Genomic DNA, 72,089 nt, shown 5'->3' on the forward strand with positions numbered 1-72,089 from the left:
CGTTGCGGAGCACAGGCTCCGGACGCGCAGGCTCAGTGGCCGTGGCTCACGGGCCCAGCCGCTCCGCGGCATGTGGGATCCTCCCGGACTGGGGCACGAACCCGTGTCCCCTGCATCAGCAGGCGGACTCTCAACCACTGTGCCACTAGGGAAGCCCTGAAACACTTCTTGAATCTGACTGTACTGCCCATCATTACTACCACTGTTGTAGCTCAGACCTACTGCCACTTGCTGTGGTTTATCTCTTGCTTGGGCATCTGCACCATTTCGATGGCTTTTCTTCCACCAGGCTTGTCACCATCAAATCCATCTTACATACAACCCAAAGTCAACCTGCCACTTGCAAGCTTAAAACCCTCTTGTGTTTTCCTGCCCTGCTGGATAAAGCCCAAAATAGTCCCATCTTAAATTCTACCCCTGAATATGCTACTTCCTGCCTCTCTCTAGTCTTATCTCTAACAATTTCCTGTTTTAAACTTTGCTCTCCAGCAGCACACAATAGCTGGGAATTCTAGGTATAAGCCATATCATCGCTTTGCTTTTACAGACTCCTTGGCCTCTAAGTCACTTTTCTCTCCTCTTCCTTGGCCCACTCCAAATCTTTCTTCAGTCAACACAAGTGTGTCACCTCCTCCAAGAATCCTTTATATGTCTTGTCACCCTCCATCCCAGTTATTCTTATCAGTACCCTGTGCATATGCCAGTCATTGAATTCACTGTCATTTTCTAATTGTATTTCTGTGAGCTGCATAGTCCACCAATAGCTGTTAACAACTTGTTAGCTACTTATTTCCTTCAGCTAAATTCAGACGTCTTTGGATAAGAATTTGGTACATAAACAGTTGGTTCCACTGCTGACAACTGAGTCAGGAAGCTGATCATATATATATATATATATATACATATATATATTTATATATTTATATACATTGTGTCTTTAATTTAATTTTACCTTTCCTTCTGAACAGTAACTGAGTCACAAATATACAAGTATATATATATATATTTTTTTGCGGTATGCGGGCCTCTGCCGTTGCGGAGCACAGGCTTCGGACGCGCAGGCCCAGCCGCATGGCTCATGGGCCCAGCCGCTCCGCGGCATGCGGGATCCTCCCGGACCGGGGCACGAACCCGTGTCCCCTGCATCGGCAGGCAGACTCCCAACCACTGCGCCACCAGGGAAGCCCTATACAAGTATCTTTAACCTCTCTCCCAACATCCGTAGTTTACCTATATTTTACTCCCCCAAAAAGCTTCAGTCCAAAAAGGACTAAGTTATTGACTTGCACAGAACACCACAATTCATTTAGAAGTGTCACAAGAGTCTATTTTCTCAATTTCCAGATCAGTCCTCTTACTTTTATGACATTGCTTCTCTGTGATCTTTTTCAACATTTAAAGGTATATTTTATGTGACCTTTATTCAGTCACATGCCTAAAACATGGATTTTCCAGGGTGGTCAGTTACCATGTTGGAGAAAAGATTTTAAAGCTTTATTTGTGCACATTTCAGACATATTATTTTTCGTACCAAGAAGTATCACACTGAGCTTTGCTGTCCCCCAAAATATGACAAATGCTATTTTCTCAGGCAGAAGAGTGAAGTTTATTTTTTGCTAATGAAATGCCAGACAAGCCCAGCCAACTTGCCGGGCATAATTAAATTGGAGCATCTTTGGCAGTTAGCTACGTAGCTCCATCCATGCAAAGTTTTGCAAAAATTTATCTTAAGCAATTTTTTTTTGCCAGTTTCTTTTCAGGATAAAGCTGGGCCATTCAGGAATTGGGGCAGTTCTCACAACATTATAAACATTTCTAAGGACTGGTTAAATAAACGCCATTATTGTCCTAATTATTCAACTCCAGCCTTTCTTCTTAGCCCCACCACAGGCACCAGAACTTCAGCACTTGACCCATTTGGGTGTGAATGAAGTGGCAAAGTTGTGATTTAAAAGCATTGCTTGTAAAGTCCCTTCATTTCTAATTTATGTTCCCCCTACTTACGTCTTACAATACTACTTATCCACCATCTTTTTTTGGCTCTTCCTAGTATCAGAGAGGGAACAAACACACATTCCTTAAGAAGTCACTCTTAGAATATCCTGCAGAAATAGATTCCAAAAAGAACACACCAAAGTGGAAAAGAGACAAATAGGTACCTTCCATTTTTTAAGCACACCATCCAATTTTAATTAACATATTTTCTGTTGTATCTATTCACCTCTTCTGTTGTAGCTCGAAAGCAGCCATAGGTAATATATAAACAGATGAGCATGAGTGTGGTCCAGTGAAACTTTATTTACACAAACAGGGGGCAGGCTGGATTTGGCCCACTGGTCATAGTTTACCAACTCGCCATTTAACTCACTACCTCTGTTAGTTAACTCTTTTATTTTAATTTCTAAAGCTGTGGACATAGATATTAATGCTCACTTCTATAATGAATAAAATTTTAGGTTATATCAAAAACAAACACATGAATTCTTCAAAGGTGAGAAAAGATTAATTTTTAAGATCTTTTCTATATTTGAAGTTATTGCTTGTACAATTGTAAGTTGCTTGAGGAGAGTGAATAGATGATAATCATCTTATGCTGTCACCTTGACCAAAGTGCCTGGGTCATGGTACAGGCATATTTTTTGAACAAATAATGATTAGGGCCAATTCATAAGTCAGGTTGGTCATATTGTAGACAAAACATCAGACCGAGTTTTTAAGGCTCTCAATTCTTTGTGCTCCGTTATTTCAAAGGATCCCAGCTTAACTGCACTGATAATGGGATAAAGAATGGTGCCCTTGGCAGTGGGGAAGCAGTGTGTGCTTCCACCTGAGCCCATGTTCTGAAGCTTGTGGGGATTTTCTATGGTAAGTAGGTATGGATAGGTTTGTAGTAAGTAAGGTACGACTTTTTCTCTAGTGCTTTAAATCTGCCCCATTACAAACAAGAAGGAAAACGCTTTTAGCTGTGAATGTGGGCTGACAAGCATGATGGATTTACTAGTTTTTTTGTGTGTGTGTGGTACACGGGCTTCTCACTGTTGTGGCCTCTCCCGTTGAGGAGCACAGGCTCCGGACGCGCAGGCTCAGCGGCCATGGCTCACGGGCCCAGCCGCTCCACGGCATGTGGGATCTTCCCAGACCGGGACACGAACCCGGGTCCCCTGCGTCGGCAGGTGGACTCTCAACCACTGCGCCACCAGGGAAGCCCGATTTAGTAGTATTTTTGACTCCTTAGATTTGAGGTTGTCATGGGCATAGTGTCCTGGGAGAAGCTTTGGAAGTACTTGTGACGGGTAAATGGCCATATGCTGGAGAAGGTGCTACTTGTATCAATTAAAAATATCTCTTCTACAGAACTCGGTGACCACTATGGAGTAGTAGGCTCAATTACAAAAAACCTGTAATATGTATATTAATCATTCCATGCTAGCTGATGTAAATCTCCTTCATTCTGTTTATGAAAGTACTGCCCATTATAAAACCACTGTATACTTTCTCCCCTCCCCATGTAAGCACTGTGCTGTGCTTACAGCAGTATTCAAAGGTGCTTGTGTTAATTAATTAAAGAGATGAAAACAGTCCTTTCCGTGGTGGGGAAATGAGTATCTACTTTTATTCATCTAGTTTTACTTTTAATTGGCTTATGGATGATCGTTGATAGTTGTGTGCCAAACGTGCCCTTGGTTCTCACTGTGGCATATTTTTGTGTAACTGTGTGTTTATAATTATACAATTATAAGGGCCCGTGCCTGCAAACACACACACGTGCACATAATGCAGATTTATTCACTTCAAGGAGACAATTCAGATGGCCAGGCTCAGAGTAGAGATCATTATGACATCTATCTGCCTTTTGTGACAATGGCATCCTAACAGACACAGTGTGCAGACATTGAGCCTCAGAATATTCTACCATCCTATAATAATTGCTACATGCTTTTAGCCATATTAAAAAAGAGCATCTTTAACCTTCCATAGAAGAAACCTTTATACCTTACTATTCACAGGCAGCTATTTTTAAAATTTCCAAATTCACTTGCAGCTCTATTCTCTGCAAGATCTTCCCATCTATTCCGACTGTGTCAAACTATACCAAAAACAGAAGGAAACAAGAAGAGACTATATGTGTCACTCATGTTGGCTGAGAGATAAGCTGAGAAAAAGAATTGGATGATGGAGGAATAAACGTACCATCATTTGAAACAGAACTCTTCTCTTTCAAGCTATATATAACTTATCCATTGTAAACTGAGTGAGACTATTAATAGTAATGATTGTAATAATAATTTACCTTACATTTGTCTACTCCAGTAACTTACAAAGTCTTCTTCAAACTTGAATTCATTTCATCTTTTTGACAGTCCCATCAATTAGTCAGGACAGAGCTTATTATTTCCTCCCTGTTTCCCACCTCTGTGATTACTTCTGCTGCTCTTTCCAAGCCTGACGCACCACATTCAGAGAAGTAGAGCTCCCGCCTTAAACACCACCTAGAAGTCATTATGTTTGGGCAACGTGCTTGTTGACATGTTAGAATGTGGAAATTTCTGCTGTGGTTAGCATCCCCTTAGAGAGAACACAAATCACTAAAAAGCTCAGGTCAGATAACTTAGAATTACTGAGGTGATGCTACTTTTTTGAAATAGAGACATATGACAATATTAAAAATGGATAGCATGACTTAATTTCTAAAATTTATTCTTAGTTATATCATAGAGTCATTTCAATTCCCTCCATTTCTCCAGTGATTTGGCCACTGATAATCATAATTATGACCCTTAGGTGTGCTAAGAAAATGAAATGCCTCCCGAATTATTAAAAAGTGTTCATTTATGTCTACTCTGTATGTCGTTTAGAGTATTTTACTGCATTATCAGTTTTTGAAAATTGGTCACCTGTATATATGATATACACATAAGGTTAAATTTTAGAAATGGTAATATTTTTTAGAAGAAAACCCTATTCCTAGTGTTGAATAAACATGATTATATTTTATGTGACTTTCCCCCCTAGATTTCTGTTTGGTGTCCATGATTTATTTGCTCATAGGCCTAGGTTGGTATTTGAGAAAAAATAATCCTGAGCGTTTGTATGTTGCTTTATTAGGAACCAGTGTTTTCATTGTCATATACTCTGTCCAATTTATTGTATAAGCTTCAAGAAGTATTATTACCAGCGTTTTATAAAGTAAGCCTCACAGAGTATAAGCGGTTTGCTCAAAGCCACGTGGCTAGTAAGTGGTAGAGAAGAAACCCAATTCCATCTGTCCAAGTCAAGAATTTTTCCCATCAAACCACAGCCATCTCAGAAACTCATCTCCCAGAACTGTGTCAGGAGGTTTCAGCTAGAATGGGCCTCTCTCCTTGTAAACCCATCTGGCAGAGTTTTTTTCTTAGAGCTCGTCAGAGGTACTAATATCAACCAACAAATCTGAGATTCAGAAAATTTGGTTTAATTATCAGTGAAAAGGGATAACGTCCCCAATATTAGATTGCATTCCATCCACCTAGAGAGGTGCATAGAATGCATCATTTTGCTGAGAGATGACTTTATTTATCCAACAATACAACCAAGACCATGATAAAGTGGGACCCTTTGTAATAGCTTTTTACCATATATGAGAATAGTAAGCTTTGAAAGGAACTATAGATGTGGGCATTCTCCATTTACCTTGGATACAAAACAGATTTTCTGCCTTTGATGAAAAGAACAGGCGGTGCCCATTCTAAGGAGAGAGTGTGAAATAAGAGAGAGCTCTGAGCGCAAGGTTTTATCATCACCTCCTGGTTTCATTTTTTCCATTCTAATCAGAAACCTGCTTTGAAACAAGCTGCCCTGATATTAAAAAGTGACATAGAAAAGTCACTGCCTTGAACTTGCTCGTATAAAAAGTGGCCCGAGAAAGCGAGGGACACCTCAGAGGAAGAAGTACCTTCACCATTAATAATTATCTCTAAGGAACAAACAGTGCCTGGGAGGTAGGGCTGGATTCGGAGAAATAGAAATCTGAAACATTAGGGCCTCTGCTTTTTCATAAGATAATGGCTGATGCTGAATGCAAATTTCCAACTAAAATAAAGCTGCTAACAAAGCTTTCCTATATTCATTCATCCTGGAAGAGTAAAGAGAAATGTCTCCTGTATTCATTAAGCTACTTCTAATGATTCCTGATGTGTCAACTATACTGGGATAGAGAGAAGAGAAGAAGATTGGGGGGGGGGGATCTTTTTTAATATGTCAGTCTTCAAAGAATTGAACGAGTAGCCCCAGAAATGATTATTTCTGTAAGTCTGACACTGCCACTTCATAAACCAACAGAGAAGATATTGAAAGGAATTCTGTCAGCATTCTGGGACTAGTGTAATTTTGAACAATCAGGCATAATGGCAAGATCAAGCTTGATGTCGTGCTGTACAACTTGTAATTCTGCGAAATTATAAAACTTGTGAATGAAAGGGAGGGAGAAATACGTAACCATGGAATGGAGGTAAGGATGCAGGAAGCCTGAGATTCCACTTCTGTCGCATCCAGCCTTCCTGATATGCAGATTGTTCCACTGAGACAAAATAGCAGAGGTGAAACAGTCAAGGTTTCCGAAGAAAAGAATTTCCAGTTTCACCACAGAAAAAGATAAGTTTTGCATTTGGAACATCTGAGAAGTGTTGTCTCATGAAAATTTATGATCAGAATTAATTCACATTCATTCTGCTAAGAACCAAATCACCTGGGTTGAATCTGTGTGGGGAATCATAAAAAAGGATAATGAGAAATGACAGCAGGTCCACAGAGTGGTCAGTGAGGACCACTCGGCAGATCTGATTTTTCTCTTTTCCTTTTCTTTTAACTTCCCATTTGGTGTTTGGAGATTATCTGGTGTTGGAAAATCAATGTCATTTGTTGACATTTGTATATGATATGAAATAAGTAGCATCCTTTTTAAAATCACTCAAGTTAAAGGATTTAAATGGCCTTAAATGAGACCCTTATATGTGGCAATAAGAAAAAAATTACACTGCTCCATGCAAATGAGAATTTTATTTGTTAAGGAGAGTTTCGTGCCTGGCACAGTGCTCCGTGGACTGAATGATGCTCGCAGATAGAAAGCCTGAGTGTAGGATAACTTTCCCATAGAATTGCTGAGACGGTCCATTTCCTTTGCTCCGGATGGCTCAGCATCTCAAGTAAGAAGCCAGATTCTGCTCTTTGACTCCTCATTGCCCCTGTTCCCCACATCCTGTTGGTCGCAGAATGCCGAGTACAGCATCTCGTCTTCACGCCTCTGTCATTCGTGTAGATAATTCCCAGCTGAGGCTGCTGACCTCTCTTGCCAGTAGAAGACGTTTGTTTCCCGGCCTTTCCATTTTCTTTGGAATAACAATTGCTATCAGGAAATTTACTTCTCTGATACTTCAGCCACCTTCTTCTATCTCCATGAGTTCTAATCCTAGCATTGCCCCTCACTCAATGATCCTTTAGGCTGGTGACTTTCTGGGACACACCATCCTTATCTGGAGAACTGGAACCTGATTATTGCTAAAATCTCATTTCGGAATGTCTGCTCGTCTGTGTGTTGATAAGTCTGAGCCTTCTGAAGATTGACGGTGGTGAGCTTTCACAGGTGCAGATGTAGGATTAAAATGAACACCTTCTGTGTTTGTCTCACCATTCCTTTTTCTGTCTACTCTCTTTGTATCAGATGAGGCTACACACTGACCCCTTTATTCAAAATTTCAATTCTTGACTAGGGTACTACTTTATACATCAATATTTTCTTCCCCTCAGGACTGTCAAAGAGTACCCACGTCTGACGGACTGGGAAATGAGGGAAATGTTCCCCTGCTCGCTGCTAGCCCCTTGGGGACCAGCAAGTGGTACCCAAGTTCCATGGCACCTAGACCACAAAAATGCAATTCAGCATCTTGAGAACATCCAGGCAAAAGTGTGAGCTTTACCTAGAATAGCTTCTCCGTAGTTCTCTTTTAGGGGCCTCCAGGCTTCTTGCTTTCTCTCTCTGGTGACTGCGTCCGTTTTAGAACTGAAAGGAAAAAAGGTTTCAATCTGTTCCTTTTTCTCTGTATAACATTTACCGAAGAGCTCAATGCTAGTGGGCATTCAGCGAGTCATCTTCTTCTAGTACTTATATTACTCTCTCTTCGATGGAAATTTCTATTTCAGGTTCCTAAGGAGCCATTTCTAAGTCTCCCTTGTGGCCTCAAAGAGTTGGGACTTAAGCATAAGCCTAAGCTTTCAGAATATAGAGAAAGGAAGGGAGCAAAGAAAGAAAAGACAAGCTGGGTGTGTAGACAGTTTTCCTGCTGCTGAATCGCACAGTTGTTAAAATTGCATCTCTGCTGCCCCGGTCAATGTCTCTTCAGTAACTCTGTGCAGAAATCTGGATTATGATATAAAAAACAAACAATTAAGCAAGTAATCCTTTTATGTTACTTAAAACGTAACCGTATAGAAATAACTACTTCTGGCTCTCGAGGCGGGTGTCTGACAGCATTGTAAGCGCTGATGATTTTTTAGGTAGTTCTGTCATCTTCTGTAATTTGCCTGTGCTCTCACCAAATAGAGGGGAATGAAATTATTTGTGGAGCTATGTCATGGTGAATTTTCAAAGCCAAATTGTCCCTGGGCTGAAAGAATTTCCTGCGACCACATCCAATTTTCCCAAAATCTGTATTAATGCTTTTACACTGAAATGGCAAAACTTTTGATTGTTAGTGCTTAGTTGCAGCTCAAGTCTAATCTATACAAACTAAATCTAATAATAACAGTAGTGTACGTTTATTGAGTGCTTACTACGTGCCATGCAGTAAGTTAAGCATTTTACAGGGATTAGTTTATTTAATCCTCAAAACCCTCAGCGGTAGTACCATTTTTATTCCCATTTTATAGGTGAGGAAATTAGGTCATAGAGACATAAATAACTTGTGCAACTTGCGAAAGGTAGTGTCAGGATTTGACCTCAGGAGGCCCGACTCCATTAGGCTGCAATTAGGTACCTACTCTACTAAAGGCCCTACTTCATGACTTTTATTCTTGCAGTTCTTTTCTGACTTATTTTCACGTTCAGTGAGCATCTTCCAGGATTTAAGTTTTCAGGGAGTAAATGGTATCCCGAAACAAAGATTAGTGAGAATCTGAGTGCATCGAACTTATTCTGAAAGAAGGAAATGCTGGCTCAATATAGAAGAAAATGCCTGAGGAAAAAGCAGATAAACAAGCCCAGGGCCCTGAGAAGTTCATAGGGTAAAGCTTTCGTTCCAGGCATATTAATTCCAGTGATATAGGAAAGGAAGAGCCCATGTATAGAAACCATGTTTTGATATAAATCTCTATCCATAATGACATTGGTTTGGTGACCGTGGCAGGGCAAAGAGAAGGGAAGCAATGTAAAAGGACGCTGGGGCCAGACTGCCTGGATTCAAATCCTAGCCCTACCACTTCCTGACCAGGTGATCTGGGGCAAGTTCCTCGCTGCCTCTGTGACTCTGTTTCCTTATCTGTAAAAGAGAGATAATAGTACCTACCTTACAGAGTTGTCATGGGGGTTAAATGAGTTCATGTCTATAAAGCGTTTAGAACAGTGCCAGACACACAGTAAGTACCATAAGGGTGTTTGCTCTGTCGTCGTCATCATCATCATCATCAACATCATCACGAGTTGCTCAAACATGGTGTGGCAAAGATAGCAACAGTGGTTTTATATTTAGACATTCTTAGGGCTTTCACATAGGAAAAGAAGATACTAGATTCATTTTATCTTAGATAGACTTGGCTATGTAAAGCGATTCTTAGATCACCTAGATTTATTTTGGTTTTAGAATTTGAGTGGTAATTTATAAGTTAGCCAACAAGTGTGTTTCCATGACTCAGTCTGAAGGTAGGATCTTGCTCCCAGACAAAGGGGCTTTAGCATCTAAATTGAATGATTATTAAACAGAGAGACTAACCCCCTATCCTCAAAAATTTGAAGATGGGAGTAGCAGAAAAAAAATGGGAGGTAATTCTACCTGCATTAGGGAAACTGGGGTTTGGAGTTTACATAGCATAAACATAGCTAATTTATTTCGGGGCAATGTAAAGTGACGCTCGAGGAGCACAGTTCTGATAAATTCCCACACATTCCTCCTTTCTTCAAAGGGTTGGAATGGATGCTGCCTAACGCCCTTTGAGGGCATCCATGGGAGTGAGAGAGGCTTTATTCCTTCAGGACAATTTGGTCCAACTCTGCCTGCTCACCAATGGGGGAATCCTGGCAAAATTCCAAATGTAATTAGTGTTGTATCTATTATTTTACAGGATGGAGTGTGTTTGGGTGGATGGAGGGGGAAGCCTGTAATTTCAGAGCTGGTAGAAGAACATTTCTGCTAAACCTCTTTTTATTCTAAAAATTGATGAAAGGATCTCCATGTTCAAGATGATCTGAGGGCATTGTACTGTCCCCAGAATAGAATGCACCCCGGTTGTTACTAAATTTTGGTGGTGCAAGTTGGAAGAGTGTAAATATTTCCTCCAAAATATCAATTACCATTTCGACCCATTTCTGTGTGAGATTGAACTAATCTTTTTAATTATTTGAACTCTGAAGATTGTTCTCCATAAATATAAAATCAGAGCTATAAGCTTAATCTAGACCAGCTTAATCTAGTATTGCATTTTTAAATCATGCCACCATTGTCTTGTTTAGGAAGAATATGATTGGGTTAAACCCAATGTTGTGTTATCAGGTATTTCAGTACTCACATTCATCGTTGCCTGTGATGTGTAAACATTCTTATTATAGGTTCTTTGAATTACGTTCTAAATGACTACCATGTAAATAAATTAGAACAACATGGGTCATTTTCATCAAATGCTCAGTAACCTCATTGCTGTTGTGTAATTAGGTGAAGAAGGTCCACCCGAGCCTCCATGGGTCAGCTATGTGGACTCTAGCTGCCAAAGGCGCTTCTCCTTCTGAACCGAGCGCTTTGCTCAGCCAGTGTAGACATGGCCTGATAAACAATGGAACTTCTCCCTTGAGAACTGGAGTTTGGATTGATCTAATTCTTTAACTCAAAAATGTGCACAGGTTTGATGAGCGGTTAAGATACCTGCATTTTAGTAAAACGGGAGCTTAAATTGACAGTAATGTGAAGAATAGCATAATTTATAATGAACTTGAAAGGCAGTAGCACTCACTGTTGCGCAAGCTGATGAAGCGACTATCGAGTCAAAGTTTGAACATGAGCTTAAATATCTGTGGCAGGGAGGTTGTTCTTGCAGGTTTCTATCTGTCAGGTCTTAACACTAGACCTGTCAGAGTGCACCATGGCTGTGTCACTTTTAACCAAGACATCACATGTCACATATACAGTGGGAAACAACCTGCTTTGTGTTTTCTTCTCTAGAACTTTACGAGAAAAAGCAAAGGTAAAAGGAATTTTTTTTTTAACACTGCATTCTTAATTTGCAGATTCTCAGGCTGATGGAGTGAGTGATGGAGTGGGTTGCCAACCGTAGTTACTCCACTCAGTGCAGAATGGCTGCAGGGAATATATTAAGATACGCCCAAAAAACTGTGCCCAGAGTGAAACAAGTACCTTTGAGGTTTATATCAGGTGTGTGAAGAATGCTGGAAACAAGACTTCTTGGGTTTTGATTTTGGTTTTGTATTTATGTTTCTCAAGGAAAGTGATGGCTCTTACCTGTTCTCCCAACTCTTTTAAAAAAAAATGCTGTAAAACACACCCAAAAGTTTAACCCACCCTCTCTCCTAGGATTTGATATGCTCTACTCCACTGCCTGGAAGGGTCTTCAATTTTATCAAAAGTTTTGATTTTCAAGACGTGATTGTGGTTTCTCATATTTAAAAAGGGTTTTGATTTTGGAGATATTTTAAAATTGGGAATTGAAGTTTGATAGGCTTTACCATTGTCTATTTTCTTAGAAAAATAAGTACTATTTGTAATGTATGAGTTAGCTGCAACATACTTAAGAAAATTACATTCAAACTATCTTTTAAAATATATGTTCATGTTATCCTTAGAAAGTCAAGTGGCTCAGAAAAATCCAGCGAAGGTGACTTTTTTTTTTTTTTAGAAAATGTAGACCACATTTCCTTGTAGGATGAAGTTGTGCCTAATAGCCTCTGTTTAATTTATTCAGAAACTACACGCTTTTTGTTGCTATATTTTGTTAGAAAGGAAGGAGAGGCCATTTCTACAGGTGTCATAGAAGAATCGATATTGAGCCATGGATTATTGGATCCCATAGAGCCACAGAGACTTGGCAGTGAAATTCTTCCAAAGGTGAGTAAGGGCATTGATTTTTCTTCTCATGCCTGAAGATATATGACACAAGGAACAGAGGCTAAATTTAGACTAGAAACAAGTCTGATTTGAAACTATGCCTTTACAAAACTGGTGACATTTTTTTCAAAAAAATTAAATGAGGCAGTCAAATGAGAATTTGAGCATATACATTTTTCTCATATATTTTTCTGAGATTCACTTCTTTTCTTTATTCCTTTGGGTACTTTTGAAAAAAAGTTGACTCTTTGACCAACATTTTATCTGTAATTCAGATCCAGTGATTTCCTTGTGGAATACTTGCGTTGTACAATACAAAACAATCTGTCTCATAAACCTGTAACCAAGAAGGCAATAGTCCTTCAGCTTCTAAGAAAAAGCATATTATTCACACAAACTTAAAAATATGAGCCCTAATCTTCCTTATTTAAACTGTGTATTCGTCCAGCAAATTTGTGCCATGATTTTTAGACACATACTTGCTTATTTGTGTACTTATTTTACGGTTTCTTCTAGATTTCGCAAAGTTGAAAAACTATACATAATGCGTCGGTTGTTTGACCGCATTGCTTAGCATTCCTTCCATGCAGGCAGACGGTGTTCCTAGGTTTGGAAGCATAAATCCCAGGGGAAGTGAGCTGAAGAACATCTCATGCATCACTCGTCCTATCGTGAGCCCTGTGCTGCTCCATCTCTGTACAAGGTAAGCGATATATTGTGAGTTGGCTTCCGGCAGTTGAAAATGACATATGCTCATGGCTCTTGCTTCCAAGTGTGTGTTTTTGGAGCTCATAATGGGGAGTATAGAAATTGTGTTATAAGCAAAAGAATAACTGGAACATTTTAAGTTACTCACACATGCTTTAGCTTGCTCATCTGTCCCCAGGTAGCATTTGGTTGTTCTACCCTGGGACCCACATTCTGTGGTATTGTCTTCTTCGTGTGAAGCAAGGTGGTAAATTGGTCATTTTTATAATGAATTTGAGCACAGCAGATGATCAAGGAAGATAATTCAGGCCTCCAAGTAGAAAATTGCCACATTACCACCACTTTTCTATGTCTGGGGGTAGATAAAATTTGAGTTTTAATACTTTGTGGGATCAAAAACTGATTATAAGGAAGTTAAAATATGAAATGCTAGCACGTTCGTGGTAATATATAGAATTACCTTAATATTTTTTTCTTTTTGATATCCAGTGGAAAATTCTTAACACTTTTTTTCTTATCTTGAACTTTCAGACTGGCTGAAACAATAGAAACAACAAAAATTGTTTATAATTTGTATTCTAGTTTTGGATAATCTGGTTAATACCCTGACTCTGATTACCCAGAAGAACAATGTTCTATAAGAAAGACTATTAGAAGTCTGCTGCTGCATTATTAGTAAAATAACATGGAAAGTGCAACATTCTAGATGTCCCATCTAATGAGGTAAGATTTTGTCATGTCCCATAAATTGAGGTTACATTTAATTTTATTTATTATTATCTCAGCCCAAAGAAAGTTTTGGATTTCAATTTGACACAGAAACCCATACTATAAAGCTTTATATGCATTGTCTCAACTGTGACCAATTTGAGGCATTTAAAGCAAGGCTATTTAATGTATTTTATTTGTGCATAAATTACATTATTTTTATTGTTTTTCCATCCTTTCCAGCTTAGTAAATTATAACTCAGTGTACCATGCATATTTAAATAAAAATAAATTAAGTACATTATAATTCTTATTGTGGGGGAGGGGCATACGATTCTCTAACATTTGATGAAGTTTAACTTTTGATGTGTGGATTCTTAAATGTGATCAAACCAAAGACAATGGAATACTTTGAAGTATTCTAAAAGTAAAATGGAAACTAAAGATTTCATGGTAAGTGACAGCCTTGCATTTACTGTTATAATAATATAACGTCTGCATGGGAAGAAAAGAAGTACAAAAGACAACAGAGAGGTGATGGAGGAGCCAGATATATGGAAAGTTCCAGGTGCCTGTAGATACAATGTGAGAATTCTCAAATATCTAGTCCCCTTTATTTGGTACAGATACCGTCTTCCATCAAAAAAGAGCTCATGGGGGCTTCCCTGGTGGCACAGTGGTTGAGAGTCTGCCTGCCGATGCAGGGGACGTGGGTTCGTGCCCCGGTCTGGGAAGATCCCACATGCCGCGGAGCGACTGGGCCCGTGAGCCATGGCCGCTGAGCCTGCGCGTCTGGAGCCTGTGCTCCGCAACGGGAGAGGCCACAGCAGTGAGAGGCCCGCGTACCGCAAAAAAAAAGAAAAAAGAAAAAAAGAGCTCATGGGCTCTTTTTGTAGTCCAAAAATATTAGTGTTTTCAACAGCACTACCCTTTATGTTTATACCAAAATCTCCCACAATATGTAAAATGTATCTTGTCCATTTCTGAGCAACATGGTAGTAACCATTCTCTCTTCGGGGTAAGCACATCCTGTGACTTTTCCTGAAGCTTTGCAGTGAGGAATTTCCACTAGATAATTTGTAGTTTGTAAAGCATGAGTTTTTGAGGGGAAAAGTGGCAGTTAATTGAAGCATAATTGTCTTTAGTGTGAAAATAGTCTGGGATGCCAACTTCGGCGAGCAGTGTCTTTGACTCATTAGCATTTTCTCTGCGTGCTTTGTTGTCATCCTTCGGGTTCTTTTTGTATCCATCTCTCCTTTGTTTCCCTTTGACTCCTCTATTGTATTCCAGTTGGCAGTTAAAGAACAGAAACAGAGCAATAAGACTGCATGGCTACATTTTCCCAGTGCCACCAACTGGGAATTAAGCTGACTAACATTTTGAAAGCTCAGCCCACTTTGTTCCCAGCAGGCATGACAGGTAAAAGCATTTCTGTATTAAAGTACACACTTTGTTTCTTCAGGTTCTTGCTCTAATCTCTCTTGTTTGCCAGTTGTGGAGAGAAACAAAAGTAGGTTGGGGACCAAATGCCTGGGGTATTTAATCAAATGCCCAGCAACTCTTGATTATAGGATGCAGAAATTTCACTTTCGAGGATTAACTCTGGTGCATTTTGTCAATTCAGATGGGTATCCCCTTCTACTCAGCATGTTATTGGGCTACTTCCTATCACTGAGTAAATAAGATGTAGTGGAGGAATCCCAAGTAGTTTTAATAGTAACTCCTGGGTTAGCAGAAACTAAATGTGCAGGGTGAAAACTCCCATCAAATATAGGTATTTGTGAAGGTCCTCAAACAGTACATTTTACATGTTATTGTTTGCTTCTATTAGACCAAGAAATTGAGAATTCTCTGTGTTCTGTTAATTTGATTAGTATCTCCTCAGTATAAACCTCTTTAAATATTTTATGAAGCTCACTTAATCAGGTAGATACCCTAACACACATCACTGAATTGATCCTTGACCTTTTGACCTGTTGCTCTGCCACGTTGGATGCCTTTTCTCACGTCCTTGCAGAGGAGAGCCTAGGAAGCAGACGGCATGAGGAAAGGCGTTAGTCCTTCTGCCTGAGCAGCAGTGGGCTGTTCAGTTGTCTCCTCAGAGGGGATTTCCTTGTGAGTGGTGAAATTGGGATGAATAATGTAATTTTGCATCTATACTGAATATATATTTTAAGGAAGCTTAAGAGCACTGTGTGAGAGTCATCTAGGAGGGATAAATGTAATATACATTTAAGGTGAGAAGACTAGCACTCTTGAGATACATGGAAATATTGTGATAATATCATAGCAGATCTTATGAATAAATCCAAATATTCCTCAGCTGGTGCCCACATGCCTTATATGGAAACAAATTTTACAAAACCTCTTCTTTCACTAGAGTTAGAGCCTATACATATATCTTCTTACCGTGAAGTATAAACCTAGTTTGTTTTGTTTTATCAGACTGGATCAAAAGTTAACAGAGGGTGCAATGGAAAAATAACATTTAAAGTGTTAACAATATATAAATATATTGTTTTCATACATATATATGTAAGTGTGCATATATGGATACACACACATATATATGAATGATTAAAGGCCAATGGATGTCCACACCATGACTGTACCTGGAATATTTTCAGGAGTGTGAAGTCCCTTCTATTTTAGCCATTAGACAAATTCTTCAGCCAATTTGGCCTCAAGTTGACAAAGAGTTTCTATGTATAAATGTCGATTGGGGTCCATGAAGAATCTCTGATACTCATTTATTTTCTAAAGAAGGGTTCAGGATCAATAAGTTTAAAATATTTCAAAGTCACCATGCAATTCTTTGCTTGACTAAAGCAACATTGTCATGAGTATAGCCAAAGTCTTTGGGACACTCGACATGGCTACCCTCCATTGTACTTTAGTGGATGACGTGGCCTCCTGGTTGTCTAGTAGCATGAGCTCTCGCTCACATTTGTTTAGTTAGTGCTTTCTGACTTTCAAAACCCTTTCCCAGGATAGTCGTGATCAGGGGTAAGGAGTAGAATCATGGGGAATAAGGATGAATTTTTTGTTTCTTTTTCTTTTCTTTCTTACTGTGTTTCTTTTTCTAACTTGTTAAATGAAAAGATAAAATGTCTTTTTATTCTGGAAGATAAAATGTCTTTTGTTTTTGGATCAAATAACTGCATGACATGTGAATCACAATATAATTGTCATGGTGACAAGAGAGGGAAAGAAGTGGTTACCCTTCAGCTACTATGGTTCTTAGGGGCCACTGTGCTATTAATGAGCTAAGAGGAAGGATGCACCATTTCTTTCTAATGTAACATAAAGATAACAGTTCCCTTAAACAAATTCAGTTTTAAATATGAAGGTCAGTGATCCCTGATCCAGGTTAAATATATGCATACACATGTTCATATGTATATACTTGTCCAAATTTTTCAGCCAAGTGATAAAAATGGTGGAGGGGAGAGAACAGGGTCTCTCTAAGGTGTCCCTGGGGAGTGGGGGTGCAGCCCTAAACAGATGCCAAAACAAGTCCATTTTTAATTTGCAGCTTTGGGTTTTAGCTTAGAAATTCACTTACATTTTGTATTCTATTCCATTATGTATTGTGATTGTTTTATTATATAAGAAAGTTTTAATTTGCTTACCTCTGAATAAAACTGATATTTGAGATGAGTGCCATGTCTACCCTTTCATGACTCATTCAGAGAACGATTACTGAGCTTCTCCTATGTGCCAAGCACTGTCCTACCCCCTCCCCCAACTCTCACATATCCTGGATATTCCTATGCAAGTTTGAAAAGCACAGAATAGAGATATACGAGTTTGTGAGACATGAGTTGGCATTTGATAGGTGAATTGTAAACTACCATAATTACTAATACTGTGCACACTTTTCTACCCAGGGATTTTAGATGAGCATTGTCAGAATTTAGCAGAAAGCCCCGTTGAATCTGTAGGTTTTCGTTGAACTTAGAGCAGTTCCTTCACACTTTAAAAATTTACATGTTCAGTGTTTGTTTTTCAGAGATACAGAAAGTTCTTCTTCGTTTTCCATTTCTACTTTGACAAATGTTCCACACTTAATAGTTTTATGTCCTTCCACTTTCACTGTTTCCCTCCTTGTTTCCCAACTTTTCTGAAGATGAACTGCTGCATTCTTTTCCTTCTTAATCCAGTTTTTGTGTACTTGGTGAATATTAAACCAGGAGATTAAAAATGCAATGGGTAGAGGGCTCTGGCTTCTTTGCTACAGGGTCTAGAATATTGATGTGCATGTGCGTGTGTGTGTGTGTGCGTGTGTGTGTGTGTGTGTGTGTTATGATGAAAACACTGCAGCCTAAGTTTAGTGCACAAAGGTAGAGGTTAAACTGAAATTGGATTGACTGGTTTAAATTCTTGCTCTACCACTTACTAGCTGTATAAACAGTTTCTAAATTTGCTTCTTCAGCTATAAAATGAGGAAAGCAATCACACCCACCCCCATTTGGTTGCTGTAAAGATTAAATGGAATAATGAGTGTAAAAAGTACAAGCCTCGGTAGACGGTAAGAGGTCAATAAATACCAGCAATGATCTTTAGTATTACTATTATTTATTGCATGTCAGTGCAGATACACACATACCCTGGATATGCAGTTTTCTAAATGATGCATTATTCAAAGAATGATGGCTAATCTTAGGCAAAGTTGTGAAAAGTCAATATCCACCTTCAGCTTTGCCAGCTTTTATTGAGAAGGTTCATTCTCTCCTTACTCCATTTGAATGCCTGGTGCTTGCCTCTCTTCTTGCCTTTCAGAGTAAAACCTCCTTTCAAGTAAGGACCTGAAATTTATCCCCACAAAGGTCTAGATGATGGAGAACACTTGAGCTGTTGCCCTTGTAAAGGTCACTGACCTCTTATCAAAGATCAAATACAGAGCTGATGAGATTGCAGGCATCTGACAGCAGCTAGAGAAATTTGACGATGTGATCTCTCCCTTGCCTTCTGGAAGTCTCCCCAGCATGGGAATGGTTAACTGAGCCAAGGGGTAAGGTTGTTCTGGGGGTTGTCTAACATCCTCAAAGGCTGCCTCTCTCTACACCTGGGGTTATTTAGGAATGTCTGTCAGATTTTCTGGTTTTTTTTTTCATTTGTATCTGTGGGTTTTGAATCTAGTTATGCCTTAGACCACAAGTGGTAGACCTTTGAACACTTTTTCCTAATACTCTTCTTTATTTGGGGATATACAACCATTTTTTTCTACCCACATCCCATCCACATATTCGTTCTTGGTTATCCATTGTATTTCTTTCACAAAGACCTGTATTCATGATTTAAAGTTTTTCACACATCAAACAATTATTCTGAGACATGCTCCTGAAATCGTCTTCTTCGTTTCTGTAACTACTGTACCTGTATTTTCTGTGCACAGGTTTGAGGATTTGAGGGACTGGGTTCATGTTTCAGGTATGCCTACACGGGCAACGTATGGTTGGAAAACGCTTTCATTTCTTAGCTTTAATGGTCCATGAAGGGGGAAGAGAGGGCTCTGCCTTGGTGTTATATGAATCAACTGAAGTGTTTTGTAAACTCAAAAGTGGAGTAGAAGCTTTTTTGGTCTTCTTTTCACCCATTATGACTACCTCCTCAAGCGGCCTTTTTAAGGGAGAACATGAACAGACACATTGCGTTTAGTAATTTGTGAAAGAGGAGATAGGATTCTCTCCCTTTGAAAATGTCCCTTATTACCTGAAAAAGCTATTCTGTATATCCTTATGGTATTGCTGTCAGTTGCCTTTTGCCAGCGTTGTATCATTTAATGCAGAGACATCCCAGAGAGAAATTCTCAGATGAAACTCTAAGAGGAGAAATGTCTACCGTTAAACAGAAGGGGCCTGTATGGATGGGCTAGATCCACAAACTCTTTCTCAAAGGATCCAGATCGTTCTTTAGAGCATCCGTATGCAGCATGGTCAGTCTGAGATGCTCCCAGGTCACTCAGAAGTTTGGACTGAACCCATGAGGCATAACACCCTCTACACAAGTGAGAAAAGAAAAAAAGCTAATATTTATCAAGCACCTACTATGTGAGAAAAACACTTTCAATAATAATAGCTGATGACTTTGGGGTTTTGGTGGATGCCAAAAGGCACTGAGCTACAGACATGACCCAGTTATCTAATCCTTACAGCAACTTTGTGACACTGGTATTATTATACTCCTTTTACAGTTGAGGAAACTGAGGGCTCTCTGATATCAAAGCCAGTGCTTTGGGATTTTCCCACAGATCCTGGGATATAAACAGCGTGATGTGCATCTTGCAGATGAGGCTGTTGAGACACAGTGGGTTGAAACGGCTTGTCCCCATGGCTCTGTGTGGAAGCGCTGGAATCTCATCCAGGTTGGCCTGACCCTGCACACTAGGCAGCCCTGCCATTCTGAGTGTACTCCTTCTCAAAAAGGACTTTTTTTCCCTTCTTAATTTACAATCTGATGTGGATTAATACTTTCCTAAAATACGATGGAATTGAATTACTGGAAAAATAAAATTAGAAAAGACATACAAAACACAATTTTTTATTATTAGATTCAGCAAACATAAAATTACTCTCACGTGGCTATAGGCGCTTCTAAATGCTTGCTCACAATTTCTGTTTTATCTCATGGTGGACCAATAAAAAAACTGCTTATGCCAGCACCAGTGCATGGACAGTGCTTTGAGGAGTGCTGCTTTAGGCCTTTGGAATATGAAGATAAGGCAGTGTCCACGCTCATTAACAAAAATCTTGTAGCCATAGATTTAATTTCAATATTTACCCATGAGGCCTTGAATAATACCCATGTTGGAAATATACTAAAACACAGTTAAAAGTTAAAAGTCAGGGGCCCTGTTTTTTGTGTTTTTTATCTGACTGAAGTTAAATAGAACGTCTTAGCAACGTACCCACAGGAACTAAATTAATTTTGTATAGAATATGGCTATCATGTGAAGGCCTATCCTCTTGTAACCTACATAGCTGAGAAATGTAGACCACTGTAAATTAGCCTATTTGATATAATAGAGATAACACTATATTGCAGGTAGATCACTTTCTCTCCAGAGGACAGGTTCATTGTTGTATTGATTAATTAATATTCTCTCCCACTGTATTCAAGTAGGTGAAAGAGATTAAAAGCAGTACGATAACAAAGCCAGCGAAGCAAACATTTCTGGTTAGTTCCCACAGTGACTAGAGACATGCTTGTCACCTGCTTCTTGCTGGGCAGAGCAAGTTAGCTTAGCAGCGGTCCCTTTTTTGGCATTCCTGAAAGCAAGTCTTAAAATAGAATGGCCATGAAAAACAGTGAACACATGTTTCCCAGGGGAGAACCGGGTCTGCAGCAGGTGCCTGTCTCCACAGCCATCTGTAGAAGTATCTGCGGGAAATAGATGAGGGGAAAAGGCTTAATAAACAGAAAATGTCAGAGTCGCTATTTTTGATGTTTATTTAGCATCATCATATCCCGGATTTCAAGACAAAGCTTAGCTTTTGTCTGATTCCTGTCCCACCCCTCCAAGCATATGACTGATGTTTGGAATGCTGTGTTTACATGGTATTAGTGCCGGTTAGGGTTGATCTTAATTGGGCTTTAATTTCTCAGAAGAGGTGCTAGATTCAGGGATCTGTTTGGATCAATCATTGTGGTGAATTGCGTTACCAACTCCCTGCAATCAGTAGAGGTAAAAATAGTGGCAGAATATACAGAGGACCTTTATTTGTCCTTATGATGGAGCCCTGTGCTGACCATGGCATTGGCGACCTTAGTACCCTGAAATTCAAATGAAGCTCCATTCTTGTCCTTAAGCAGTGCCCTACCTTGATATCTAATCTGTTATTCAGATTTGCTGCAAACATTCATACACTGATCATTCATTTATGGGTACCTACCATGTGCCAGGTCCTATGGGAGATACCTTTATGAAGACTTGGTTCCACCTTCAGAGAATTTCCAGCCTGGCTGGGGATGCATAGGGATGCAGAGATAGACTCAGAGCATTGCAGCACTTGCTACAATAAATAGGGATTGACCGGCCTGTGAATTTAGGAGAAGTGACAAACTCGAGCTGTGGAATCAGAAAGTGCTTCACAAAATGAGTGCCATGCAGCCTAGATATGGAAAAATCAAGAAGAGTTTTAAATTTAATAATGGTCAACACTTATATCAATATTTTTGTGCAGTGTAACTTTCCTTGAGTTTTCATCCATGACATGTTTTCTTAGGACTCTTTATTAATACGTCTCCCAGTGGAACTCCTGTTTTGATGGAGTATTTTATGTTGTTTCTCTGTTTCTCCACATCATATTCCTTGTGTCTGGACAATAGCTAAAAGTTAGAGTGGCTAAAAGCAACATTTTATTTATGCTTTCAGTATCTCCCTACTGATTGCCTTTGCCATATTGACTGCCAGCAGCTTTCCTCTAGTTTCAAAAACTCACCATCTGCTGATGACTTTTATTTCCTTCTTCCCCTATGATAAAATTCATTAGTAGTTAATGAGTTCCTAACTGTTAAATAGGACTTTAGCCTTGCCTCAAAGATCTACAAGACAAAGCATACCTAAGATAACATTTCATGTAAAAAAAAAAACAAGCTTATAAGTAATCAATTTTAGTTATGGGAACCTTGACCAAACAGAGGCTTTTGTTTAAAAGAAAAGAAAAGAAAAGAAAATGAGTAAACCCATAGGAAGAGTAGAGAATGTTTTAAAACATCACCCCTGCCCTGTTTTATTTTGTTTGAGAATTCCAGGGGAAAAGTGTGGTGCTTTTAAAAATGTAAATAAGCACTTTTAAGAATAAAGGCTGTCACCATGCATTGCTAACTGGCAATTTAGACAAAGCCAACAAAGAAACAAGATTATATTAAACAACAGGAAAATTTGCCCAAGTGAGCTGAATGGGCTGCCTCAGAATGCTTGGCTACAAACTAGACACTGGGTGAGGCCACACAGACTTTAAGGGTCATTGATAAGGGGTGCCCCTACTACGGTATATGTCAGCTAAAGTGTGAAGGTAGCACATCCTTATACGTGTCAAGAAAGTGGCCAGAGGAAATCCCAGTATCCTATTTTTGAACAGACACATACTGTATTCCCATCCAGAATCCTGCTGTTCTGACATGAATAAAGACATCTGAATATCTGAAGAAGTTGGTAGAAAATGCGATAAATGTCAGTCGCTGTTCATTTATTAAGTTAGACTGATATAATTAAAACACTATTTTCAAACACAAAACCAAAAAGTTGGCACCAGGCCTTTACATGTGCCAGACACAGTTCTTCTAGGGATTAGAGACATGGCAGTGAATGAGAAACACAACTTCCTATCCTGTAGCACTTGAGGTCCAGACAGGGAGACAGATACTCATCCAGTGTTAAGCATGTGACAACAAGGTAGGTAGAGGGTATAATGGGTCTAACTAGTGAGGAAATATATCCAAGGCTTGGGGTATCTGAGAAAGTTTCCTCGGGAAGTGAGGTTTTAGTTTGGAGCTGAAATAGCAATTGAAGCTAGCCAGTTGTGAATAGAGGCTAAGATTTGGTGAAATGTGGAGTCCAGGGGTAGGATGGAGTGGGGAAAAAATGTTGAGCAAATATGAGAGATGGGAGTGGGTTTCATAATAGGGTAGATTCTGTAAATCCCAGAATATATGAATTGGAATATACCCCTGGGAGCTTGGAGGAGTGAGAAGACCAATTACTAGAAGATGAAAGATCTAAGACATAATGTCAACTCGGACACTTACCAAGGGTCAGCCTAGGTATGTCTCTTGGTTTCTCACAACTTCTTTTCTCTCACCTGTAAAATGGTGGATGTGATCAGTGCTTTGCCTAGCTTATGGGATGACTGTGTGTATCATATTAATATATGAAAATTCTTTATAAGCAGTTAATATATATGATGATAGACTTTGTTGATTAGTACTTTCCATGGCAAGAGAAACTATTTGGGAAAAATGGTTTCAAAACATAAATCCATTTTGGAAGATCTAGATCTAAGATTTGTGAACTCAAATGAGCCACCCCTTCACATTAATACTGAAGGGAGCTCAGTCAGGGCAATTTTATAGAATACTGGGAACTGCAGCAAAATGGAAAAGGCATGCCCTGTCTGAAAACCAAGACAATGTATTGTTATATAAAAATACAGCAATGCCGGGTCTTTCAATTTTGACTTCTAAATTTTTAAAGATCTTCTGATTGTAAAGTTGGAAATTCAGATGTTTATGTGAAGCTAGTTGGTAACTAGTTCAAATATTCAACAATGGCCCCCTGTGTGTCAATGTGAAACAACCCTCCCTCCCCCTCCAACACACACACACACACACACACACAAAGAGCTGTGAATTCTGACCTGGGGGCTGTGACATCAGGTTTAAATGAATAATAGAGAGTAAATACATCCCTAATCATCTGAAATTAATGTCAATGTCATATAAGTTAGCCGTATTCTTTGGTGCACAAAGAAAGAATACTACGCTACAATACTGAATGATATAAATGGCAGTCTTTATGTTCCTTGTCGCTAGACTGCTAAGACAACTTGCTTAGTCTTTCATCTTTCTTCCCTTCTGTAGAACCCATTGCAGCCTTCAGAGTCATATTTCCTGACTTCTGTATTGAATACGTCACTCTCTTGCTCAAGAGCTTCAGGTAGTTCCATCACATACATCAAACTCAGAATCTACTTTCTCTTGTTTTGTCTTCTTCTTCACTCATCCCAACTGATCCCTTCTTTCTGTTCTACGCTTTATTCTTTGCATTTACTAAGAGCCAGCTCTGCCTTTTCCCGTGTACATTGAGCCTTCTGAAGCCGTTTTATTAACTATCAGCTCTCAGTGTTCTTTAGAACCACAAATATGCAATTGCACAGCTTGTAGTTATTTGTACCGGACTTTCAGGAATTTTCTTAAGCTGAGCAAGAAATGTGGACCTTGTGAATCATTTATTAGTATAGCCCTGTCTTATTAAACTATATTAAATCTCAAGCCCAATGAAAGTAGTTGTAAATACCTGATTAGGAAGGCACAGACATATATACTTTAATGATTAGGTTTAGTCCAAATTTCAAAGACTACATTTCCTAAAATGTACTTCTTATTTTATGTTAGCATTTTCATGATAATATTAAAATATTGCCCTAAAAGTATTATTAGCACAATAATCTTCATGTGTAATGGGTGTGATATCATAAACCCCCAGCTTTTATCTGTGGCTTTTGTATTCCCAAAACAAGACTCTGAGTATTGTATGTCGTTTTAGAAACATGAAGAAAAAGTTCTTAGACAAAATTACATTTGTTAAAAGTGGTCATTTATATTTATTTTTATATTTATTTTCACCATATCTTGGATATCCTAATACATATGGTTTCAGACTTCAATTTGTTTTATATCCAGGATATGAGGATAGGGAAAATAAGTGCCTTCTTTTCACTTACTGCTATACTGAGTTCTACCCTTTGGAAACATAGCAAATGACCCTTGGACTTACTTGCTAAGATTAGAGAAGGAAACGGTGAAGGAAGTAATATAAGAAGGATTATCTTCCTGGAAACCTTGGTCACCCCTGTTTGAGAGCATCTCATTTTAATCTTCATGTTATGTTCATTTTTATTTCACTTTGCTGTTGATGCCTTATGAAAGATTTTAATTGGAAAATATTAGGTTCTCATGTTCTCTCTGGGATTTATACTTTGAAATGGGTGAAATTTGGTTGTCAGATTGTGCAAATTATTTAGAGGTGTCTAAGGCAAAATCAATGTAATGGTTTTCCTTAAGGTACTCAACAAACAATCAGGAAAATATTAATACTTAACTCCTATTATTATGCTTATAGAATCACAGGTTAGTGTAGAAACAGTTCTGAGTCAAGAATGCCTAGGTAATCAGTGATGAATACAAATCTTCTAAATGAATGACTGCTTGCAAAGAATTCGGGTTTTGTCAAAAGTTGAAAGAAAAATTGACAGCTGCATAGGACTGTGTTTGGATTTCTTCTACTGTAATACAGCAAAGGCTTGGATATGACAACAAAAACTGAAAAGGTTTACAGTGGAAACTGAGAGTAACACTTGTCTTCTGCAGTAATGAACATCTCAAGCTTCTTACTGTGGTTCCTTTCATGAAAACCAAAAGTATATATGGTGACAATGCCATGTGTTACTAACCCTGTCATTCTTTTGACCCATCAGCTAATAAAACATAGTTGCTGTTGCACATTGATAATGGGTGGATACTACACAGGTGGCTCCCATTTTACTAGGATTACTTATTTTTATTCTTCTAGAGATTTCAATATAATACAAAGACAAATTTCAGAATCGGATTTAAGTTTTGATATCACTGCCATGACAGAGTTTTTGAAATGAATTTAAGAATAATTCTACCTATATAGATCTTATTGCCAAAAAAAGTTAAAAGTTTGATTCGTAAATTTTCTGATAGGACAGAAAGAAAATATTGTACGATCTAGGTACCTGAAAAGCAGTTTATTTTCTTATACATCGTCAAGAGGATAAATACACAATAAATTTAATACATGAAGGTGTGAACCATTTAAAATATTTATTGACTTCTGTATATATGAAGTCATTTTATTACTAAAAATATTTATTTTAATAAAAGTGGCCATTATAGTTATTGTGGATATATTTAGTGGTAAATTATATTCTCAATATATATAAATTAGGTAGACTGAAAAATATAAACATATATGACTACATAAGATTTTATATTGTAATATAATTGACAGTGATGTATTAGTTATCAAGCAATCTTGTTTACTGTCCAAATTTGTCCCATAAATATAGTTTATAAAATGGCTTAAATATCTACTGTCTTTATAAGCTATTTACCTAATTTGTAAAAGTAATCTTTGTGTTTAAAATGGTAGACATATTGAAATGAAAATAATGGTGAGTTTCTTTTCCTATCTGAATTCCCATCATTAATTTTCAGTGATTAATGTAAAACATGTATGTATCAAAACATTTATTAACTTGATATTTACTGACTACTTTCTATAACCCAGGTGTTCTGCTAGGGTCAGGAGATAAAGAGATGAGTGAGATAAATTCTGTGTCCTAAAGGACTTCATTGTCAAGTCAGGGTGACAGGAAAATGGGTACATTGTCACACAAGGAATTAGAGAAGGTTTAGTTGGTTTCAGTAACTCTGTGGGGTAACTGGGAAAGGTTTTACCTAAAACGATGAAATTCAAGCTATTTACTAAAAGATGCAGAATGCAGACATGGGGGGAAAGCATTCTAGGCAGAGAAAAAATAACACCTGCAAAGGTACCTCACAATTCTGGTGGGAATTTCAATATGGTGATGCTTGGAGTGTATGTACATGTGAAGAAAGAGAGGTAATGAATTAGAAAGATGTGATGAAGCCAGATGGCGATGAGCTTTGAATGCAAACGAAAGGAATCTTAATTTTTAATCTCGTAGAAAATAGTCAGCCAATGTATATGATTGCATTTTTGTTTCTTAAACAGGCTTGTGATTTGAAATGCTTAGTTGTTGTAATTATTACTATTATATTTAAGATAGTTAACTCTGCCAACTGTGTAAAAATGCATATACTGGCTAAAAGGATAAACAAGAGGGAAAGATAAGAAAGAAGATTTTATCATTTTGTAGATGCCCAAATAATAAAGAGCTGATTTTAAGCATAATGATGAAATGAAGAAAAAAGGCTAGATACAATAAACATTTCTGAGTTAGTACTGATAAAAGTTAGTGACCAATTGAATGTGATGGGACAGAGAGAGGGAACCTTTAAGGATGGCACTGAATATTCTGGTGTAGAAGACTATAATGGATAATAATGCCATTACGGTTAATACTGGAAGAGAAAAATTTACTGGGGATGGGGAGGGAAATAAATATTAAATTTGAAATACTTGAAGAGAATCCTAGTATAGATCTCCAGAGATTAGTAATGTGGGTATGGAACTCAAAAGAGCTGTGACTGTTTCATTCTTATTTGTACCTCTTGAGGCAGATGAGTGTTTGTAGTATTTATGTAACAGGCGAGTACCTTTCCCCCAGACCCCCAGTCTAGGGGAAGGGATGAAAGCATGGAAGAGTACCCACAGCTGGAAACTTAGCAAACTGGCTCACATTTAAAGGATGAGCATCATGGAAGAGTCTGTCAAAGGAGGCAGAACGAAGCCAGGGAAGACTTAGGGAAGAATGGATTTTGATCAGAAGGGAATCCTACTGGTGCCACATTTCACTAAGCCGCCAAGTAGTATGGAGATGAAGCATCAGCCTTTGGTTAGGAATAAGGAAGTTTACGGTCGTCTCAGAAAGATTGCATTAGTGGGAATGTAAGCCGTATTATAAGGGGTGGAATAATAAATATGGCTTGAGGAAGTTGAGCCAGTAAAGGCAAGCAGCCTACATTTTCTACACATTTGGTGTTGAAGGAAAGGAGGGAGATAGAATGGTAGCTACAAGTACTGGTAGGATCAAAGGAAGACTGTTGAGAAAGTAAGGGGTTTGAGAACATTTGTAGTGAGAGATGTTTGTAATAAAAGAGAAACAGATTACCTAATGGAGCAACTCCTGGTGGAGATGGAAGAGGATACTATCCACCTGGAAGAGGGACCTTGGAAAGGAAAATGTATACCTCTCTCCTCCCAGAGAGGAGGAAAGAAGCTCAAGACAGTTGTCAAAGGGTAAAATTAAGAGGTTTCTACCTTTTGGCTCTTTTATTCTTTAGGAAGTGAAGCAAGGTAGTCAGCTGACAGTTGACAAGAAGAGTAGTGAAGCTGCCTGGAGGACTAGGACAGAGAGGTGAGTAGGTGTAAGTGACGGGGTTTCTGAAGTCATCCCTTCGTAGTGGCACCAATCTGCCCAGTGCTGTAAGTTTTTTGAGCATCATTGACTAGCTTTGGAGCAGGAATAGAGAAAGAGCTATTCGTTAAATTACCCCAAGTTAGAAATTGATCCAGGGTTATGACAAAAGAACAGTAGGGCAAAATATAGAAGTCTGAAGGTGGTCATGTAGTTATGTAGGGTGGGAGAGACTAAATAGTCAAGATTTGTAACATTGCTTCTATTTTTACCACAATCTTGGAGGTTTAGGCAGAAAGACTTAATTTATTCAACTCAGCTTTAAAAGAAGACAAATATTTAGACAGGAATCAGCTTGTCTTCTTTACTAGATTCATCATTGCGTAAGGTAGCATAAGTGGAGGAAACCTAGACTCATTGGCTTAATTTGCTTGAGCTTTTGTAGTAAAATGAGTTCTCAGAAATTTCATTCTTTGAATAGGATTTTAACCAGGAGACCATCATTACTTTGTCTCAACAGGTATCTTTGAAATTCCTTGAATTCTCCCTTGCATTCTAGTTAGTGAGGGATAATAAAGATACACCTTTGAGAAAGGATAATTATAAATTTATTTAGGAAGATTCCACTGTAGGCATACAGCTGATACTAGAGTTCCTCTCTTCTGTTGGCATCTTAAGTCAAACCTTCAATTTACTGTCACAGAAATTTGTTGAAGTCTGCCTTCAAATAGAAAAAGCTCTTTCATTACTACATTCTCTGCGGTGTGACAAAGTGGACTATATACCGAACTTGCTGGTCCGATTCTGCTCTCAACCACTTAAATCCAAATATGTTCCTTCATATCTTAGGGCCACAATGTAATCAGCATAAAAAGAACTGCTTTCCTCCAAGGTTCAGGCTGAGAGCCTGAAATTTAGGAGAAATCATCTTATAATAAAATCCTCTTAGATGGACAATTAAGATGGTTTACCTTCTCTCACTACCTTTCCCTTCCTCCTCCCCCCCTTACTAAATGAGGTTAGAATATTACAGAAGCAAATATAAGTTGAATCAAGCATCTCATCCTTATGCATCACTCCAGTCCCCAGCACAAGTGCCCTAGCTTGACGTAGGTGACTCTCCTCTTTGCTCCTAGGGCAACCTGATTCATTCACGTGTTCCTGTAGTCAACAAATATCTATCGAGCGCCTACTGTGTGATAGTCACATTTCTGGGTACAGGTGACATCTGTGAACTTAAATGATTCCCTGTAATGCTATATTTACCCCGCTGTGTTGAAAGTTTACGCTCATGTTTATGTCTTATCCACTAGACTGTACCTACCTGAAGGAAAGGGATTATGCCTCATTTCTTCAAATCCCCATAATCTAGTGCAGTGTTTGACACAGAGTGGGTGACCAGAGATTTGCTGAGTAAATTAATTATTGTGAATAGCTCAGTTAACACGAGCACATTTACACTCTGAGACTTATAACGGAGGAGACGTATTTACAGAAGACTTGGATTAACTGTCTCTTAAGATCTAGTGATCTGCCATGTGGGAATCAAAGAAATACATTTAATTAACTTGATTTGTTTGGTGACCTCAGAAATAGAGCAACTTTGTAATTTTGGTAAAAGTTACAGTTGAACTATGAGAAACATTTTCTGAGAGTGCCAGCAACAGATGGAGGCATTAAAAAATCCTATTCATGAAAACCAGAGAGGGGCAGGTTAAAGCCGTAGAGAAAATAAAATCTTTGGTTTTCATCATTGCCATCTAATAGGTGATTTCTATGAGTCACTTATTTACTTTGTAATTGAACAAGTCATAAAAATGAATCGAGTATCCACAAATCTGTTGGAAATGAAGATGAAACCATCATGTGCTTTTATTTTCTAAGAAACTGAATTTTCAAGGCTTGGTACATTGTATGGTCATAATGCCGTTATTCAAACAAATGATTGTCCAGTTTGTCTCAGTAGAATCTTAGCCTATTTAAGGGGTATATTTTTCACTAAATTGGCATTGTTTGAATTCATTGGTCAAAACTGCCTTGATCTTTATTACATAGGGAGTTACTTCCAGAAACCCAGTAAGTGATGGAAATATTTGTCATGCGTGTTTACTCTATGTGACACCCACCAAAATGGTCAAATTTTTTTAAAAAATTCAATTTATCACTAGTCTATTTTGGCTACTCCCACCACACAAGTAGATGTGGTGAAATTTTTTTTATGCACAATTTTTAAAAGTTAAATTTAACAGTTGATTTGTGATTGTGCAAAGAAATTATTCACATGGAGTCCATGATTGGGATCTTATTTCTCCTCTTGTAAACTTTTTTGTTTCCAACCTCTATCAGCTTCTTCAGTCATAAAGAATGAAAATTTAAAATTTGACATAAATTTCAAATTGGAAGTTTCTTTTATTATTTTGATCTCTAATTGAAACTCTAGAGCAGAGAAGGGAAATTATCTTAAGTAGAATTGTTTTCTACTGAGAACTTATAATAAACTCTTCGGGAAATCATACTTCTCCTCGTTATCAGGAATATACAAATTATTCTAGAGGGTCTCTCTTTAGAAATTTGTTGCCATTTTTCCCTTTCACATTATCTTTCAATTCTCCAAAGAAGGAGAGCTTGGAATAGTGAAAAACATATAGGATTTGGTCCTGAGGTACCTGAATTTGAATCCTGACCCCAGAATTTACTTACGGTGTGAACCAGGGCAAATTGCTTCAGTTGTCTCATGTAGGAAACAATGAGTGTCATTTTGAAGAGTAAATGTAATAACTAATTATAGCAGGATTAAAAATGGAATAAAGTAACCTATAGAAAGATGTCCACTTTGTAGTTGAAAACTATGGGGTGTGACAATGACAAAATGGCTTTGAATCCATTGATTCATAGGCTAACCAGAGCCATTGCTTTATTGTCATATTTTGTTCATATATATGCATTTGGATATCATTTTAGCTATTGCGAGATGTGATCAAAACCAAGACAATACTCAGCAGATACAAAACTCTATGTTTAGATTTTTAAAAATCAGTTTCATGAGTACAGAATGGAAGAGACCTGGCTTGTCAACAGTGCAAGTAAGGAAAGACGTAGCAGCTTTAAATGGCTGCTTTGTTCACAACATTCATTTACCAAATGTTTATTGAGTGCATACTGTGTGCTCAGTGCTGAGGATGGAGCAGTAAACAAAACAGACAAGATGTCCTGCCTTCATAGAACTTCTCTTCTAATTGATCATGAACTCAACCCAAAACAAATCCAATGAAGCTACTGTGAGAGAGAAGGGAGGAGGGAATTTGCTTTTATACTGCAGTTTCCAACTATAGTAAATAGGGTTCTAATGTATTTTATGCTTATTGAACATACTTGTTTTATACTTTAAATAAACATACTTTATTTTTGGTGATACAAATTAAAAGGGATATTGATAAATTGGAGTGACTTGGGAAGACAATGCCATGAATTTTCTGAATTTACCATGTGTATGGTAAATGGTGTGCTAGGAGAAATGGGTGAAGAAACTATATAGGTTATGTCCAGAGACGAAAAGGGCCGGAAGAAGCGACAGCTGACATTAAGCATGTAAGGGGTGGATTCAAAGGAAAGGCAAAGACTGACTTTACATTTTTCCAAATATAGGACTAGAAACAAAGAGTGGCAGTTCTTTAAAAAGTAGATTTCAGCTCAAGACAGCTAATTTTCTATTTAGAAGAGTTATTCTGTTGACAAGTGGTGGTCAAGGGTCAAGCTTCCTCTTTGCTGAAGGCCAGTCAACAGAAGTTGGCAGATCAGGGTCAGGGGTCCTCTCTGAATGGAAGACTGGCAAGATGTGCTTCTGATTCCCCAACTCTGCAACACCGTTTTTGCTCCATAGTTAACCACTGCAGTAATTTAAAAGCACAATAAAAATTGTGAATCACAACATTATGCACCTGTAACTTACATAATATTGTATATCAACTATACTTCCATTAACAAAACAATTTTTTTTAAACCCCAGAGCCAGTGTATTTTTAATGAGAATATCTCTATAGGTTTCTTGCCTTTAAGGTTTCTTACAGTTTTGCAACTCTGAAAGCATCTCTTTACCTGGTAAATTTTAGAGGAAAAGAGAATGAAGCCTTTCTTATTTATCAGCCATGTTCAAGAAATGTTTTCTTGGTGTATGATTTCACTTTTGTTTTTTAAAGTGGCGACCCCTTGGAGATTCGCCTGTCTAAATCCATTTTCTCGTCGGGATTGGAGATGACAGGTTATTCTTTTACCTAAATATTAATTTCTATGACATATCTATGTATTTCATTGGCTAATCTTCTGTGAATTCTCCAGATTTCGATTAGCTTGTCCTAAACTCCTGGCAAGCTAAATTTCTCTAACAGTCTTCAATTCACTGCATTAAATGCCTGCTCAGCCTTGGAAGATACATTGATTTTTTTTCTCAGCAAAGTGACAAATACCATTTTCATGACTATAATAGAGATTGATTACATTTTATGGCACACAGAGAGAATGCTGATCTTAGTGAGACAACCTTGGGGCTTACAAAAATGAAAAAATCGTTTGAATTAATGATGAAGTTAATGAATTCATCTGTTGCTGATGAAGTAGAAGTATTTTGAGAAAAAATGAAGAGTTCTGCAGCTGCACAACCACTAAGAAGAATTAAGACCAGTCTCATTACTTTGGAGGTGCTGGTTTTGTGAAACCTTTTAAAAAGTTAATAGTACTTCTTCTTAAATGCAAAGCTATGGCATTAACCCCCAGCACACCTGGGCAGGTTGTTTCTGATATGACTTATGTAGCCTAAATTTAAAATCGAACCAGTTTCCTTTTTATCCTAAGCTTCTTAATGGTTAGGCTTAAACTAGGACAAGTGTTAATTTTTTTATTATTCTGCCTTGCTGTATATAACCTAAAAGGTGTTTAAAAAACAAACAAAGAAAGAAAACATGCACACATGTCATAAGCTTAATGCATGTAAAGGGTACGACTATGTTTTTTGAGAGCTAATAGAAATAAAAAACAAAGGTAAGTATTTTAAGGTGTTGAAATAAGCTATGGTGGACCTGGAAAACATTGCTAAAAAAAGATTATAGAATTACTTTCTCTGAAAAAAAACCTTTAAAACAAGGACACCAGCTCATGTCTGTTTAGGAACCATATCCATTTATTCATCTTTTGTCCCACTCAGCAAGCATTGTACCAAGCATCCCATCTAGCACATAGGAGGAGCACCACAGTATTTCTTAAATGAATGAACAAGTTTCCCTGATAGCAGAAAGAAATAAAAATCATCATAGCAAACAATGTTGGTCGAGCTACCAATATGTGCCCTGGAACTTTACCTATCTTTTTCTCAATTTTTGCAGTTCTTACATGACTACAGGGTGTTAAGTTCCAGGGCAGCGGTTGGGCCACTAGCATTGACAAAGCTGAAGAATATTTATGCATATTCTGAAATATATGTTTATATGTTTGTTATAGTTATGAGGAAAAGCAACCAAACCTGAGGACTTGGGAAACACCAGAGAGATTATGGTGAATATTTTTGTGGCCCATTCTTTTATTCTGTGATTGTACTGCACATAGTAACACTGTTATTTAAAAAATATTTTCTAATTGTTTCATAGCTATATGCTTTGTCTCTTCTGTAAGCTTTTTGTTGATAAATAATTTTTGATCCATCCTAGATGTTCTTTGTATCAAACTGACTGTAACCTTGGATTCAGAAAGTACTAAAAGTCTTAGTCAGTGAAGGGATGAGATCTCCCGTTTTAACATATTTATGCCAAAATGATGCAGAAGCTACTCCAACAATAGTCGACCATATAGCTAGAGAAAACCTTTTGTATGATTTTATTTTATTGAACTTTCCAGTTTTACATTTATAGAAAGGGTACTTTTGTTCGAGAACTCAGTGTTTGCTTAAGTATTCTCAGTTTGTAAAACATGACTTTAAAAGTAATTTAAATAAAATAAGAGCTATACGACTTACTAATTGCTGTCAAACTCTATGAAAACTCTGCAGTAAATAGTTTTCTCCTTATTATTTCCTGTCTGCATAGGCTTGGTAAAGCTGTTCCTTTCACTATAACAGAACAGCCAGCAAAGGATACGTGTGCACCATTGGTGCTATTAAATATATAAAAATATGATTTACTTTACATCATAACTATTTTATATTTTACTTTTCCCCTCATGTTTCTTTAAATTAGCTAGAATTCAGATTAAAACCAATTGCTGAAAACTTGGAAAATTAAACCTGGGAAATACATAAATCTACCTAACTATATAGAATTTCATGATGGAATTATGTGGGTTTTTTCCCTATAATGTTTGAGAGTTCAAAGATATTTCCTGACTTTTAAAAAGATACATAAATTAGTTAATTTTTTAAAAAATTGCTATGTTGGTGTAGGGAAGAAAACCCTCTTGAACATTGTATGAAGTTAGTGATGTAACTAGCATCTGTTGGATGAAATTATAAGAACAAATTGCTATTACACTTAAATGTAAAATAAATGTTCATATTCAACATTCCCATATAAGTTAGGATATTTTATGGGAGCTAAGCACCTAATAGTATTAAATTGGAGAATGAGTGAAGGTGGTCTTATGAAAGGTATCTAATGAATGATTAAGTAGCATAATTACATAATTTAGTCTATGAGCGCTAATATTATGGGTATGTATTTATTTCATACTCTTTAAAAATGTAAATATAAAGTTTCCTCCATCAAGTAGAAAGATAGATTAATTAAAATGGAAAGATTTTTGTAAAGTAGAAGTCAGCATGTACATCTGTAACTTTTCTGGATGATTTTTAAAGCCTGCAGTTCCATTAAATTTTGAGAATTAATTAATCAAAGTGAAAGGAAGCCAGTTTCCCCTCCACACCACCTTCGAAAGTGACAGTATTTTCAGAAGTTATTTAAAATCCTTGACAAGCATTTAATAGATTGTAAATACTGTATTTTTTAGCTACTTCAAAGTTAAATTTTTAAGTTTATTTTTTAAGTTACAAAAGTGTATTTTCTCATTGATAAAAAAATCTAAGTGATACAGACATGTGTAAATTAAAAAGTGAAAACCCTACCCTTCACTTCTTGTTCCATTCTCCAATTCCGCCACAATTGAGCTTTTTCTGCAAGCAAAGAAATGTATGAATACACATTTCTTTTTTCATTAAACATTGAATTATTATATACATATTTTTCTACAATTTATATTTAAAATTATGCATCTTGAATATTATTCTACAATAACATAGATTTTCAGAATTTATAGCTATAACTGCATAGCTTTCTGTAATACTTATGTAACCTGATGTAACTATTCCCTTATTAATGTTCATGTAAATTTTCTCCCCCTTTTTTTCTGAATAGTAATGATTACATGAGTATCTGTGTGTGTGCACGTGCATGTGATTTATCTATCCTCATGCGTCTCTGTAGTTGCTTTTCTAAGCTAGACTACTAGAAGCACTTTTTCTTTTGCTAAAGAGTGTGGGCATTTAAAATTTTGTTAGGTTTTACCTATTGCCCCTTGAAATAGTGTGTCGATTTAAACTCTCAAAATAGATAGTAATAGTCCTCTTTTCTCAATACCTTCATCAACAATGAATATTATTTATTCTCTTAATTTTTAAACTATGATAGTATTTATAGATGGCTTTCTAATTTCTCTAAGGATTAACCAAACTAATGTTTACCTGAAGGGTTAGAATTGAGTGAGAGCTTCTGAAAATGGGCACCTAAAACAGAATTATCAGAAGTAGAATAGTGTACTTTAAAAAGATTTTTTTTTTAAGGGAATAGTAATGTCTTACCAAAATCAGTTGATCTTCAAAGTCAGTCTTTAAAACATATTGGAATATTGATATGTAGGAATTTCTGATAAGATTTTGGATTAAGTCCTTTTGAGAGAAATGAAAATATCGCTGTTTATTTGGAGCAAAGGTGATTATTATCACCACACATCTAGGTTAAAATAAGAAATTCTGTTTTGGACTTCTTGCCCAGACTTTCTTCTTGTCTCCCAATTTTCCCTTCCTTAACTCCTTCTAATATATCCTTCAATTCACTTCTCCCCAAATACTTTAAATGTTCCCTGTTGCTTCTAAGCAATTAAAAATAATATCGTAACTTGCAAACTTGTTCAAAAATCCAGTTTCTCAGTTCTCATCCCTGAAGATTCTGATTCACAAAGTCTGGAGTGGGTCGGATCATCTGGGTTTTCCATAGGAATGCCAGATGATTCTCCAGACTGTATCTTGAGAAAGACTGGAGGAAACTAGTTTAGTACTAACAGAGACTTCTAATAATCACCTTTTAAACCTTTTCAACCTCACACTTAATGTCTCTCTAGCCAATGTCTCTCTAGCCAATTGAACGACATGCTGTCTCTCAAACTGGATTCTGGGTTCTTCTATCTCTGTGCTTGTATCTCTTTCCCCCTGGAAAACCAATTCTCTCCTCTCCACCTCTATCTTTACCTTACCCCTCATGTCCTAACCTAATCCCACCTCTTAAACGAAGACTTCTATTTTCTCATCCCATGATGGTCCACTTCCGCAGCATTTATCCACATCGTGCATTTGGTGCTACGGTGTAGTATCGTTACTTACGGTTCATGTGTAATTCTCTGTATCTCTTATCGTGCCTTACACATAACCAATGCTAAAAATGTGTTGCTTGGCTGGTTGAGTGAGTGAGTGATAATGTAATTAGACTAATAGGGAGCAGGTCAGAGAATGTACTTCAACCCCATGAAGCCACTTCTTGACATTTTGCAACTTGTTCTACTCCTCAGAGACTCCCTTGCTCTCATTTCAAATTGGATTGCTTGTTTTGGTGAATAAAACAAAAGCTAATGCTTACCATTTATTTGGCTCTGTTAATTACATATTTAAATCACCCTACATGCAGTGCTTGAGAACATTAATCCATAGCAGAGGCAGAGTTTAAAAATTATATGTGACATCTACTGATGCAACTCCACACAATTTTTATCCCAGCAGGTGTAGGTTGCTAAAGGCCTAGATGTCTTAGCTTTCTTAAAGTAGGTTAGCTTTCTTAAAAGAAAATTAATTTTTGTTCAGAATGGTTTCTTATCAGTAGCTACAACATAATACTGTGATGAGGTCTTTAGAATAAATATAACATTTGTCACAAGTACAGCACTTGAAGTGCATTTGGTTTCTGTGCTCTATTCTTGCTATTTAGAACCAAATTATACAATTTAGCATAGGTATGAGTATAACCCAGCACTGTGTTCATAAAAAAATGGGATATACTTCATGCTACTAAAAAACGATAATTTCCTGAAAATGGAACTAGCATATATTTACCAGTGTTATCTAAAATTGTCTCAAGAAAAACACTATTCATTTGATAAAAACTTAATCGCAAGGTAGGCATCTTCCTAATACTGTTTCATGACATAGGAAAATTGGCACTATTTTTCCTCAGTTTTGAAAAGCAAACACTTGGTAAGTCACCTTGGAAAAATGGAGTTGATTTATTAATTTGTCATTTTCCGGGACTGAAAATATCTTGACAAATAAAAAGACGTCCATCGGACATATATTCCGTTCTCTTCAAACTAGCAATTTAGAGCATAAGTGGAACGTCTTTGGCCAGGCTGGTCTCCTGTAGGTCTGACTGTGGAGGAGCAGGTGTGTGCTTCCAAAGTGTCCTTACAAGTGTCTCAGTGGGGCTTCCCTCCCATGCCTCCGCAGGAGACAGCTCATCTGTTTAATCCTTATGTTTTAGTCAACCTTTCTTATTATGCAGACAGGGCTCTGAGGCTCAGCTGGATTTTGACTCTCTGAATGAATTGATGGGACTCTTTGATCTTAACTGTGTATTGCATCTGTTTCATTTTTCATCTTCACGCGTAGTCTTCCAAACTCCGATTCTAACTGGTGCTCTTAAAATAAATGGATAATTATACAAACAAACAAATAAAAATTGCCATTTAAAACTCAGCTACAAACTCCACTTTTCACGTTGGACATTTTTGTTGTTGTCGTCATAGTAAACTTTCTTGAAAAAAATCCCCAAAGCAATTTAATGATGTTACTCTGTAAGGGACCACCAGACGTAAGAGTATTTCACTGTGTGTGTATGAGTGTGTATGTGTTTCGTGGGATCAGATTTGCACGGAAAATAAGAACGACTGATCTTTGCAATTTAGTATATTGTATGATAACGTAATATCTTAATAGACTATATTGAAGTAAGAGGCATACAACTTGCTTAGAAAAATCTATCGTAGAACTATAAAGATCCTGCTGGGGAATATTCCTCTTTTTGATGGGACTGAGAAAGACTGAGTTGCAGGGAAAATCAGGTAGAATCAGAACTCATCCACATGGAAAGATCATACTAGGTTATAGGACGCTAAGATAACATTTCTTTTAAACAAATTTCTAAAATGAAATATGTGTGTGTGAACTTGTGTGACGTGGGAACGGAGGAATGTTGAAGGGACAGCATGGATTGTTTCCTTCCCCACATTAAAGCAGATAAAGTTAGGATTAATTGAACCAGAAAATAGCAAGTTTTTATCTGAGTAACCTTTGATATTCTAATTTGGTATCTTGAAGACTTGTATTAATTCTTTTTATTTTGAATTCCCCACAAATCCTCATTTGTCTTTAAGTATACCATGATCTTGTGATGATAATGTAATGTCAAAGCTGTCAGAATAATTTCAGCTGAGCAAAAAACTGATGTCTCATAAGAGCCAGAAGCCCTTGAGAGTGTTATGAAAAGGTTTCTCTGCGAAAGGAGGAATATTGTGATATGACCTTCTAGTCTATTAAACATATACTTTATCCCAACATACATACACTAAATATACTAATAACTATTAGTGAATTGTCAGAATAAACATTTCCCTTAGAAATATTTAAAGTATATAAGGAATTTAATCCCTACTCGTAACCCTATCATCTTGCTGTTTTAAAAATATTCAGCTAACTTCCTTCCACTCAGAAGTACCCCTCAAACCCCTACGTGGTATTCAGCACCGACCTGGGGATTCTTTCATCACTATTCTTGTACTTGCCTTATGGAATCTGAGAATAACTGTACAGGAAGGAAGTAGGGGCGTTTACGCAATCCTTCTTCAAGCACAACTACTCTAAACTACTCACTAAAGCTAGTATTACTCCCCTCTAACCCGTTTGTCTAGCTTACTACCCTCTGGGATGTGCTTTCCTTGTATTTATTTACTTATTTACTTACTTACTTCTTTCCTACTTACTTATTTATTACTTAATGCTTCCATTGGAAAAAGAAGATCTAGCAACCAGCCAAGCAAAGATATGTGGTCTCAATGAACTTCATTTCGGTTCCCTGTTTTTATTTCTTTTAGTTTCTTATCTCACATGCCTGATTGTTCTGTTTCTTCTGTAAAATTGAAACAAAAATGCTTACACTCTTAGTCTAGGTATACAATGCCTGATTGTAATGGTTCTCTGCTGCTTGAACTTTTGAAAGTTACGGGCTTGCCCACATGAAATGGATCGACACAAGCCAAAATCTTATTTTATTTCTATGCTTTTCTGTGATTTACAAGTCCTGAAAAGTTCCAGTTTATGTTAGAATACTGTTCATTTGGTTCACCAATGTAATTCTCAGGTCAATGCAGCTTACTGTATTAGAATTTATTTGAAAGACGCTACATTGCTACCTGCACATTTCCTTACGTTCATCAGTTCATACCCATATAATTATTAACCTGCCTTCTTATTGCTTCTTAAGAGTAATTGGGTAATTCATTTGACCTATGTTAATCCTACCTAAATGTGAAAGGTGATTTTCTTACATTATCCTCCAAAGAAGGGGAAAACATTTATAGGTGTATTGGTGGAGATATCGTTTCTAACTATTACCTGCCACTGAAATGCTCTTGTACAAAATACATGGCTCTCTGACCATGTATTTTGGTCTATGACTGTCATTGCATGACCTCAATTCTTGAATATCTGTTGCACCCATAAATTGTCAGAGAACCAGAAGTTACCCAAGGCTGTGTCATTTTCAACTCAGAAGTTTGAACGACTAATTAGTGCGTCATGAAATCAACTTAGTACGTAGATCATAATCAGCATAAAAAGAGAAAAAAAAGAAATGTTAGACCGTGTTGTGTATAATGAGACTAAGTATTGTTATCATGAACAAATTGTTTCAAAAATATTTTGAATGTATATGTGGTACTTGCTTGTGCTGTAAATATATTTTTTTTTACCATGGATCTCAGTTGTTTTTTTTTTAAAAGCCTGAAAAACCAAACCAAACCAAAAGTGAGCTGGATCTTATAGCTTCTAGTAAGGTTTTGCCTGTATGCTGGGCTTTAGAATTTAGAGTATTATTTTACCATATTCGAGTTATACTTTTCACCAGTTAACCTCAAGCAAATCAAATGAATTAGCTTATTGCAATATAAATAATAATGAAAGCTTAGCAAATGTTTCCAGAATTGTTAAGAGCTAGGCTATATCAGCACACTGAGGGTATAATATTCTTACCGATCAGACCATTTAGCTTTAAGTAGTTGTTTTAGAAACATGAATATTTAGTTACACAAGAGAAGCACAGAGACCACAGAAAAGGGATTTTGTTAATACCTTATTTTGTCATTGAGCCAGAGTAAATATAAACTTTGACTGTATACTTTTGTTATGACAAGAAAGAAAATAACAGTTATCACTCTTTTAAAATATCTCAAGGTTAAAATTTTTGCCTTTTCACTTAAAAAAGTCTTCCTAAATGTGATCCTTTCATTAGGAATGATATAATTGGGGATTTCCCCCTTGCCTTTGTATCCACCAGGAGTTAATGTAGAGAGGAAGCTCTGCTTGTCCTTTCATTGCACACTTGCATTTTATTTCATGACTGAGAAATGTAAGTGCTGCTCTGCGAGGTCAGCATGAGAGAGAGAAGAAAATTATCATTTGGTTGTGCACGTGTGTATATGGTGTAATATTTGTTGTCATGTCATTCTTACCCTCTGTAAAGTCCACAGTGGTGTGTAATTGGTACCCCGCAAGCAGCAGCACCAGAGTCACTTCAGAGCCTGTCAGAAACATGGGCTGTCGGGCCCCACCCCAGACCTACCGAATCGAAATCCGCATTTTAACAAGATCGCCAAGGGAATTACATGATCATGAAATTTGAGAAGTGCTGGTATATAAGCTAAGTATTACCAATTGCTATATGGACGTGTATCCATTTCGTGGATAACATTTTCTCTGGAAAAGAAAAATTAACAAGTGAGAAGAACCAGCAGTTTTTCATATCTTAGAGCAGCTGTGGACCATCTAACAGTGTTTATTATTAACAATGATGACCATGCTGCTGCTGCTGGTGAGAGCACCTATTATCAAGTGCTTCCACATCTTGGCCATTGTGTCTAGTACATCAAGTAACACATTTAAGCATCTTCTTTCTCCTACCAGTTGGATGCTGTTTTACAGATGAGGCAGTAGAGGCCAAAGGTTGCCTAAGATCACCCTGGTGTGAATCCAGGCCTTCCAATGGCTAACATCTGTGACTGGTAGTCTCACCTTTTAAAAGTAAAAATGCCTTATTTGTTTCGACTAGGGAGAAAACTTGCCACTTGAAAGATTCCTATGAAGGTATCAATTGACACTTGTTTAGATAATATTTTTAATTAACGGTGAGTTTTCAAATCTGTATATTTGAAAAGACAAGAAAAGCCTTAAGTTTTAAGCCCACATCAAACTTTAGGGTTATCAGTTCACAATCTATTATATACTGGGGGCGTGTAGCTGCTGTGTTGCATCTTGTGCCGCCTTGGCTCTAGACATTCTGCTGGCGTCTAGGGAACTTAGCCTTGAGAGCAAACTGCCTATCTGAGGACAAACAATTGTACATTTGTAACATGAATAGAAGACGCCTTACTTGAAACAACTCTAAAATTGTACAGAATGTAGGAATGCAGTTTGTCTTTCATGTGCTGAATTAAATCCTTTATAAGGATGACATCTTTTGAGAAAGGAGATGCTGTAGGAATGTCAACATTTTGGCATTTACTGCGTGAGGAAAATCAACTTACGTAAAAAATGCTATCAATAGCTTGAAATATTTTTTGTTTTACTTTGTGTCTATATGAGGTGATGGATGTTCACTAAACTTATTGTGGCAATCATTTCACGACGTACGTAAGCCAAATCGTTTTGCTGTATACCTTAAATTTATACAGTGCTGTATGCAATTATGCACCAATAAAACTGGAAGAAAAAAACAAATTATGTAGAACTGGAAAAAATAGCATTAAGATGAGAGTTGGAAGCAAAACTTGACGAGGTCATATTATGGTTCAGAAAAACAGTGTGTCCTTCAGATCAACTGGGCAAACATAAGCTGGTGAACCATGTCCAGTAACATGGGGAAATGGAGGGTGTCTGGGCTTTTTTGTAAAGAAGCAAAGATATACTGACTGCACATTCAAGTAGGGATAATGAAAAAAATTTTAAGTGTTAAATTTGTTAATGTTTTAAATATATATATATATACATAAATTCATACAATAGCAAAGAATATATTGTGAAAAGTAGTTCTTCCTCCACTCCTGCTCTCCAAGCCCCAGTTTCCATACTGAAGCAATCATTGTTAGTAGTTTCTTGTGTATTTTTCAAAGATATTCTCTTTATATACAAGCTTTATGTACAAAATCCTTATTAAACAAAATGATAACATATAGTGCACATGGTTCTGCACCACTCTTCTTTCACTTAAAATATATCCTAGAAATAATTCCATGTCAGTACTTTGTTCATTTTAATGCCATGCAGCATTCTAAGGTATGGCTATAACATAACTTATTTAACCAGTTACCTTTGGTGATTTTCTTTAGGTCATCCTCAGTCTTTTGCTATTACAAAGAGTACTGCAACTAGGATTACTGTCCATGTAATGTCAAGCATATGTAATCTATGTATTCTCAGGTCTTCGTGTACACAGTAATCAATGTATGTACAAGTCTGTATTCTGCTTTTTTCATTCAACATAGTCATAAGAATTTGGTTTTCTCAGTCATCCTCATTATCACATAATGACTGCATACAAGTAATTGCTATAATTTATTTAATAATTTCCCTCTTTGGGAACATTAGTTTGTTTGCATTTTCTCTTATAGATACTACAGTGATGAAAAACTTTGTGTATGTAACATATTTTATGCTCTTGGAATTTTCTGGAGGAAAGTTCCTTTTTTCTCTCAAAGTGTAAAGAGCTTTTTGACTCATTTTGAAATTCTGAGTCAGAATTATTTTCATAGGAGCAGATAGCATTATTGAAATGCTTGTTTTGGAATCTTATGAGAAATGTCTATTTTGAATTATTTTTAGGTATGAACTCTTTTTCAGTATTTTAAAGATATAATTTTGAATGAATATATGCCTAATTAATACATAGCCATCAGCATAAGGCCAAAGGAGTGATTTTTTTTGCATTATTAATTTATAAAGTCAGTAAATTAGGCCTTGAGGGAGGGTGTATGCAACAGAAGTGTTCATTTTTCATCAACATGTATTTCTTGAGAAGCTACTATGTGCCAGACCCCATGATGGTCACTAAGGCTACGACGATGAATGTGATGGGCACAGCTCACTTCCTAGCAGAGCAGTTCTAAAAGCCACATCTAAGATTCTTTGTCCTTGATGTTGTGTTACAACACACTCTTGTTCTCCAACATTTCCAGTTTCTTTGTTCTTTTGCTTTTAGGGTATCTGACTCATTTCTTAATATCAGCCCAAGATGTGAAGAGTAAAGAATATCTTACTCTAAGAAAGATATATATATATATACACACACACACATATATATATGTATGTATATAGTTTAAGAATCCCTGAAGCCATATTTTCCCCTACCTTTCTGATATTGAAGAAACCCTTTGTCGTCTTAGGATGAAAATATCTTTCTCTGTAGTTTGTGGGATCCCTAAATCATCTTATCCTCATTGTATATATTTTAGATTGCATCTAAATACATTTATCTTTTCAGCAATTTAGCCTAAATAAACCACGGGCAGGGACTTCAGACCCTCTGTTACAGGAACATCTTCATGTGAAAATAAAATGTAAATTTAGGCTACATACCATGATTGATTAATACAGTGCATGAGAACTGCAATTTTCACAGGTCAAGATAACCATTTTGCTCCCCTTTAGGGAACCAAATATAAAGAATCCCTATGTAAAATTGCACTTCAAAATTGCATTTTAACTTTTCACCAAAATCTTTCATCCCAGAAAGACCCACTAATTTCTTGATGAATATAACTTTATTATTATAGTGTATATTATTCTTTTTTAAACACTGTAGTGCAAACTTTTTACTTCATTGATGCTTAAACATTTCAATGGGAGAAAATAATTCTTTAGTAAATATTACATCAGTTTAAAGTTTACTAAGCAGATCAAGCTCTTCACTGACCAAGTGAATATTTCACTTTCAAAGATATTGTCATATCATTCTTTAGGAACTTTACGTGTGCTACCTAATATGCATTTAAATTTTACTAAATTCTGTATATGTTTGTGTATATCTACACATTTCTCTATGATTCAGTAGACTGACCTTTAGAAGGGAAAATGTGTATTAGGATGTAATGATACCTGTCTCTCACTCTAAGGTTGTATAAGTTATTGTTACCAGAGATACCCAAATTCGTTTCTCATTATTCTGTGTAAATATGATTTGAACTTTTATGTCAGGATATGTTCCAGGAGTTGGAATTTATAGAATACTCTTCTTGATGAAAAAGGAAAGGGTGGAGACAACTTCTTAATGTCAGAATACCGCTTCCATAAGTTGACTTAAAGCTATTTAGCCATTAAGCTGGCTCCTCCTGGTAACAATCTGCTCATAAGCCATTACCAAGGTAGCACAAAGGTGGAAAAGAAAATACAAAGGCATCTGAAAATGGAACTCTGGTAGATTTTTAAAATTCTCCTCATTCTATTATCCCATATCCTTAATGTTGAGATTGAAGTCCTCCTTATTGCCACTTTGCACATACCCTACTGTTTGAACTAAAAACCCTAGGAACTCCATGTCTGAGGTCTGAGTGTATTCTTGGTCCCAAATCAATCTTGTCACTTCTCGGAAAGCAATGCAAGATAATAAGTAGTATTCACCTGATTGCTTTCCTGCTCCGAGACAGCTGGTGACGCGTGTCTTCCTGATAACCAGGAGTTTCAGATCTAAGGCAGGGATAAAGGGAAGCTGGGAGCTTGCGGAATCTAAATTTGACAGTCGATGGCTGAGGAGAGGGTCAGAAGGGATAGAATCTGTGACACGTATGAGAAAGGAACAAAATTTATCTGCTCTGGTTGCAATGATTAGATGTCTCTTTGTCTGGCTTTCTTACAGTGGTTGACTGATTGTACCTGCCAGCTGGCTAATATCATAATTAACAAAGTTGCTACTACGTCTGCAAAGTTAAATCGAAAAATTTGCCAGTGATATGATGTCATTGTCACAAAGATCACAAGGGACTCGGAGTCGACTTTTGCTCAAGGTGGAACGGCCGAAGCTGTGTAGGCAAAATGAGAAATCTCAAACTTGTTCAGCAAAGGTAGGTTTCTTTCATAATCCAACCTCCTGGGCTTTCTTATTAAGACTTTTGTTTGATGGTTAGTGGGCTTGTTTTTGGTTGTGTGACTAAAATGATTCAGATAAAGATCCACATGCTTCTTGAGCACTTACAGCACATTCTCAGGAAGCTTTGGGTTTTTTCCAAATATAGAAATTCAGAAATATAATGAAATAGCTTTTGATGCTGAGAATGGAATATAAAGCAATGTATTTGCCTGTTGTTGTGTCTAGCTAATCTTTATCAGTTTACAGACTATTTGGTAACAAATATCAATTGAGCATTTATATTGTATAGCACTTGGAATTATTTTGCTCAACAACATAAAAACCACTACTTTGCTTTATTCTATTGTGTCAGCCTAGTTATAGGAGTGAAAACAAACAAGCGTAGTTATAGGATATGTAGAGGTTCTATTTCAGTTTCAAGAAATGCTCAAAGTGGGGGGAAAAGGGCTGAGGTCTTGACTTAAGTCAAACACAGTGATTGGGGCTTTTTCTTTATAACACTTAGAAAGACTGGTATCTTTTGAAATCATGTGCTATTCCTCAACGTCTGTCTGGCCATTGACGTTTATACCTGTATTTTCTTTTTCCTGTGATTTGCTTTGCTTGATTGAATATTCATGCTCTGGGGAGTTTCCCGTATGATAGCCTTCACATATTGCTAATTAATGGATGTGAATTATTGATAAGGAGGGGCATGTGCCTCTGTGCTTCCTCTGAGTACAGAGAGAGAGAAAAGCATCTCAAAAAATATGCAGAAGGCAAAGTTTGGGTTATTTATGCTGTGTCACAGCACAGCTATAATACCAAGGCAATCGATTTGCAATGTAACTGGGGACAAACGTTAAGGTTCTTTTACTTTCCCCCCATGGTCATCCGGGCATTGTATCATGGCAGAAAAGCACAGTAATTTGTTTCTTGTCCATTGCTATTTATCTTTTGTGTTAATAGCACGTTTTGAAACATCCTGAAATAACATTTTAGAAACAAATTAATGCACAGCACGTATATTTTTTAATAAGCCCGTAAACTTTCTCCTGGTTTTATTCTTAACCACGGGAGACTAGATATTTTGAATATACTCATTTTAAAATTTGAAAATCAGATTTCATATTCTCAAATTTAAAAAATGAATCCTTTTATGGGATTATAAATTGTAAAGCCTTTAAGAGTCTGGATAATTTACAAGACTGTTTATTGAAATTTTGGTTAAATTTTGACTTAACATATCTCCAATCTTCACTAAAATTTAATGACGTTGATAAGAAAAACTGAAAGTTGAGGTTTAAGTCATTATTTTATTATATTCTGGACATCATTTTCGGAAGAGACTGTTATTTTCCTGATAAAGGCTCTCTTTCTTTTTTTTCCTTTGACTTTACATCTCTCCCTTCCTAGTATCTGGTACATAATAGGCACTCGATATATATTTATTGAGTGAATGGATTAATGAATTTGAGTCTTTCTACTGCTATTCAAATATGGTTAACATTTGCTGTCTCCAAATCAATAACTTTTGTATGCAGTAAACATTATAGACAGAAATAAGTAGATGAATGGCACAATCACAGACAACAGGGAGGATTACGTTCCTAAAATAATATAATGTTGTTTTAACCTAAACCTCCATAATATTTTGTGTAATTGAGATTTGCTATTGTAAGAACTCAGCTGGAGGAGCAAAGGTCTATGAGGATTAGAAAGGGCTAGGAAAGTGGTTCACAGCTGATGCACCCGTTCTTTTAAACAGGATTATCTCCTGAGATGTGTAGAAATGAACTTTTGTCAGAGTTTCAAAGGAATTAATATTTTTGGTAAAATGTGCTAATGTAAAGAGTTAGAAGATTGGTGATGCATAATGAAGGCAATGCATTCTTTCACATGGAAATAGGGATATAATAAATGTCCTGCAGGTGATTGGGGCTGTAGCAATTTTATTCAAGATTAAAGTTTGATTGACCTTTGTTGGGGTGATTAACCCTTCTGAAATTAAAAGCCAGAGCTGAATTATTCTGACCAATTTAAATGCAAACATTGAGCAGGTCGTATGTCATTCAAATAATAATAATAATAAACCCTCCTATTTTAATTTTCATTTTTGCACGTCTGAATGAGATGCTGCTTTGGAAGGATTACAGCTCAGGCAAAAGCATGCTGGTGGCAGAGAATACAGAATAACATATAGATAATTGGGAACACGTGGGAAGAGTCCCAGGCATTATCCCCCCCCCATTCAAAACATCAAAACCACCACCCCAACAAAAGGAGGGAGCCTGAAAGCAATCTCCACACACTGAAAATGTGTGCTCTCAGTAGAAAAACAGTCTGGGAATAGCCTGAAAATTCTAGGAATAAATAACAGTGACATCTCTATTCTAATCCAGTGCCAACCACCTAAACTGCATATTAGATCCACATTAAATCCATATGACGTCTTCTGAAAATGGGGGCTTTGGGGTACAGTTGCTTACGAAGCTGTTCATAAAAGTTGACTGTTTCCGATGACAGGAATTTCATTCCCCATGGTCTCTGATAGTCTATGGATAGAGTTGGTATTTTCAAAAACATTTTAAGAGGAGCAGACCCTAGTTATTTACCAAGCTATGCAGTGATTTGGTTTTATTTGTCTTTTTTAAATTTTCTTGAAGCCTTGTGAAAAGTTGAGTATTCACGTCGCTTCAAAACACTGTTTCCATTTTTCATACCATATTAAATGTTTTTATTCCTAAGTCAGTGAATATTTTTAGTTTTAGGTCCACCACATGGTGAACGCATCTTCCTTTTATGTGTCTGTGGACTATTAAAATGATAATAAAGGTTCTCTTCCTTCCATATGTAATTTATTTCTCGCTCTTTTCATCAAAGGAGTTACTCTGAATGTGTCAAGGTAGAAACGTCCAAGGTATTGTAGTGTAAAAATTAAGAAGCCCGAGGTGTTACAGTTTCTTTTAGTACATGCTTTTCATGTACTCTTTTAATGTCCTTTTGAACAATGGGCTTCTACTCCAGGCCTATGAAGAAAGTCAAAGATGAAAAACTTGTGATAGACCGACTGAGATTATTCAGCTGGCAAAGTGACTCCGACATCCTCCAGAGAGTGGGATAATACCTTGCAGCATAGATTAATAACATGTTTAACTAAGATCTGTTTTCTATAAGGATAATTTCCTAATTCTTAATTGCGGGGCCAGTATTCAACCATAAATGGTAAACAAATACTTTCTGTACCTTGCCTGATAAAGTGTAGATTATCACACTTTAGTTTTGGTACATTGAATTGTCATACTTTTTAAAAAAATCCAGCTGTTCCATGATAATATTTTCACTAAAAGAATCAACACTACCATTAAATCAAATCCCTAAAATAAACATTACTAATTCTTCAGATATAAGTCAATAATCTTCTCTAATTTGATTATTCTTGTTTTACTCTTACCAGAACTGAATGAAAAGAATTTGGGGCATTATAATTTATTGTAAATGCAGCATTTTCTAAGCATAAAATGCTAATGGGCCAAACTACTGATAACATCTCGGTGTTGCCCTTAATACTCAGCAGTCGTTTCCATAAAAGAAAATCATGGCACGAGAAGAGAAAGTCATACTGTCTTAGGGTAGAAAAAATAATTGGTGAAAGAGCAAGGTCAAGTAGATTATATTTTGTTAAATCCCAAATCCAATCATTTGTTTTGCTTCAGTGTGTTTAGAAGACATTTTTATTTCTTTGTTGCCTTTGTTTCTGGCAATCTGTTTCCCTCTAATCCATCCAGTCCCAGACCTGACATTTTCGCTTTTAGTTATGAAATAACATTCTTTGCCATTAACAGGCCAAAATTAATCCGTCTGATATTTTCATGGGGCACACATTCTAGTTGGAATCCTTCTGTTCAAAAAAGCATACGGTTTTAAAAGTGACTGGTGGCATTATTTTATACATTGCATATTATTTGCTAGTCAACAATTTAATTCAATTCCACAAAAATGTAGAGTAGGGCTACCATGAGCAATTTTATTGTTCTGGGCTAGAGAGAGAACAAGTGGCAAACTCGAGGATTTTCAGCGTTTTAAAAATCAATAAGAGTGAAAAAATAGTCAGGAATTTTTCAAGATGTTATTCTCTTTAACAGACACTCATTCTAGAATAAAATTAGTGGGTTATGTCAGTCCAATGAGTTAATTTTTGTAATTTGTTTGGCAAAATAATATGCTCTCAAGACAGTAAATGCTCTAATGTTGACTTTCTGGCTAATTGTGAAGGTTAGTTCCCTAGCTTTAGTTTTCAAGTGAATTGGAAGGCTCCCTAATAGAGTGCAGTGGCCTCTGGCCTATTGATGCATTCCCTGCTATTTATGTTAAATGATCACACCACCTCTACATAATACCTTGGAAGCTGGAGAACTGCTTAATATGATAACTTTGACTAAAATGCCTTTAGCATTAGTATTTCTGGAGCCATCACTGTCTGACCTTTATTCCATTTCAGCATTTATTGAGCACCTCCTATGTTCCAGGTACCCCCTCCAAACAAGGGAGTTGGGTCTATGAGCCACATTTTATGAACCAGAAACTAAGACTCAGGGTGGAGAGTGATTTGCCTGAAGTCACATAGCAAGTCAACGGCACAACCTGGGTCGGAAGCTGGTGCCGTATTTCAAGGTCTTTGAGGCCAGAGCTGCCCTTGCATTGTCCGTAGTGTTCACTTCGCCAAAACTTGGTTATTGTGCACACAGGATATTTACCACTTTCCCCAGATGAAGGAATTTCCTAAATCGCAGGAACTACAATGAAAGAATTAATTCTCTCCTGATTCATTGCTAAGGAAGTAAGAGAAGAGGTGGTTTAGAACGACACAGATTATTCACTGGCGTGTCCGGGCAATGAATGTCACTTAGTTGGCTCATTTCATGGAGACCAGAAATTGTCCTCCGCAAATACTGATCATTTAGTTCATTGAAAACCAGTCTTCAGGCTCTTTTAAAAATTGTCTTTAAAATGTGTGTGCTTACCTATCTTCCATTTAAAATTCATAAATAATTGTGTCTAACAGAGTCCGAGTCAGAGGACCCTCCATCCCACCTCATCTACTGTCATTGGTTGACTAGTTGGACAACCATTGATAAATGTGCCTCCAGATTTTATAATTCCTGCCCTTGAAACTGGATATGAGCACAGAGTCTGTTAGATTTCTACTCCATAGGGTATTGTCCAATTGTTTATGCCAATTGAGTTTAAAGGAATATATGGAGACATTTTTTTAATAGATATTTTAAAAATATGAGTTCTATGGGGTGACTGCAATATGAGAAAAATACATCATGCTACTTGGCAAAAACAATTTTGCTTCTCATTTCCCGATTTATTTTGAGAATAAAGGAATTAACATGGGCTAGACAAAAAGTAAACCTCTGAAAAATTAGCCTAGGAGGTCCCAAAAGTTTGGGATTGACAGATAAATTTTTCCATTGGAGACTTGTTCCACCTTTTGAAAGTTGGTTCTTTTGGTCTACAAATTCTCAGAGCATGGCTCAGAGAACCGTGATGGGTCCAAATTCATCTCTGTATCTACCCATAGGGCCTAGAAAAGTGCCTGATACAGGTAGGTACTGAGGAAATGTTTGTTAAATTGGATTGAAAGTGACTATTACCACTAAATAATGCTAGGCATGCTGAAATCAATACTTCACTTAAAGGCCTGGTGTCTGCACTAAGAAATAAACTAAGAAATAAAGTTTCAGACTTTCAAACTTCAAAGTCTGAAAAGGGAAGAGAGAAGTTGAGAGAGAGAGATGTAGAGATAGTTATAGCTATATTCTCATATCTACGTCAGGATGTTTTTTAAAATGGCCCAATTTTCTCCTTTACTTAGCTTTACCTCTAGGCCTATCAACCTATCCCAGCCCTGACTTGTTAGTCACTAGTTAGTCACTTAAAACCTACCGACAGTGAAGCTAGTTTTCCTGAACTGATTAGAGTATTTAATCAAAATGATCAGATTGGATTATGTCTATAGGAAAACAGGGAAAATAATTCACAATATTCATTTTGAAAATGCATGAAAAAGCAACTAAAGGGCATTGTGTAGAACCAGGACAGTTTAAGAGTATTTGCAGGAAAATAAGAAATTACTATTGTGATTCTAACTGCAAATGAAAGTACTTTGCAGCAGAGAAAATTAAAGTGTGTGATAAGACAATACATACTGAGAGCATCTTCCCTAAGAGTTGCTATGCAGGATGGGAGAGCAAGTTTGACCAACATCTCTTCTAATGAGATAAATATTTGAGCATTCATTAACCATTTGAGTCCTGCGTGATGATGATTAAACCCTTAGGCAGATGTGAATCAACTTTACTATGTGGAAACATTGAGGAAAACATTTATGAAAAATATGACCCAATTTCCGAAAATACAGGCCAATTAAAGTTCGAGATTTAATTTAGGGATTTTTACTCTGTCTGCATGATGTATATATTAATGATGATGTCTCTCCTCTCATTCTTCATCTTCTTAAGCAAAAGGGGATTTTTACTTATTGACATATTACTGAAGAATCTAGTTTTTCTCCAAAATTACACATTTTTTGCATAAATGTGCCTAATTACCTGAATTCAGTTTTGATTAGCAGTGTTAATTGATGCAGCTGTGGATGGGATCTGTTTACCTAAATTACCATGTGCAAACAGCAATATGTCTGGAAGTGAATATGCTAAACTGAAAATACTAATTAGCTAAGACAGATTGTTATTCAAGTCACATCGTGGAGCTTTCTAATGAAAGCCTGGATGTGTCAGGGCTTTATGATATTCAGACAGAAATGTCTATATTACATATGATTTCTAAATTTAATTCATAAGAACAGATGGGATGTCAGCCAGTGTTCTTCTGCCTTATTCCAGTATTAATGTGAATATTTTACTCAACTGGAGATATATTCATACAGCTTTTTTTGCTAAGAAACTGGTTGTGTGCTTTGACAGTGTGTCAGTTCTGTGCATTCAGAGTCATCTATTTCTTGACCAGTATATTCCTAGATTATATCCACCTACTGTCCCAGAGATGAAGATAAATAAACCACCTTGCACGCTTAATCACATCAACTGGCTAATTCAATGAAATCAAATAGCAGAAAGTTTAGTTAAATAGACAGCTTACACTGAGTTGTATTTTATGGGTGTTTTCTTCTTGCATCCCAAATTAATAATAATAAAAGTTTGATCAAAGGATTCTTAAGAATCAGCAAGCAGTTTGCAGGGCTGAAAGGTGATTTCTCACTGTCTTCAGATTGCCCAGCATCTTTAATCATTTAAAAATGAATAGAAAAGCAGTGCTTATTTTCAAGCGCCCAGTTTTAAAGTATTACAGCTTTTTTTGTCTGAGGTTACCATTACCTTTGTCCTAAAGCATGATCTGCTTTGCTTAAGGATTCTCTCCAAAGAAAGCATTAATCTTTTACTGTCTGCTCAGGCAGGCACTCAGCGCTCATTAACGGCAATGTAGCTTAGAGGTACCCAAAGATTATAGTACAAATCCTGCACATCATATAGTGAAGAAATAATGGACCCATATTCTTTTTCCCAAGAGGCAAAATAACTGTGCTTACTGCATAATGTCTCTTCTTCCCAAAGGCTGTGAAAATAAGGCCTCTTGACTCAAACTTAAGAGTTTAAGATCCCTTATTAGATATTTTAAGATGCCATGAGCAAAATGGGGATAATTTTCATGATGCAAATTTGAACATAATTATAGTTTGGCATATTTAATTTAGGTTTAAGTGAGAATTATAATTACCAAAAATTGAATTATTTCAATTATGCTAATTTCTATCCCCAAAGTTTTATGTAATTTGAGTTCTCTAATATAGGTTTAGACCCAGCAAAATTACAATGGAATCTAGTACTAAAAATAAGGAATTTGTGAAAATGACTCTGCTCTAGTTACATTTTAGCTGCAAAAAATGTTAAAGCACTCTTAACTAGCCCAGGAGAACATGCAGTGCTTGAAATACCTTAAATCAAAGTAGAAAAAAGGAACATTACACACTGCTTGGACCATTTGCATTCCATTTTCTGTATCAATACCAATTGTAGTATGTTATTGCTATTTGTTGTCTAATCAATAAGGCTAATCCCAGTATTTTTAAAATAAAATTCATGTATGTTACAGTTATGGTTATTTAATCAGTACACTTTGAAAAGTCACCTTCAGAATTGTCTTGCCTTTTATTATCATTTTACCATTAGTCTTTTCAAAGAGGCTTAATGTAAAATTCCTTTATTCTCAGAATTTCTTTATTCTTGAAAACTTGGAAGGTTTTCTTTCCCAGTAGGTAATGGTAGTTTGCTGCATTGTCCTGTGGACAGTCCAAGAGATTTACTGTTATAGAACCAAAGTGTCTGTGTGTGTGTGTGTGTGTGTGTGTGTGTGTGTGTGTGTGTGTACACACACATTCATAAAATCACCTAAGTGAAGAGTTGAATTCGGACACTAGTCAGTCAACCAGTTTGATTGTCGGGTGTGTTTACTTTCTGTGCTGCTGGATTCACCAGAGCAACTGCTGAATTAATGTAAGTCTGCTTTCCAAGCATAGATAAAAGAAGAAAATCCTCTCTATAAAGTTCAGCCATCTATTCTATTCAAAGCAGTGTTTAGGGAACCTTTGCTCACCATTAGATTCCCTAAATATTGTAGTAAAAGTTTCTTTTTGTCTCCACTTGGAGACATGAACTTGTTCTGTGTCAGAATCTTTTCTAGAATCTTTGTTGACGCATGTGTGCATTTCTACTTAATAACCTTAAAATGGGAAAACAAGTCAGTGATGTGAAATGTAAAATGGAGTTAAGGAGTTTTATCAGACATTCCAATGAATTGTCTTTAGGCAAATCACTTAACTTCAGGGCGCAAATTAGTTAATTTTAAGAATAAATATAGTCCTCTTTCTGACTTATTAAGGATTTATCACTTGTGCCCAAGGTTCAATGGATCTGTAAATGAAACGTAGGAATCTTTTCTTTGAACTCTAATTGGCATGTGGGGGAAGCAGGTCAGACTGAGCTAAAGGCTGAGGGACTTAATCCTTTGAAGAAATTTTGATTTAGTTTTATTGCTTCTAAGTATTACTAATATATTCTAAGATTAGTTTGACTCTTTCACTGCTTCGTGTGTGCTGGTTTCTTTTCAGAAGGATAGTTTGTAGGCTCCCTGAGGGATGTTTTTTACTTCTTTATTAAATCTCCCCTCTGCCTTCACGCAGCTTTATCACAGGAGGAGGGGTATGCACACAGGTTCTCGTTGAATGAACTGTGGTTACCACTGAGTAAAACTCATGGTCATTAACCCCATTTATAAATCTCAGTAACTTAAGTTACAGGATCCCATGTATTATCTGACCCAGGGGCTATAAGACATTTAAAACATTTTTAAGCTTCTGGTTATTTTGAAAAAATCGCATATTTTTGATCAGTTTATGTTTTGGTCAAAGGAACCCTAACATTTCACAAAGGATAGAATTCATTTGAACTTGCTCCCTGAAAACTATAACTAACATATGCTACACTTGAATTCATGCAAATTTCAAATGAATGGGATTTGAATGGGTAAACACAGCTTAGTAGACAGGCAGACCTAAATGCAGATTTTGCCTGTCATGTGTCAGCCGTGTGATCTTGGGGCATTTTCTCAATTCTTCTGGGCCTTAGTTTACCCACGTAACAGAGAGAGAATGATACCTACTTATAGTGGTGTTATGATGAATAAATTATATAATGTATGTAAACACCTTAACTCGATGCCTGTCATCAAGTTGACAATAAATAATAGATACAATTACTGTATAAAATATAGTTGCTCCATATTAAAAACCAACAGACACAATTAGAGAAATACTTTTAATGTGGCATTCATTGACTCTTGAAGTTTTATGCAGTAAATTGATTCAGATTTCCCACCAGTATATATACAAGCCCGTTTATCCCAGGTATATAGGTACACATGGCGTATGTATACACATACACATATCATTTATATAGGAATGAAATTAAACACACATCTTCCCAAGGTATGTAGTTCATGAACCTTCTTTCTTATAGCTATCTAACACTTCATAGCTCAAAAACTATTCTGTACCCATTATCACATATAATCTTCACAGTAACAGGATAAGGCAAATGGCATTACATTCTTCTTTATAAACGAGATATGCAGAGATGTTAAGTGACTTACCCAATGTCTCTTACTACAGTGAGGGACAGGGCAGGGGGATAGCGGGGAATAAAGGAAGGAAAATACACTCAGAGTCTTTATCTGGGCTGTTTGGAGAAAAGAAGCTAATGATGCTGTTTCTCCATGGATTATTGGCAGAGTAATGTCCTAAGAGAATATTACTAGATTTAAGTATAGGACCCAGGGATGAGTGTATTATGAAATCCAGGACATTATCCAGGTTTTGACAGGTGGAGTGGAATTTGTTTCTCCTCAACAAAACTTTAGTAAGATATTCTGACTCATTGATTGTTTGTAATAGTTAGACATTATCATTTCCACAGATACTACCAGGGCTTATGTGGAAATGAGGTGGGCCTTATTTGGAAAAGCTGGGGCCAGGAACTGAGGTCTCCCTCAGGCCTGGAAAAAGACCCAGAGGTCTAAACATGGGTGCAAGTCTAGGGATTTCTTAAGATATTAGCACCTGGAGCCAGATTTCTGAAAAATGTATTCTTCCTTCATGTAAGGAGCTAGGATAAGAGAGGGGAAATGACCCCCAAAATGCCATTTCACCCATTTGTTATGTTGGGTTAAAATATTTCACTGATTCAACAAATATCTTACAGGTACCTTGTATTTGTGAGATATTGCAAAAAGCACTGTAGGTATATAGAATAGGGATATAGAAACATAAGACGCAGCGCCTTCAAGAATTTTACATAACTATCCTATCCTTGTATACCTATTATTGCAACAGCAATATAGCTTAGGTGGTAAATTCTTCCTCCTTTAATTCTAAAATTATTAATATCAAGTAATGCGTTTGTCCATTCATATGTGCATTCAACGAGCATTTTATTCCGTCCTGCACTGAGTAGTGGAATATGAATGTAGCTTTTGAAATTGGATGGGCTGGGTATACATCGTTATTTCTCCTCTAATTAAAGGTGGGGCAAATAATTTAAATCTTCAGCTTGCTTATCTGTATAAAATTGGGTTGATCATAAAAAGATTGATATGGGAATTGACAATATTTATAAGGCACTTCCCACTGTGCAGGGCACACACAAGTGCTATTATTTCTTGAAAGTGAATGCTCTTCCGCTCAAGGGTTGTTAAAATAGTTGGAATGGATATACACATACCTAGAGCAACTAGAGAATTCTAACATGTGAGTAAGTACACTCTAACATGGTCCAGACTCCATAGGTGCTGACGGAATTTAGAAACAGGAAGGGTCTTTTAGAGAAAGAGAAAACAGTAGCAAAAATGCTTTCTGAACAGGGTGGTGTCGAGATTCTAGCCATGCCTTTCCCAGTATATGCAGCCTGATGAGCATCTCCCTGGAGACCATTGTTAATTTAGGAACCTACAACATCTGTGCAGTTTAAATAAGACCAGAGCCCAAATCCAAAACCACATAGAACACGATTTCTTATTCAGTGTGGTTGAATAGGACAACACCCATCCCTGGGCTTTGATTCGTAAACTACATGGACCTAATTGACACCGGTTGTTGCCTTTTCAGATAGCATGCATGGTAGAGTTTTGGTGTATTTGGACTCGTTCAGGCCTCTTATGTCCAGAAGTTCCAAATTACTTTTTTGCCATTAGCTTGTCAAGCTTGTCTTAAGCCCACTTAATGAGGTCTGCCAGCGGAATGCCTTTTATGTTCTGTGGCCTTTATGCTTTAGTCTCAGCTACTCTCAACTGTGGCTAAGTTAATGAAGTTGCCACAGTGCTCGCTTGTCTGCTGCTTTTGAAAACACACCTCGTATGTGTTTGGGTATTTAAATTCTGTTTTCTGGCTTTTAGGGTTTATATCCTCGTAGTGCATTCAAGTGCTATGGAAATAAGACCAGATGGATGTGACAACCAGCCATTCGGGAAATTACATACACATTACATTTTAGAAAACCAGTGTACATATGTCTTTCTGGATGCATTCATATGCTGGATTATTTTTGTTGCATCCAAATGGTTGGGATTTCAATGAACCAGTTACCTAGAATGTCAGCTGGAGAATTCCTTTCGGAGGAAAAGCATAGCCTGCAATGAGCCATTTTGTCAAACCCAGTTGAATATGGAGACAGAGTAAAGGTCACTCTGCATTTCTCTGCCTTCCTTTAGTTTTCTACTTAGTACTCTTCACTACAGACATTATATTATAAATGTGTCTATCATCCCCCTAGAATGTGAACTCTATAAGGAGAGGAAATTTTTCTGCTTTGTTTAATACTGCAGTGCTTGATACATGGTAAGCATGCTGTATGTAATAGTGAATAAATTGACTATCACTGAGATAATGAAATGGTATTTAATTCCCCCTTGTGCTAAAACCAGCCTAACATGGAGATTTTCTTTTGTCTCTTAAATGATGAACATATGATTGTGAATAATGATGATGATGATCATACCTAACACTTATATAATGTTTCCTATGTGCCAGGCACTGTTCTAAGCATCACAGGAACCTTTGGTGGGGGCACTGTTATTTTATGGATGGGGGATCTGAAGCACAAATACTATGATGTGACAGAGCCCAGGTCCAAACTCATCAGCCTGCCCTTCGACAGTTGATGTGCTGTTAAAATGTGGCTTCCAGGGCTTGAAAATAAGTCATCTCAGGAGTTTATCCACCCTTCGATTAGCAAAAATCATCACATAACCATGATTTATTAGTTCTGTGCTATTCTTAAATATGCTATTCACTTCAACACAGTGGTGCAAGGAGAATTACTCATATTTCGCCCTAAGAAGTGGGAATCTATAGAGGCAGTCACTTCTTGTATTTTGTATTACCCTCTTCATTGATTTGCCTGTCTACTTACTCTTCTGTGGAAAGGGGAAGACTAGATGATAAATGCTGTAAATAAATATTTCAAGTTTCTGTGCTCATTAAAATATTATGTTAACAAGCCCAAAGCATAATGTCAAGCTAAATGAACTATTGGCATTGGGGATTCTACCTTGGCTTACTCATGGTTACTCAAGTTTTATTCTTGCTAACACAAATGGTGATGGAATAGTCAAATTTAGATTTGAAATCAAAACATAGAACTTTTAGCAACAAGTGTGTCAGTCCAACTGGGTTTATTTAGGTTGATTAAAGATTAGTTTCTATAACTCAGCACAGACCTCCCATGGTGGTGTATGCTTTGTCCCAGGTGAGTGCCAGAAAAGAATTGTTAATTCCCTACTAATTGGCAAAAATCACCTCCAGACACATAGGTAATCAGGGAGTGAACAGTATATAGAATGTAACGTATAACAGATCTTCAGACGAATAGCACAGTTTTGAGGGATGCATTTGTGTACTGAGGGAACAGTGTTCCACAGCCATAGGGACCATATCTTCACTAGAATTGGGAATTATGTTCATTACCTGTATGTTTCCCTGAAACCTTTCCTATTGTCTATCCACCTAGCTGTATTATTTTACCAATTCATTCAAATTAATCTTCCTGCCTTCCTTCTTTTCCTGAATTTATCAGTTCCATGAAATCTCATTCAGAAATGAAATAGCTTTATTTTGGGTTTACATAGTCCTACATATTCCTTTTATATAATATACATTTATATGGTGTGCAATTTTAATATTACCTAATATGGTAGGATATCAATTCCTGCCCTTACTAACTGAATGAGATAATGAATGCAGAATTACTTAGCAATACTGAGCACATGGTAAGAAAGCCCAATAAATGACATCCGTTATTAGGCATCAATTCCTTGTAAACATACTCAAATACACTGGAAGAAAACTGAAGAAATCCATTTTGCACAAGAACTTTTGGATGAGCCGATGATTTTTCTCATTCAGGGTCAGATAAACAAAATCATACGTTTATGATTTAAATTACACTCTTGGATTTTTTCATCATACTCTCTCTAGTCTGCTTCCTCATACCTTCCCTTTTATATATTATGAAATGAATTGGTCCTCGTCTAACAATCATCATCATCATTATCATCATCATCACCATGATAACTATATCTCAGAAAAACACTTAACAATATTTACAGAGTACTTTACAGTTTATACGGCACCTCCTGTTAACGTTTTCTTCTTTCCACAACACTCTGTGGTTGACATTGCAAGTACAGAGGAAAGAAATCATGTTGCTAGTGTTGGACACATCTAAGATTCAGAGTCTAACTCTCAGATTGTACATCACAATGATAAATGGGAGATCTGTGCAATTATTAGCACTGTACAGAATTTTTAATAACGCCTGCAGGCATGTCCCACCTTTAGAGAACAAATGTTGGAAAAGACTTTTTTGAACTAATCAGTGATTGAGCCTGACCTTAAGGAATGTAGACATTCTCTCCTGTGTCTCTTCCCCTATCACTTCCAGTTAGTGACCTTGGAAAGGGTTCTCAGACCTTGGCTTTCAGCTGCCCCCAAGCTCTTCTAGCAGGCAGAAGGCAAGCAGGTATTCAGGGTATAGGGCTAGATATATTTGCTTTTTCATCAGGATCGTAATGCGGCAAGGCCAGAAATATGACAGGTCTCGGCAGTTTTTAAAGACTTAATTTTTTTAGAGCAGTTTTAGATTTACAATAAAATTGAAAAGAAGGTACAGAGATTTCCCATATGAGCTCTCCCCTCACCCATGCATAGCCTCTCGCATTATCAATATCACTCACCAGGACAATACATTTTTTACCAAGGATGAACGAACCTACATTGACACATCGTAATAACCCAAAGTTCATAGTTTACCTTAGAGTTCACTCTTGGTGGTGTACATTCTGTGGGTTTGGACAAATGCATAATGACATGCGTCCATCAGTATAACATCATACAGAGTACTTTTATTGTCCTAAAATCCCCTGCTCTGCCTATTCACCTCTCCCCTCCCCAGCCCTACCCCTGGCAACCACTGATCTTTTGCTGGGTCCATAGTTTTGCCTTTTCCAGAACTTCATATAGTATTGTCTTCTTTCACTTAGTAATGTGCATTTGGGGTTCCTTGATGTCTTTTCTGGCTTGATAGCTCATTTGTTTTTAGTGCTGAATACAATTCCATTGTTTGGATGTACCACTGTTTATTGATGCATTTACCTATGTAAGGACATCTTGGTTGCTCAGGTCATGGAACTGATGAGGAAAAAAATCCTAGGGATGAAAAAGTTCTACTCATTAATGTTGCTAATATTGCACTGTTACTATGACTCCACACAAGTATGTCCAACAGCTCTAGAGCTGAATGGGACATGGTTTTTACAAACTATATGTGTCATTGGGTGGCATGAGAAATGGGAATGTGCCAGTTCTTATTTAAACAACAGTTCACCAGGTGACAAAACATTCAAGATAACAGTAAGGACTTATCTTTGGATGCAATGTTGAGAGCTTAGTCATTGCAGGCACAAGAGGAAGTGGGAAATGGAAGAGGATGATTTAAGAGAACTGAAGGAGATATGCCTCAATCATTATTATTATCAAAAACGCTTGTTCTTTTTCTATCATATATCCCAAATTGGATGCCGTCTTCATCCTCGAAGGGCTTATATCTTAGAAGGACATTGCTGTTTTGTTAACTTATTTTCCTAGTCATTGAGAATATTTGAAGAATATATATGTTTGATGGTAAAGGTTTAATCTTTCACATCTATATTTTTAATCAAGGAAATGTTGGTGTCAAAGTAAATTTTTGTGACTTTGACTATTCTGTTGTGGTGGGAGTGAAGAAAAATATTTTGATCGTATAAAGAACAAATGAAGAAAAGTCTAGTAACCGAACATTAAAAGTAACCAGTGGAGGTTGACTTGAAAGGTTTATATTTATTTGATCAAGCTCTAACTGACTCTAAGTTCTGAAAGCAGAAACTTTGGGAAAGAATGATTTGGGAACATCGACAAAATGGAAAAAAGATGTTAGATTTTGCAGAAATACAGGGCTGCTCATTCCCTGCTACTCACCTCGAATGGTTTAAAACTCTGAAAATGATTCTAGAACAAACACATCTGCACATCATTAGCTTTAAAACCAGGCCCTGTAACAAGTCGAAATATCCTTATTGGAACAAATCGGTAGAGCCTCAAATCCTTTTTGGATTTCAGAAGAGAACATGTTTTACCTTACCATGTGACTGGTAGAGTGTTGAGAATACCTTTTGTATACATGTGTTTTTATTTGATTTGTGAAACAGGCCCTTTCCTTTTATAGCCAGAGGAGCCATTCTCGGAAGGCATGCAGGCAATCAAAGTATTTTCAAATCCCGAAAGCCAAAGAAACGCTAGCTTTTGGTTTATTCACTGGGCTGTGTTTTTCTGAACACTTTCTTTTTTAAACTGGCCCTAAAGGGCAGTAAACTAGACCTCTATTAGGCCTAAGCGAATAGAAAAGATGAGGATTAAATGACATTCAGCAGGAATGTCATGCAGATGATGTCTGTCTCAAGACGAATGGCCCATGAGGTAAGTTTAAACAGGAAAAGGTAAACAGAGGGCCATCACTACGTGTTCACACCAATCAAAACTTACTCACCAACACGTTTACTGCAAACTCAACTAGGTAGCATATTTGTCAAGAAAACATGCATATGAGGGGTTTTCTTTCTTAGTTTCCCCCATTCCAGTCTCCTTACTGTGTATCAGCAGTGTGCTAGGTCTTGATGAGGCAACGTAAACCTTCAAGAAACTGATGGGTATTTATTACTGAAAATGTAACTGTTGACATAGAAGCAGGTATTAATAACAAAGGGTAAAAGTTCAAGACCTGTGCTCCACAGAAAGAGAATGAGGGGATGTAAGCGAAGTTAGAATTTCAAATCTCTACAGAATTCAGTATTTTGTAATGAATGTTTCCTTTGCCATTTTATATGCCAGGAGACCAAAACACACAATGGTTGTTAAATAATTAGCATCCATTAAAAGTTCAAAGTTGAAAATGAATTGAGAAAATCCAATGGTATTATTGGCAGAGGAACCTTTCTTAGAGCTCTAAATGCTATATTGACAGCCATTAAGAGTAACGAAATATTATAAGAACTGAAATAATGTCGACGGTGTCCAAATATGGGGGCATAGCCTGTGTTTTGACAGTCCAACATGGGAATTGTTCAGGGAATTCACCTGTGTCAGATAATTTAAGATGTGGTTGACAAATCCTTACTACCTTTGAATCATATAAAATATTTGTGGACTACTGTCAGTTGCTGCAAAGTTAAATTTAAACCCACACTCTTGGCTTCATGAAATGAAATATTTCTGTAGGATCTTTATTTTCTTGACTTTATTATTTCCGGTGCAATTTATACTGCCACCTACATAACCCCCTGCCACCAGGGATCCAAGACCGAACATATTTTGTGGCACCTCTCCTTAATAAGTGTCTTTTGGCCATACATTCACCCACATACATGCCAAGTGGGGTTGGGAAAGTGTGGTTGGAAAGTAGGCTTACCAAATCTCAGAGACCCCAGATTATGGAGTTTTCACTAAAGCCATCGAGGGAGGTGAGTTGAGCTACCTTTACTGAGCATGTACTATATTCCAGTTTACATATACAGGTTTCCCCCTGCTGTCTGAAAGTAGAGCATTTCTATGAAACCTTTCATAGGCCAAAATGGTGAAAAGCAAAGAAGCAATCATCTTAGGATACATCTTGGTAACTGATGCACAAAATAAATTGAGGTAAAGCACAGATGTTCACAAACACAGTTCAAAGCTATGGCGGCTTGTTGCTGAGATGCTGAGTGTAGTTCCCAGGGAAGGGGCTTGGCGATGCCACTCTTGCTGCTGGGATGCACTGCCTCTAGAATGGCTCATTGCAAAACAAACACTGAATACTCTTTTCACTTTTCTCCTTTTTTCGTAAAAGTGAAAATCCCCTTCGGATTTCTTTCAATTAGTAAAAAAAAAAAAAACAGGTATTAAGTGTAGGTCTTTCATAAAAGTGAATTGGCCTAAACTTTCAAAACTCAGAGGATACCTATATAACCTCTGATTGATACACAACAACCCAGAAAAGTAGACAACACTCTCACTATTTTATAGACGAGAAAAGTGAAACCAAGTGTGTTTAATAAACTTTCCAAGGTTACCCAGATCAGATTTTTAAATGAGGGTTGACTCTAAAGACCATGCTCTTCCTAGGACAACACACCGTGCTCTCTTACTACCTTGAGAGGCTGTACCAATTTAAAGTACAAAAAGAATCAATGGTGTTTATGGTCCACTGTTAACAAACACTAAGCCCTGACCCACTGGCCCCTCAGTCCTCTTGGTAATTGAAATCACCAGGCCTGGCATTTCTTATGCCATCTAGGGGAAGATAGAAAGTCAGCTAAAGGAGGGAAAAAAACACAGAAGAAGAGAATATTAGCTCTGTCTATTTGGTGGTGGCTCTTCGAGGAAATAAAAGGACGATACATGTTTTCCTCCTAATTTTTCTGTTTAAAAGAGAACCCGGGGTTGCAGGGGAAATGCCTGGGGTGAAGGGCCAATAGAGAATATTGATGCTGTGATAATGAGCAAAGGGGAGTTGGTTTGGGGCTTATTTCTCCATCACCCTAGTCATTCCATCCTTCACAGAATGAGAATGTTCTGTTCGGCTTCCAGGCTGGGGTTGTCATGTGAGAAGTGTACGTTAATTTCATCTTTTCTCATAACTTTCTTTTGGGGATAAGCATTTTGGTTTTCTGCTGTTTATTATTTCAAAGGCATCTATATGCTAATATGTTTTATGCTAATTATTTTCATGTTTTCCCCTTAGGTTATGCTTCGTATCATCCACCAGGGAGGATCATATCTCTTGAAAACTTTCAAATTTGATTTTGAAAATTATTCAGAAAATTTAAGCCATGCTATCTCTCAGTGTAGGAAAGCATAGGCTCTGGAGATTCCTATAATTCAAAGAAAATGGACTGGGATAACATCTGAGTTCTCATGCTGCCAAAATCCTCTTGAGGAGAACAGCCAGGTACACAAAGCATTTAACATTGTGGCATTGAAATGTGGGAAGAATAATTAAAATAAAAATCTAATAACAGGTTTTCAGAAATCACTAAATTACTGTTTGATCCAGAGAGGAGAAAGGAAAGACTGTTTTCATTCTCCATCGCATCTGAAGTGTGCTAACTGCTTCCATTACTATGAGTACCGTATTTTAATTATATGTCATCACTCCTTAGTGTCATTTCTAGAAAGTTAATTGTCATGATATTAATGCCTGAAACTGAGTTTGTGCTTACAGGAAGAATCAGGTGAGAGAGGACTTCATACAATAAGCTAGCTTGATGTTTTCTTCCAGTTTTTTTTATTACAGAGATTTTTTTTTTCCGAAATTGCAACTGGGGGAGTAGGTTGCAATTTTTAAAAAAAACATAGGAGTGAGCCAATTAATCTTAAAAAAAACCTTTATGCAGGCATCTTCATCTGAGGATAACCAAGGCATAGAAACTGATTTCTCAACATGAGATATTAAAACCTTGGAGAGTATTTTACGTTTTTCCTTTGGTCAGGAAATGGACTTCTTTTGTCCCCAAGCACTTCAGGGGTGCAAAGAAAAGGCCCCCAAATCCCACTCCTCTGCATTGTTCTCTGCCCTGCTCTGTGCTTAAGAAAAGCAAGGATTCAGAAGCACTGGGGGATTCCCACTCCAGACTTCAGTTCATTTTGTGACTCGTCTTTTCTCTCTCCGCCTTTGATAGCTGCACCTCATTTCATTTCTATTTTTTAAATGCTTTCACTTTTAGACCTCAGTCGTGTCTTCATCCTGCAAGAAGTAGAGCCCAGCTGCTGCTATTTCTCCTCTTGCTTCACTTTAATGCCTCTTGAGCTCTAAGGTAGCTTCGTCAGTAGGAGAGTTCCCTTTCGGGGTCTCCTTCTGGAAGGGGGCAGGGCAAGTAAGCTAGGCTCTCCTCCAGACAGAAGGGGCTCAGAGTCAGCCTCCAAAAGGCAGGTGAAGACAGGTACCAGGACGACCTGTTTTGGAACAGCCAACCAGCATTTCAACACGTAACAGTCTTCACCTCTCTCCAAATAGGAAGAATCATTGCTGGGGATACGTTTGGTAAATTGGTTAGAATCAGTGATTGTCCGTTAAAGGTAAAATAACATTTTGTTGAACCTGGCTGTGTTTGGTACATTCTGTTGAAATAAAAGACCTACAGTAGTTTATGTGCTAAACCTTTGTGACCCATCATTATTTTCTTTTCATTCTACTTATTTGTCGGTGACAATAACAAAATAGATAACCATTTTCCCTTTAAAAGTTGTGTTTAGAGAAGGATCCCTTGAGCTAACACATTCCATATTTTTTCTTTTAACATCTTTATAGGAGTATAATTGCTTTACATTGGTGTGTTAGTTTCTGCTTCATAACAAAGTGAATCAGCTATATGTATACATACATCCCCATATCTCCTCCCTCTTGCATCTCCCTCCCACCCTCCCTATCCCACCCCTCTAGGTGGTCACAAAGCACCGAGCTGATCTCCCTGTGCTATGCGGCCGCTTCCCACTAGCTAGCTATTTTACATTTGGTAGTGTATATATGTCCATGCCACTCTCTCACTTCATCCCAGCTTACCCTTCCCCCTCCCCGTGTCCTCAAGTCCATTCTCTATGTCTGCATCTTTATTCCTGTCCTGCCCCTAAGTTCTTCAGAACCTTTTTTTTTTTTTTTAGATTCCATATATATGTGTTAACATACAGTATTTGTTTTTCTCTTTCTGACTTACTTCACTCTGTATGACAGATTCTAGGTCCATCCACCTCACTACAAATAACTCAATTTTGTTTCTTTTTATGGCTGGGTAATATTCCATTGTATATACGTGCCACATCTTCTTTATCCATTCATCTGTCGATGGACACTTAGGTTGTTTCCATCTCTGGGCTATTGTAAATAGTGCTGCAGTGAACATTGTGGTGCATGACTCTTTTTGAATTATGGTCTTCTCAGGGTATATGCCCAGTAGTGGGATTGCTGGGTCGTATGGTAGTTCTATTTTTAGTTTTTTAAGGAACCTCCATACTGTTCTCCATAGTGACTGTATCAATTTACATTCCCACCAACAGTGCAAGAGGGTTCCCTTTTCTCCACACCCTCTCCAGCATTTATTGTTTGTAGATTTTTTTGATGATGGCCATTCTGACCGGTGTGCAGTGATACAGTAATCAAGACAGTATGGTACTGGCACAAAAACAGAAATATAGATCAATGGAACAGGATAGAAAGCCCAGAGATAAACCCACACACATATGGTCACCTTATTTTTGATAAAAGAGGCAAGAATATACAATGGAAAAAAGACAGCCTCTTCAATAAGTGGTGCTGGGAAAACTGGACAGCTACATGTAAAAGAATGAAATTAGAAGACTCTCTAACACCATACACAAAAATAAACTCAAAATGGATTAAAGACCTAAATGTAAGGCCAGACACTATAAAACCCTTAGAGGAAAACATAGGCAGAACAGTCTATGACATAAATGACGGCAAGATCCTTTTTGACCCACCTCCTAGAGAAATGGAAATAAAAACAAAAATAAACAAATGGGACCTAATGACACTTAAAAGCTTTTGCACAGCAAAGGAAAACATAAACAAGACGAAAAGACAACCCTCAGAATGGGAGAAAATATTTGCAGGTACAGCAAAGACGAAAACGAAGCAACTGACAAAGAATTAATCTCCAAAATTTACAAGCAACTCATGCAGCTCAATATCAAAACAACAAGCAACCCAATCCAAAAATGGGCAGAAGACCTAAATAGACATTTCTCCAAAGAAGACATACAGATTGCCAACAAACACATGAAAGGATGCTCAACATCACTAATCACGAGAGAAAGGCAAATCAAAACACATTCCATCTTAATGCAGCCCAGCTAAGAAAAAACTTTCTCTTCTTGCTCTTCTCTGAACATAAGTCAAAGGTAATTCAAATAGAAAAGCAATTCGCGTACAATTAGGCTCCAGAATTTATGAGGTGTAGATGAGCCATGTAATTTGATTAAGGAGGCTGCTATGAGTGTATTATTCCGTTGGAGAACTAAATTCTGTGAGGACAGAAAAGAGATCTATCAGCAACTGTTAGCCTGTAGTAACTCTAGAAGGTAGCTGCAGTTGGTGGACTTGAAGCAGACATTTGGTGGGCTTCACTTGGTCTATCTGGGCAGTGAAATTGGCTCAGCACAGCTCCAGAAATGCTGTATGATCTGAGAAGAGTAGCACAGCTGGGTCCTGAGCATGGTTAAAAGTACACGGCGTTGAAATGACAGAGACTAGAATCAGAGAAACTGGATTTGCATCCCGCATCAATACCTGCTAATTGTCTGACCTGGATGAGTTTCTGGGCCTCCTGAGCCCCATTCTCCCCATGGGTGAAATGGGAGGGAAAAAAAAAATCACACTTACTTTTTTAAGTTGGCTGTGAGGATTAAATGTGTGCATGGTGCCCACACCTAGTAAATACTCAGTTAATGGTCATTACTTCTATTATCATCATTATTCTTACTGGTCAATGATACTTGTAGGATTTTTATTATCATTATCACCATTAATGATGTTAATGGCTATGTGACAGGTTCAAAATTTTTCCTTATGGAGAACTTCGGTAGTTGAAATTCAAAGATGCATACACTGGGTACTTTTGCTGCTAGTAATACAGGTCCTGTGAAATGAAGATGTGGACAGGCTCAAGCTTTAAATGATTCACTGGAATCCTCTGGAATTCCAGTGATTCACTGGAAGCCTTTATACCACCGCAAACTTTCAGTAAACACCTTTTTGGTGGTCAAAGCTAAGATTTTGCACAGGATGGAAAAATTTTTAAGGCCTCCAAATGTTATTGCTTGTATTAACCAATGCCAAATATTCAGTAAGATAGGAAAAAAAGTCACTTAGCATCTCAATATTTTTACCCTCACTGCCAAGAATTCAGATGTCTAGCTAATGAGCTGGCTTTTTCACTTGTCTTTTCCATACCTGAGATTATGAAAATCTTCTAGTCTTGCTGGTATTAGTGGCCTTGTTGATTACAGGGTACAATTTGAAATTCCTGAATCTCATGAGGTGTGGAATTGCTCGGAACGAAGGCCTTCTAGAGGAAAAGCCACCTTGCTGGTTGAAAAGCCCTAGTGAGCTGCCAGGCCATCTTCATGCAGCCAGAGCTTCATATGAAAGCATGCAGTCAGGTCTCAAGGCCATTAAAAAGTTCAGCCTCTCTTGCTAAATGGGAGGCGCGTAAATGGTCTGTGCTTGCCTCCAAACACATGGCTGTTCCCAGACAGAAAAGTCAGACATTAATTAAACCATTGCAGGGTTAGAATGGATCATGCCATTCTGTTTTGAAAAGTCAGCTTTGACTTCTACTTGCATGCCAAAAAAAAAAAAAAAAACCAAAACCCACAAATGCATTTGCTAACGAAGGTTCTTATTGCATGCAAGTCACATTTAAAGTAAAAGAGAAATCTTTTTTCTTCGTATGTAGAATGGCTCTAATCACAACAGAGCCTTCATGAAAACAATATCTTGAGTGTATGCTTATATGTTTTATTTAATTTTCATCCTTTGTATTTAATTTTTAATTTAATTTTCCTCCTGTGGATTTCCCTCTTTCATGAAGCCATCCCCCAAAGTAAATGCTTACAATAAATTAACATCCATACCCCGGTGTATTTTAAGGTGTTTCATTTTAAATGTTCACACTTGGATTAAAGTGTGGTATCATTTACCTTCACAATGCTTAGCATATAGTAAAGGGTAAATAAATAGCAATTACAATAAAATAGCTTTATTAGAACTATAGTGATACTTTCCTAGATTTCATTTCCATTCTGTCATTCTTCAGTGAAGTTGGTGTAATTTCTCCTTGAATGGGCAAGACTTAGGATTGTTCACAGTCACAAGGAAGAGCACAAAATAAGAGAGATTTTCATTTATAAGGTTGCCTTTCTCTTATCTACTAGTCTTGCCTCCCAGACTGTCTGTCTGTCTCTGGAAAGCCAAGTCAATAAAAATGATGAGAGTTGGCATCTCACAAATGGATACCCTTAAACCATGAAGTAGTAATGCTGTGCAGGAAATATTTTTCTGACCTTTTCAAATTGCATCCAACTGTCTCAGGAATTTCTCAGTGACTAGAGGTAATAAGGTTCAATCCGTTTTACTGGCTGGCTTCAAATTTAGTTCTGCCGAATCTCTAACTTATCAATTCTTTGCATCTTGGCTCTGGAATCCATTCAGCACAGAAATCCATGCACCTAACCTTCTTTCCCCTCCTCAGGTTTTGCTAAAGGATCACACTGTGGAATCTACAACCATGACAACTCTCCACTTATTGCCCCTTCAAAAACAAAATGTTAGCGTGGGGAAAATTAGCGGGCATAATGTCTTGTCAGAAGCCCTTGTTTAATTAGCTTGTAGATTTCAACTCCCTCTTACCTCTCAGTTTTTACCTATGTGATTTATGCCTCAGTAATCTTCATTATATAAAACTTTTTCCACTTCACTATACCAAGGCACCCTATAGAATATTAAAGAAGCAAAACTATGTGAATTTCTTTTGTGTTAAGTTGATTTTGGTTTTTCTTCTGTGAGTCCAAATGCGATGAACACACTCCCTTAGTAAGGATGGGAGTCATCCAAGTGTGACTTGCTAAAAGGCAGCTGGGCGGCCCCGTTCTTCACTGTGTTCCCTGAAGGAGAACAGAAAACAGAAGCTGGGGACACATTGCTTGACCTCACCAAAGTGTTGGATGTCAGGAAGCCTTGACGAGGAGTTAAAAAGCTTGTCTTACTTTTCATATTTAGAGCATCTCTGTGCTGGATGTGATGCGGGGGGAGACGTCAGTGTTTTCTCATTTGTAGGAAACACCAAATTCAACACATTTCGTCACTCCCATCCATTGCCTTTGTACTGCCTTCTTCAGTGTTGATTAGAATCCTGGCTGGAAGTTCCTGTGGTCAGTGGAGCTTGGAGCCTTTTTCTGGAGCCTCTCTGTTCATGGGCAAACAGCCACCAGGAAGAGGAAATCTTTTTGAAGTTGTCCTTCTAAGAATCTGTATTTGCTTGTGCAGTAATTGTCAAGTTTGATCATCATAAGATATTTGGCTTTATAAAACTGGACTGAATGTCAATATTATGACATAGCGTGAGTGTGTTTCGTGTTTGGGAATTGCAATCATTGTTGCTTTTTTTGTGGTCATCCATTTACAATGCTTGGCGTCAGTTTATTTATCTCTTGTAAAAATAAAATACAGTGTGTGTGTGTGTGAACAAAGAAAAAAAAATGAGATTATTTCAAACATCCCTATTCGGAAAATAGGTTTAGAGGGAAGAGGACAAAGGGCAGACTTTTTTTCATAGCTATGTATTTTTTTTTTTTTCTTGAAAGAAGCTGAATCTACTTATACCAAAGTTCATATTCATAATAGAGCTTAACTTTTCCATTTTAGAAAACAGAAATAATGATGTTGATGAAAGTTAAAAAGAAGCTTACAAAGTATGTTTAAGGACATGAGTGGTTTTTGTCATTGCTATTTTGTCACTTGAAATTCAGTTCATCTTGACAGAGTCACAGTCCTGATTTTGTCCCCTTACAACCTGGGTATATGGTTAGCTGGCATTTTTTTTGGTAGAGATGAGGCATTTTGGTGGTTTTGCATTATCAGATTACCTAGCATTTGCAATGCAGCACCGTGATTTTTATCACTAGCTGGGGAAGAATGAAGACTTGCAGAGGAGGTAAC

The sequence above is a fragment of the Aethalodelphis obliquidens genome, unplaced genomic scaffold, assembly GCF_003676395.1.
Source record: "Aethalodelphis obliquidens isolate GAN/ISIS:26980383/991018 unplaced genomic scaffold, ASM367639v1 scaffold8, whole genome shotgun sequence".
Classification (NCBI taxonomy): Eukaryota; Metazoa; Chordata; class Mammalia; order Artiodactyla; family Delphinidae; genus Aethalodelphis; species Aethalodelphis obliquidens.